Source organism: Nannobrachium achirus, assembly GCF_963921795.1.
Source record: "Nannobrachium achirus genome assembly, chromosome: 1".
In the NCBI taxonomy this organism is placed as follows: Eukaryota; Metazoa; Chordata; class Actinopteri; order Myctophiformes; family Myctophidae; genus Nannobrachium; species Nannobrachium achirus.
In genome coordinates this window covers 2,770,840-2,840,110 of record NC_137810.1, presented here as the reverse complement: position 1 = coordinate 2,840,110, position 69,271 = coordinate 2,770,840, and the positions used below count along the sequence as shown (strand labels likewise).

The 69,271-nt window shown below is 40.8% G+C and overlaps 1 protein-coding gene across 1 annotated transcript; it reads right to left on the bottom strand.

Moving 5' to 3' along the window:
- Window positions 1-18,187: 18,187 nt before the first annotated feature.
- On the bottom strand, window positions 18,188-53,146 carry LOC308290546 (small glutamine-rich tetratricopeptide repeat-containing protein alpha-like). Its single transcript, XM_080732441.1, has 12 exons — window positions 53,055-53,146; window positions 50,734-50,899; window positions 50,280-50,383; window positions 40,542-40,644; window positions 36,482-36,581; window positions 32,277-32,381; window positions 31,481-31,616; window positions 29,620-29,682; window positions 27,431-27,468; window positions 21,613-21,795; window positions 20,264-20,391; window positions 18,188-19,361 (listed from the first exon to the last, which is right to left on the bottom strand). The coding sequence occupies exons 2-11, from the start codon at window positions 50,840-50,842 to the stop codon at window positions 20,283-20,285; spliced, it is 1,050 nt and encodes a 349-aa protein (XP_080588567.1). The 5' UTR covers window positions 50,843-50,899; window positions 53,055-53,146; the 3' UTR covers window positions 18,188-19,361; window positions 20,264-20,282.
- Between the last annotated feature and the right edge of the window lie 16,125 nt (window positions 53,147-69,271).

Below are 69,271 nucleotides of genomic sequence, written 5' to 3'. Positions count from 1 at the left end.
CCCCTTTCTCTCTATCTTGGTCTGGATTCTTTTTCTGGGTTTTCTACAACATACTGAACCCTTATCACTCACCCAACACTCTCTCTCACTCCATACTGATCTACTGACTTCCACACCCCATTCATTTAGAATGTTTTGCATTATTTCAGTTTGTGAATAAACAATGTGTAGCCTTGTGCAAGCGGCTCTACTGTATGTTGTGCTAACAGAACAAGCTGCAGTGGCAGAATAGAGGAAATAATATGTGCTGTGGTTTAGAGGTGTGAAAACAGCCTTCTGTCCTCTGCTGTTACTTTGTTAGAATACAGTAAACAACTGAACTATTCACTATTACATGTTCAATTTGAACTTACAACTTACTTACATTTCCAATGTACAATGTAAGCATTTAACAGTTAAGCTCTCAATCCAGAGCGACTTACAATAAGCAAGGACAAAGGTAGGCCTAACAAAACATCAACATCAAATGCATAGTAGCCTAATCTAAACACGTGGGCAGACCAAGAACCTATTCAATAAAAAAATGTAGTGAGTACACAGAATACAACGTAACTATAATACTATTACAATACATTATAAAGCTGTATTTGAGGATGTGTTCATAACAATATATTGACATCAAGCCTGCTGTGCAGAAACACCATATAAGGCAGGGGTTGGCAACATGCGGCCTGCGGGCCAGAAGTGGCCCCTCAGCAGTGTTTCACTTCATCAGCAGCAAGGAGAAAAGTAATTCAGTATTTTTACTCAAGTACTGAACATAAGTACACTTTATATTAGTATTATAGTATTTCATATTGTCATATTGCACACACTAGGTTTCCACCTGACAACACTGTGACAATATAAACTGTGGTTTTCACATGGAAAAAAACTTTACCACACAAAACTTCACACTGATGAATCCATAAGTTCAACTGTTTTTATTTTAACACAAGGTCATCAAATAGAAATATTAATCTAGTAAACTAAGAACCTATCATCATCTAACAGTAGAATAATGACAAAAAATCAATGGTCTGTACAATGAAACTATAAACACTTTACCTCAAAGGTATTATATACCTATATTATATTATATTTTAATGTCAATGCATTGCTGTATTAAAGTATAGGGGGGTTATATAAAAATAATGATATAGAAAATCAAGAATGAAGATGGATTTTATTTGTCTCTTAAAGGTACAAGCAGTGAAACATTGTTCCACACAGAATAATGCACTTTAACACAACAATACAGCAAGATGAAAAATAAGAAATAATACTGGATGTAATGACGTAAAATCAAAACACTAATGATAAAATAAGATGTATTGATTGATTGATTGATTGATTGATTGATTGATTGATTACAGTGAGACAAGTCACACTAAAAGGATAACATCATCAAGGATGCATCATGCTGCATCATATGATGCAAAATACATCATCATTCATGCTGAAATACTCAAATATCTCAAAACACAGATTGAACACACAAAATAACTCAGGATTGTGTTGATCGTGTCCCAAACAACAATAAAATAAGATCGGGTTGTCCCAGGCGCCGTACAGACATCTGCGTGAAACATCTTCTCCGTATCGTCTGAGAATGGCCACTGGGTGCGCCGTACTAATGCATTGTCAATGGAAGGTTGTTTGGTTTTTTGTCGTTGCCGTGTCTCTAGCTCAACCGCAGCCTGTCTTTTGGCCAAGAGACACGGCAACGACAAAACACCAAACAACCTTCCATTGACAATGCATTTAGTACGGCGCCCCCAGTGGCCATTCTCAGGCGATAGTATTTCCTGTAAAGTAATCATATTGCACACACTAGGTTTCCACCTGACAACACTGTGACAATATAAACTGTGGTTTTCACATGGAAAAAAACGTTACGACACAAAACTTCCTCCTGTGCCACTCGCTTGTATCTATTCTGCATCTAGCTTAAGGCAAGACACACATTTAGAGTGAACATTTATAACTCAAATCTCTGCTCCTGGGGGTCCCTGGAACACAATGTTTTGAGACGGCGGTCTGCAGCAAATATAATTTTGGGGGTCCTTGACACGACAAAGTTTGAGAGAACCACTGATATAATAGCAACATTCAAAAAACATTTGTAGCCTAAATCAGTATAGTTCTCAAACTTTGTTATGTCAAGGATCCTCATCTCAAAACATTGTGTTCCAGGGACCCCCAGAAGCAGAGATTGAGTTAAAAATGTTCTCTCTGACTTTGGGTCTTGCCTTAAGCTAGATGTAGAATAGATACATTTCAATTCAGAGGAGCTTTATTGGCATAAGAAAACATACGTTTACATTGCCAAAGCAGTGTCAAAATAAAAACAGTTGAACTTTGGGATTCATCAGTGTGAACTACACCCAGCTCAGTGTTCACTCATTGTTTGATGTCTGATCATTTTTATATACGTATTTTAAGTATTGGCAAGTTTTCAAAAACGATGTAAAGAAATCTTATGACAATAATCATAATCTTTTTTTTCCTTTTTTTTTATACTTTATTGAGTCAGCCAGCATGCAAACATCCTTCAAAATAACAATCTCACTGTCATTGTTCACATATATATACTTGTTCCACATGCCATGTCCATGTGCTGAATAGACATCTTGACCCCTTTTTTTTTTTTTTTTTTTTTACACGTGAAAAAAACATCACCTACATAAAATACACAAAATACATAAAATAAAGAGGCTTTTCCTACTTGATGTCCGTATCTGAAACACCCTTGGTTTGAACAAAAGGATAAGTAAAAAAGGACAATAAAACGAAAGGGTTAAGAGGGCATGTTATCCTTATTTAAGAGATACGAGGCCCATGCGCCTGGACAGGACTGTAATTCAAATATTATATTAAGCAGAAAATAAGTATCAAACAATTGCTGTCATGTAGAACATGTTTTTTTTTTTTTAACATTAAAGGAGTAGTTCACCCCCCAAAATGTCATTTTTTCTATTGATTACTCACGCCATGGAGACCTGAGTTCAATAATATTTGTTGTATTCGTCGCATTCCTAAGACAATAATCAGATTTTAGTCAATTTACCCCATTGATTCAGGATGGGGACCCAAATGCAAATGCCTCCATCACCCAATCAATAGAAAAATGTCATTGTGGGGGTGAACTACTCCTTTAACCACTTGAACTCATCATGACATCTCCATTGTGTGTGTGTGTGTGTGTGTGTGTGTGTGTGTGTGTGTGTGTGTGTGTGTGTGTGTGTGTGTGTGTGTGTGTGTGTGTGTGTGTGTGTGTGTGTGTGAGAGGGGGGGGGGGGGGGTAGATGTGTATAAGAAGATGGATTCTGCACTTACCTGACACACCACAGATCTGTAAATACAAAGAGAAGAAACACCACACATGCAGTAAATTGAATATAAATTGTTACTCTAAAACTGCCATGTTATGTTTAGATAAATGTAATGTAGTAGTGATCACCTTTACATGTTGTGTATCGACACAGCAGGACCAGAAGGATGCTCAGTAGAATCACAACCAGAACTCCTACAATCACTCCAACATGTAGAGAACTGAGCTGGGCTACAGCAGGAGAGGCTGGTTCTATTGGAGCAGGAGTAGCCAACACTGCAAACAGAGGTTGTTAAACACTGTTAAATTGTGTTGAATACTGGTGGGCCATTTTGACAACCCTACGTTAGACTGTTAGAGGTAATATAAACGTAAACAAAAGTTTATTAAAATCGGTGGCCCGCAGGCTCTCCACGGGCTGCCAAACGCCCGCGGGCCGCCAGTTTGACCTCCCTGCTTCTAAGGCCTCATATAAGTGTGTGTTTGTGACACAAGGATCTCACCTCTCACATGCATCCTACTCTCCAGTGACTCTCCACGGCCAGAGGTGGAACACCTGTAGAGTCCTTCATCAGACTTGGAGACATGGAGGATGGTCATCTGTCCTGTAGACTCAGACCTGAAGAGGGAGCCATCTTTATAGAAATCAGCTGGATGATCAGAGGTTGGTTTACCAGTTCGCCAGTCTCTGTACCAGCAGCGCAGAGTGACATCACTTCCTTCCATCACAGGAAGTACAGGCATCCCCAGGATCACATCTCTACCTGAACAATGATAAATAATAACAATAGACTGAGATTACATCACTGTAAACAATGATAAATAATAAACAATAGACTGAGATTACATCACTGTAAACAATGATGAATAATAAACAATAGACTGAGATTACATCACTGTAAACAATGATGAATAATAAACAATAGACTGAGATTACATCACTGTAAACAATGATACATAATAAACAATAGACTGAGATTACATCATTGTATACAATGATACATAACATCAGCATAGAATAAGTTTTATACATTTATCACTGTTCAAACATGAGGTTTTATCATGAAATACACTTTAACAAACATCTGAATGGATACACACTGTAGAACGATATGCACACACACACGCACGCACACGCACGCACGCACGCACGCACGCACGCACGCACGCACGCACACACACACACACACATACAGACACAATAAAAATACAGTATGTGATGTGCAGAACGTACCAATACCAGTCACAGTGATGTCAACAGAGTTACTCTTTCCCTCTGAAGACTCACACCAGTAAACACCAGCGTCAGAGGGCCCTATGTAGCTGATGAGACATCCTGTGGAGTTCATCTCCCCCCAATGACCACCAGGACCACCATCATCCTCACCACACTGTGAGGTGATGTTTCTGATGTCGGTCCTCTTCACTGTCCACACAGTAGAGTCAGACTGTCTGTCCTCACAACTCAGAAAGACAGACTCATATGTAAATAACTGTGATCTGTCAGGACTGAGTCTGAGAGACACTGTGGAGCAGAGAGGGAGGATAACGATGATTTCCTGATCATGTTATTGGTTATTAAATACATGTAAATACACTGTATTCCTTATTATAGTTTCTGATTCCATGGATATAGATTGTGGTCATTAGAAGACAAACAGACTGAGACAGAGAGAGAGAGAGAGAGAGAGAGAGAGAGAGAGAGAGAGAGAGAGAGAGAGTGTGAGTGAGAATGAGAGAGAAAGAGAAAGAGAAAGAGAGACACAGGGGGGGGGGGCAGAGGAACAGAGAAGCCATTTTGTGTTAATAATGTTGACATAATGTTGATCTGATATGTTTCAGGTAAAAGAATTACATAGACCTGTCTTTTATCAAACTATATTCTTGAGATTGATTCAATTGATTGATTAATCCCCACTCATCGTCTTTTTCAGAAAGTGTGAGTGATGTCGTTTTGTAGTTGAACCAGACCTTTCTGGTGGTCAGAGACAGTATGGACAGACCTTGAACCTTAATTAGGCCTCATTCTGACAGACTCACACTAATACACTAATAGTGTTTATATTGATAACAGAGTCATAGTAAGTAGAACTAATAGTGTTTATATTGATAACAGAGTCATAGTAAGTAGAACTAATAGTGTTTATATTGATAACAGACCCAGTAAACACAAGCCGTCATTTAGCCCAATGGTTATGTTTAGCCCTCATTTGAACCGTCTATCGTCAGTCTGTCTATAGACCGATTGTAGCTGATTACATTTAATCCATTATTCCATACTTGTTGATTAAAAAAACAGCTTTAATATCCACACCTGGTTTTCAAATATTGGACTAAAGTAATTTTAAGAACCAATTTCACTATATAGTCTAGTTGAGTTGTAGCCGTCATCTGAACGCTTCCATAATAACGATATATTACCGTTCAGGACAAACGTGTGTTAGACCATCTTTTTTTTAAATACATTTTTATCAAGTTGTTCATTATCGGATGCTAACAGTATCTCCCGGTTTTACCTTAATAGTTGATTGCATCCACTGAGCAGTTTCTGGCCATTGCACATCTTATAGCCGTCTAAAAGACGTGCTGGTCAATACCTTTGAAAAATTCTAAAAGTGTATTAAATAATTGCATAATGCCGTGGTACGCTGCTCATGACAGCATACTATTACTTCTCTGAGTTACATAATTCATTCTGACACCAACAGCCACAAACACACAAGACTGCATGTCACCCCCACCATACGATAATGATTAAATAAAATCGTTTTATAGCTATGCATCAATATAAAGTTAGTTTGTGTTGTCAAACAAATGCACCGACCTCAAACGAACAGCGGGAAGCGATATGTCAACTACTAATAGCTGCTGGAACCCCTTTGAATCACTGCTGTGGTCGAGCGGTTAGCGCGCAGGTTTCAAGTACAGTAGATCCTGAGTTCGAACCCCGTCGACTTCCAGTGTCAAATAATAACAGTGCAAGAAATCATCACAAATACGATCAGCTGCGGTGGTACGGTAGGATACGGCTCTCAGAGCTAAGGAAAAATGATTTTAAATCCTGCTGGCTGCCATCATTTTCACTAAATTTTCACTACTTTCGGCGGCCGCTAGGGGCCGCTAAAGGCGTTTAAATGACGGTGATACAATGGCTTGGCTTGGCATAGACGGTGAAAAAACTTTAACATTTAAACTCGTCACAGACTGGATCTAGCTATACGTCCGGTTTAGGCGAAGACGTCATCTGAACGCGATTTAACCCCCAAATTGCTTAGTGGGGAGTCATAGTAAGTAGAACTAATAGTGTTTATATTGATAACAGAGTCATAGTAAGTAGAACTAATAGTGTTTATATTGATAACAGAGTCATAGTAAGTAGAACTAATAGTGTTTATATTGATAACAGAGTCATAGTAAGTAGAACTAATAGTGTTTATATTGATAACAGAGTCATAGTAAGTAGAACTAATAGTGTTTATATTGTACTCACAGACTAGAAGGCAAATCCATGTCAAATCCATCCTGGGTTGTTGCTCAAAGACCAACTGACTGACTGACTGACTGACTGACTGACTGACTGACTGACTGGCTGGCTGGCTGGCTGGCTGACTGACTGACTGACTGACTGACTGACTGACTGACTGACTGACTGACTGGCTGGCTGACACAGAGCACCTCCTACTGCTGTTCTTGTGGTGAGGAGGATGGTACACTGGCCAAATTCCAATCTCCCCCCTAAACCCTGTTGACTGTTAACTCACGGACTTAGGTGACGTCAACATGGTAAGGGCTTGAGGGTACACCCCCTTGTCAAACGGCTTCTGCTCTGCACCAGAGCAGGGAGAGGAGAGGCTAGAAAGGGAGGGGAGGGAGGGGTCGGTTTGACAAGTAAGGGTGCCTGTGAGGTCAAAACAGCGGTGTGGTTCGTCTCAGGACGTTGTGTAAACACAATCCAATAAAAAAAAAACTAACTTTGAAGCTCAAGAAATGACCGCACTTGCCTAAGGACAATCCACTGTGTTAGTTATGAGAGAGCCTGCGAAATCTAGCAACAGGGGCAGCCGAAATCTAGCAACAGGGGCAGCAATGAAAAAAATCAACTAAAGCAGGTATGAAGGGGTATGATAAAAGGCAGATTTAACCCTATATGTGTTTTGGTCTGGATGTCTCCTTTAAGGTTAACTGACTGGCTGGCTAACTGACTGACTGACTGACTGACTGACTGACTGGCTGGCTGACTGGCTGACTGGCTGGCTGGCTGGCTGGCTAACTGACTGACTGACTGACTGACTGACTGACTGACTGACTGGCTGGCTGGCTGGCTGGCTGACTGACTGACTGACTGACTGACTGACTGACTGACTGACTGACTGACTGACTGGCTGGCTGACTGGCTGGCTGACTGGCTGACTGGCTGGCTGGCTGGCTGGCTAACTGACTGACTGACTGACTGGCTGGCTGGCTGGCTGGCTGACTGGCTGACTGGCTGGCTGACTGGCTGGCTGGCTGGCTGACTGACTGGCTGACTGGCTGACTGACTGACTGGTTGACAGTAGGCTAGCAGCTATCATACTGTAGATGCATCATATGTCATAATGTCGTAATGTGTTCTAAAGTCCTACACTTGTGAGGACAAAATGATCTCTGATACTGAAGCTGATGAGGTCGGCAAAATCACGCTCTTTCGAACGCCCATCATTTCGACCGGAGGGTTAGCGACTCACTCCACGGAGGTTAGGGTTAGGGTGAGGGTTAGAGTCGGGTGTCGAAAAGATGATGCTCCCAATGAGGTCATGGTTATGAGTGGAGGCCACCGATCTCTCTCTCCCACTTTCTCTCTATCTTGGTCTGGGTTCTTTTTCTGGGTTTTCTACAACATACTGAACCCTTATCACTCACCCAACTCTCTCTCTCACTCCATACTGATCTACTGACTTCCACACCCCATTCATTTAGAATGTGTTGCATTATTTCAGTTTGTGAACAAACAAAGAGTAGCTGTGTGCAAGCGGCTCTATGTTGTGCTAACAGTGTTTTTTTTTTAATGTTTTTTATCCCACGGTTTTGCAACCCATTTTTCTCACCCGGTGACTACCTAACCTGTAGTCCTGGGGACATTGGGGGAGCACCCGGCTGGCTAGGGGGAGGTAGTATAGAAACCAGGACTACTGCATGTTTTTGTGTGAGGGCCTATGCCCAAGGAGACACGGGGAGAACATGCAAACTCACCACAGAAAGGCCCTATCGCCAACCCCACCTAGGGTGTGGGTGCTGATGACGCGGGTGGAGGAACACGCCCCCAGCGCCCACAGCTTCGCCCCGGCGGGAATCGAACCCAGGACCTTCGAGCTGTGAGGCGAAGTGCTAACCACTGCACCACCGTGTCCCTAACAGTGTTAGCTGCAGTTCAACTCTATGTCGTGCTAACAGTGTTAGCTGCAGCACAAATCTATGTCGTGCTAACAGTGTTAGCTGCAGTACAACTCTATGTTGTGCTAACAGTGTTAGCTGCAGTACAACTCTATGTTGTGCTAACAGAACAAGCTGCAGTACAACTCTATGTTGTGCTAACAGAACAAGCTGCAGTGGCAGAACAGAGGAAATAATATGTGCTGTGGTTTAGAGGTGTGAAAACAGCCTTCTGTCCTCTGCTGTTACTTTGTTAGTATACAGTAAACAACTGAACTATTCACTATTACATGTTCAATTTGAACTTACAACTTACTTACATTTCCAATTTACAATATAGGCATTTAACAGTTAAGCTCTCAATCCAGAGCGACTTACAATAAGCAAGTGTGATAGGGATGAAAGGAAGGTGTTGTTATTTTTCATTTTTTGTATTATTTCTTTAACTACAATGATGTTTTCTTTTTGTTTCTTTTATTTAAACACATTGTATTTTCGTTATGGTATTTATGTTGTAATAATATTCCTTTCCCCCTAATCATGTTCTCTTTTTCTGAATGGACTGCGGGACTTTAAGTGAATGGAGGTTCTGGATAGGATAACTAGCGGCCATGTAGCAGCCTATGCAGTGTGGGGTGACGTCACGGCTGGCCAATTGGGTGGCATCTGGGCGAGACGCAGGACTATGAATGACTGGTGCGTCTCAGTCAGAGCAGAGCAGGGGAGCAGAGCAGACGTGTTAAGAGAGCAGAGACACCGGGGGTTCTAAGGAACCATGTACGCAGAGCGGAGACTCATGTGACTGAGTAGAGTAGCTATGCTACACTGATTGAGAAACATTGTGCGAACCTTATAGTTTACAGCAACGGAGAGACTGGCGAGCCGGTGAGAGAGGCGAACCGGTGCCTGGCCGCTGTGAGAGAGAGACGGAGAGAGACGGAGAGACGGCTACCTGACCCGCCGGTGAGAGAGACGGTCCTGTGTGTGTCGCACGCATACATCACTGTGTGTAAGTACCTGTCTATCGCGACACACGAAGTTAAAGCACCGTACTTTAGGATAGCCATTCTATACCTATGAACAGATGAGCTGGCGGCCTCCTCTTGTGTGTTTCAGGATCTGTTGTGGAAGTGAGACGTAGGACGTATACTGTGGAATCCTATCTCTGCTGAGCTGTGTGGCTACTTTGGCTCCCTGGTGCCCACCCCCTTGCTATATCGATTCGTTGAACACGAACACTAGTAGAGTGACCCATGATTGCACCCTGCACTTTACTAGTCGAACAAAGATAATATTTTAACTATTACTATTTTAACCATTAATAAATGAGTTGCATTATCTTTTATTAGTTAGCGGCGCCTTTTAGGACGATAGGTTTTCTTTTGTGTTTTATTGTGATTCTATGGTATTTTAGAGACCCACTGTATAGGACGAATAAAATCCTTTTTGTACCTTTGTACCCCCCTGAACAAACGTTGTGGTGTCAGTCTCTCCAGGGTGTTCGTACCCATTATTGCTCTCCCAGCCTGGTATTATTACGAACCTGTGTCTAGCCTAGTGGTGTTAAACCTTTAATGGTTTGTTGGTTAAAGTCCAACTGGCGTTGTCCGGCAACAAAGGTCCCCCTTTTCCATTTGGGTTTATATAAGAATAATCATACAACAGTAATATATATATATTCCTTTAATGGTAAATGGTTAATAGTATTGTATTATTATAATACCATTATTTTTTAACGTAACAGTAAGACTGGCCCACCTTACATAATGACAAAGGGGTTACATGTCTCCATTCCGACACTAAGCCTATCCCTAACCCTAAACCTAACCTCTATGGAAGTGCTGCCACTCCGACAATAAGAAGTCACTGTTGGAGTGGAGAGCAGTCACAGGAAAAAGGTAGGCCACAGACATCAAATGCATACTAATCTAAACACGTAGGCAGACCAAGAACCTATTCAATAAAATATATTAGTGAGTTCACAGAAAACAACGTAACTATTCACTATTACATGATGATAGTGAGTAAACTGTTCACTATTACAATACATTGAGGATGTGTTCATAACAATATATTGACATCAAGCCTGCTGTGCAGAAACACCATATAAGGCAGTGGTTGGCAACATGCGGCCTGCGGGCCAGAAGCGGCCCCTCAGCAGTGTTTCACTTCATCAGCAGCAAGGAGAAAAGTAACTCAGTATTTTTACTCAAGTACTGAACTTAAGTACACTTTATATTAGTATTATAGTATTTCCTGTAAAGTAATCATGTTGGACACACAAGGTTTCCTGACAACACTGTGACAATAAGCTGTGGTTTTCACATGAAAAACACACAAACCCTGCGTCACTCACTTGTATCTATTCTGCATCTAGCTTAAGGCAAGACCCACTTTTAGAGTGAACATTTTTAACTCAAATCTCTGCTTCTGGGGGTCCCTGGAACAACATATTTTGAGATGGGGGTCCGCAGCCAAATACATATCATGTTGAAATTATCTTGCGGCACCCCTGGACTGCCGTCGCGGCACCCCTGCTTTAAGATACTGTGCTCATTTGCTGTCATTGAATCTACTTAATGAGAAGGCCATCTCAGAACAATGGAAAAGTACACGTTCATGCATGAGATTCAAGTCAGAAAGAGAGGCGTGGCTTACAACACTGCAGATGAATTGACAGGAAGGGTGTAAGCAGATCTGATATAGCTTAATGTTTGTGAGACAAAAGTTGTGAAAGTAGCAGTTTATCTGCACTTGAATCTGCACTTGTGGTCCATGTTTCTCACTGTTCTTCCCTATTCTAAGATATTGCAGTCATGTTGAGAAACTCTCCTCCAGAGAAACACAGAAGTCAGATCGGCAAGCGACAAGTGGAGACAGTGGCGTCAGTTCAGCCAAAGCTAGGGTATGGCAAAGATGGCAGTCCTCATGGAAAAGAGGCATTACATTTTGTATAACACGGTTCTATTGTGAAAATAGCAGATCTACATGCTCACAACGCCTCGCGCTGCGAGGCGTTGTGAGCATGTAGATCGGCTATTTTCACAATATCTGAAAAAAAAAAAAAAGTTTTGTCCGTTTTATTTACACAGGTTTCTACGGTTTCTTGGGCTGGATATGGCAGCCTGGAATTGTTGTTCAAGTGCAGCTAAACTTAGCATGTTAGTAAACGTGACACATGAATTGCACCTGTGCAGCTGACCCACAGAACCTGGGAATTTACCATTTTGTCAAGATGGGGAGAATAAAAGTGTGGAGATATTATGCTTGTTAAAGTGACCATTTTGTTAAATTTTGCATTTGTAGTTATTTTACTGTAATTTAACAACATAATAGCCATCACAGATACACAAAGAGACATTCATGGATTTATATTTAAAAGTAACTTTTATTTCCCCCCTGGACCCAGGGTATGGCAGCTGCATACCCCTGCCATACCCAATTGACGCCCGTGAGTGGAGAAGTTGCCTCCTGTCCTGTCTGAGACCAACCTATATTTTATGCATAAATATAGGGCTCACTGGGATAGAATAGCGGGGCTCAGACTTCGTACCCTGGCCTCAGTACAACTTGTTGCTGATAAGGAAAGCATGGTTTGAGCCCAGAGACTCTGTATCACATTTCTATTATTCAATCTGTAAATTTGTTTTACTTTATGCTTAATTATTAAATACATATTTTTGCTTTTAACACTTTAGTCCTCTCCTCCTATTTTCACCATATAACGGACGCGCGGAAAAAGCTTGATCTGAGGGTTTAACAAATTATCTCACTGCACTAGGGGCTGAATGGTTAGGGAGCCTGCCTGGGGAACCAGAGCCCCTGGTTGTCCCAGGTTCCATTCCATAGCTGAATGGTTAGGGAGCCCGCCTGGGGAACCAGAGCCCCTGGTTGTCCCAGGTTCCATTCCATAGCTGAATGGTTAGGGAGCCGCCTGGGGAACCAGAGCCCCTGGTTGTCCCAGGTTCCATTCCATAGCTGAATGGTTAGGGAGCCCGCCTGGGGAACCAGAGCCCCTGGTTGTCCCAGGTTCCATTCCATAGCTGAATGGTTAGGGAGCCCGCCTGGGGAACCAGAGCCCCTGGTTGTCCCAGGTTCCATTCCATAGCTGAATGGTTAGGGAGCCCGCCTGGGGAACCAGAGCTACTGGTTGTCCCAGGTTCCATTCCATAGCTGAATGGTTAGGGAGCCCGCCTGGGGAACCAGAGCCCCTGGTTGTCCCAGGTTCCATTCCATAGCTGAATGGTTAGGGAGCCCGCCTGGGGAACCAGAGCTACTGGTTGTCCCAGGTTGGATTCCCAGCCAGGGTAGCAATGTGGATGTGTCAAAATAAAGTAACTCAGTATTTTTACTCAAGTACTGAACATAGTACACTTTATATTATTACAAGGGGGTTATAAATATTGAACAAATGAAAATATTAAGTAATCTTATTCCACCTGACAACACTGTGACAATATACATTATAAGCTGTGGTTTTCACATGAAAAACAAACTTCCTCCTGTGCCACTCGCTTGTATCTATTCTGCATCTAGCTTAAGGGAAGACACACATTTAGAGTGAACATTTATAACTCAAATCTCTGATTCTGGGGGTCCCTGGAACACAATATGTTGAGATGGGGGTCCCTGGAACACAATGTTGGTCCCTGGAACACAATGTTTTGAGATGGGGGTCCCTGGAACACAATATGTTGAGATGGGGGTCCCTGGAACACAATGTTGGTCCCTGGAACACAATGTTTTGACATGGGGGTCCCTGGATTAACATATTTTGAGATGGGGGTCCGCGGCCAAATACATATCATTCAGTTTGAGAACCATTTTTTATGTTTTCAAAAAACTGTGAGGATTTAGAAGACATTTGTAGAATCGGCCTATATCAGTGCATGGTTCTCAACTGTGTCATGACCCCCAACATGATATGTACGCGGACCCCCATCTCAACATATTGTGTTCCAGGGACCCCCAGAAGCAAAGATAGTTAAAAATGATGACTAAATGTGGGTCTTGCCTTAAGCTAGATGCAGAATAGACACACACACACACACACACACACACACACACACACACACACACACACACACACACACACACACACACACACACACAGTGTGAACAACACCCAGCTCAGTGTTCGCTCACTGTTTGATGTCTGACTAATGTCATGTGAGTAGAATTACACAAGTAGACTATTGGCACGTTTTAAACATGTGTATTCAATCCTATGACAATAACCAGAATCTACATAGTAACAAAATATGAAACCTACTGGAGTAAAAGTACAATATTTGCCTCTGAGATGTAATGGAGTAGAAAGTAAAGAATTGGAAATAAAGTAAAAGAATAAGAAAACTCAAAATGGCACTTTAGTACAGAACCTGAATTAATGTATTGTGTTCACTGTGTTCAGGAAAAAAACTTTAAATAAATATTAAAATGTAGAAACTTTATTTTGAAGGTTATAATGATGGTGGACAAACACTCAACCATATGTGGTCCTACTTCAGTCATTGGCTGTGTGTGTGTGTGTGTGTGTGTGTGTGTGTGTGTGTGTGTGTGTGCTTGCATGCATGTGCGTGTGTAGGCCACCTAGCTGTACTAATTGTTGGTGCCGTACATTACAGTCACACCAAAAAGAGTGAAACAGTGCCACCGTGTGGTCAGGAAGGTACATAATATATTCTCAGCAGGCATATTAAATTGTTGAGTTTAAACAAAGGATCTCAGTGTAAATAAGCCAAGTGCTTTCCTGAGCGTATCCTTTTAGTTGACCTTGTACCAGTGAACTTGACCTTGTACCAGTGAACTTGACCTTGTACCAGTGTACAAGGTCAAGTGTACTGTGATGGAACTGTACCTTTTCCTATGCAAACTGACAATAAAGTCTTCAATCAATCAATTGTAGAGGAGTAAAATAATATATGCCTGGAAAGTATTAAAAACATCCCTTGGGCTAAAAATGGACCCCACAAAACTTTGAAAAGTGATGACTCATCACTAAATCGTTTTTTTGGGAGTCATATTTTCCTTAGTGTATGTGAATGTGACCCAGAGTACCCTAGCTGTCAAACATTCTCCTAGGGATGTTGAATCTGTGTTAGATGTGTTACTAAACACCTTTATGAACACATTGGTGAAGAAATCGTTTGGTAATGCATTTATCCCCAGGTTTTATTAATATCCCCTGACTATTAAACCTCTGCTTTAATATTATCCCAGAGTATAAGGAAGATGTTTCTGAAATATAAGCTAGTTTAACCACTTCAAATGCTAACATCTTTAAACAACTAAACCAAAAATAGCCCATCTACAAACTTGCAATGCTATTTTATTTGTGATTTGTGTGCAACAAACTGCTTTCATGGAATCCAACTGAACATAATTATTGGACTTTAATTAATGAGAACTGATTTACAACAGTGGTTCTCCAAGCTTTTCATCTTAATGACCCCAAAATGAACAATGCATTTGGCATAATGTACAGATTATTTTATTTATTTTTATTCTACTGCAGCTCTATTCAACATGTGGTCCCAGCATCATGTCTATGGTCATACCTTTCTCTACAAACTATTTTTTTTTGTCTCGTTTCATAAAAGACTCTTTTGTCTTTTTGTTTGTTCCAAGAGAGGAAACTTCATCATTTCATCATTAATCATTCCATGACAATCTTTGTGTTCAATGAGGTTTGGCCTTATGGATGGAAATGTGTCTGTTTTCTGTGTTTTCCCTTAATTTTTAGACTATTCATGTAGTGTTATAAAACCGACCAAAATAGGACGGTCATGTCTAGCTTGCGGACCTTGGACTTTTGGTATTTTGCAGAGTGGTCCCTGAGCCATCCTAAAGGACAACTTTTTTTGATATTTTAGTTGGTCATTAGAGAAAAGAAAAGGAGTGTTAAAATGTTTTCATTTACTGCTTTCTATTGTTTTAGTGATTTAAATGCATTTACTGTAATTTAACAACATAATAACCAGCACAGATAGACAAAGAGACATTCATGGATTTATATTTAAAAGTAACTTTTATTTTATCCCCTGGACCCAGGGTATGGCAGCTGCATACCCCTGCCATACCCAATTGACGCCCCTGTCCATAATGACTGGCTATCCACAGGTTTTGTGGCAAACGTAGCAATATTAGGCCTCAAATGTCAAATTGTGAAGTAAACAAGCCTGAACATTATTTCAGGATTCTTAATTTCTTTACATTTTGGGGGAAAAGAAGGTGACTTTATCAGACACATTAACTCAACACCTCCAGTGTGTTAAGGACATCTCTCCCTCACGGGTGTGGATATCTCTTCAGTGATTGGTGGAGGAGCTGTGAGTGACAGGACAGCTCCAAGGCGCCGGTGAGGGCGGGATCTATGGTTCGTCACACGCAGGTTTTCGCAGAAGAGGGATTGGTCACCTTTAACGTCAACCAACCCAGTGTGTGTGTGTGTGTGTGTGTGTTTGAGTGTGTGTGTGTGTGTGTTTGAGTGGGACTCCTTTGCGGTGCAACCAAACCTCATCCTCATCATTATTTACAGTGTTGGGTAAGTTAAAGTTACAAGTAACTGAGTTACGTAACTAAGTTACATTGACTGTAACTTACTGGTAACTGAGTTACATTCATATTTCTGTAACTCGTCAAGTAACTGACCTTTTTTGTAGGATATTATATTTTGTTTCATGTGTACACCAAATGTAAAAGAAGTAACTCAAGTTATCTTTTCTATGTAACTTGAAACTTTATAAGATATATTTCTCCAGGGATATAACTTTAACGTGTTACTGCCATGGTGAGTTACTTACTTCAAAGTAACTTCCCCAACACTGCATATTTAACACTCCATCAAACACTTTAGCCTCCACACCAGTCCAGCGCACAATGAAAATAGACCGTCGACCATCTTGTAAATCGGCTATTTTTGCTGCACAACACCGGAGTACAGCGCAGATAAATTAAGCTCATAGACCATTTGTGAGAAATTGGTGCTTTATATCGATGTGGTTAAAAGTCTGTCGTATGAACGACGATGGAAAATGTAGCGTTTTGTAACGAGGCTCAACCGTGTAGTTTTTGGTAATTAAGACATAACAGCAGAGTTTCATAGAGCAGTGGTTCTCAACCTTTTCAGGCCGCAACCCCCAAAATAATCATATTTTAACTGGGGACCCCCCCTCCCCTGATGAGCACTAAGAGTTGAGGCATTACATTTGTATAACACGGTTGTATTGTGAAAACAGCAGATCTACATGATCTGCTGTTTTCACAATTTCTGCCTCTAATATTTGACAATTTTACCAATTTTTAAATTGTCATTTTAGACGTATTAAAAGGTCCTCAAATTGTCACTTTAGAAATGTGCAGATACCCTCTACAATTTATGTTGGTTTGTTTACTGTTGAGAGAGAAAACAATGTTGCAAGGTAGGTTGATCATCTGGGGACCCCCCAACATAATGTGGGGGTCCCTACCCACAGGTTGAGAACCACTGCTCTAATACCTCAGCACATTAGTCAGGATAAATTAAAATCCTACGTACAACCCAGCTCGTAGTGATGCGCGGGTCAGCTTTTTTTCATAACCCGCACGGCCCACAGCCCGCACGGAACGTAACCCGCCCGCCCGCGCCGCAGAACAATTTACAAATCAACGATCCGCCCGCCCCGCAACCCGCATTTAAAAAAAAAAATGGTAGACTTATATCATCTCCACAATAGCTCATCTTTATATACGGCTCTTCTTTTAAGTACCCAAAGTCGCTTTACAGAAAGGTTTACAGTAGCACAATATTGTCATAGGCTTAAAGTGTTGTTCAAATTCTGGGTTTAGCCTAAAAGACATTCATTCAAAGACGTTCATTCTCTCTAAATCGCGGGGGCATCGTCGGGGTAAGAATGGCGTTTCAGGTTTTATGTCAATCATATTTATACAGCGCCTCGCACTTCAAACAGACAGCAAAAGACGGACAATATTAAATCCTGTTGGGTATTTGACTGAATTAACCAACTACGCATTCAGTCAAAAAATCGTATCCATTGACTGGCTGGTTATATAACTTAACCGACACAACGTATTTATAAACAGACTTGTGTGGATGACAGAGACATAAGTGAAACCCTGATCAGCGACACGCGCTGAATTGTTTGTGCATTCTTCTCTGCTCTGCGGAATTGGGACGGTCCTCGCACCAAGGAGCGGAGGAGAAACCTCTCCAAGCCTCTGGCGCATTTTAAAACTTGCTCGCTCGTGCTCGTATTCAAAATGTTGTATTCTTATGGGCCTACTCTTATTAAGAATAAAAGGCAAATAAGAGCAGGGGATTATTCTTATTTATTTTTTGCACATGAGTGGCGATAACCCGCCTGCCCGTGGGCACCGGGTCGGCCCACGCATCACTACCAGCTAGTGTGTGTGTGTGTGTGTGTGTGACCCTCCACACCAAAACAACCTCTGACCTCCAAAAAGTAGCAGAAAAAAACAGTTTATTATTTCAGAACTTTGTGTTTTAGTTTTTGATCGCTTTTCAGAGATTCACGTTTGGTTGCTCAGCTGTGTCGGAGCGGGGGTGGTTTGTACCGATATGGTAACTTCTGCTATACCCATAAACCCATACATTTAAAACTATAATGTGGCCGATCACAGCCGGGAGACTTTTTGTTTGTTTTGTTTTTCTTAGTTATTTATTTCCCCCGTTGTGCCCGAGGAACTACAGCTTCATTATAATATATAAAACAAAAGGAAAAAAATAAAATAAAAAAAAAACTGTTCCAAATTATCTTCTTGTTTTAAACCAAAACACCAACATTTAGCCAGAAACACAACTGTGAATATCAAACTGAACTGCTGATACAAGCCATTCAGGGTTAGAATTATTTAATGTCTTAATTATTGAAAAATAGCAGATCTACAAGCTCACAGCGCAGCACCGAGTGCCATTTTGTGCCTTCAAGTCTTTGAATATTTTATATATATTTTTTATATAAATGTCTTCTATAAATCCTTCTTCTAAATCAGTGGTTCTCAAACTTTTTCATGTCAAGGACCCCCAAAATTACATGTATTTGGCCACGGACCCCCAATCTCAAAATATGTTGTTCCAGGGACCCCCCACCAGAAGCAAATATATGAGTTACAAATGTTCGCTTTATATTATTCAAAGACTTGCACAAATGTTCACGTATATATCTGCTATTTTTCAATAGTTAAAGCATAAAATAATTCTAACCCTAAATGGGTAAACTTGCTGATATACAGTAAATGTCATTGAAGGTAAATATCGTCCCCATTGACATACAGTAAATATGGTGGATAAATGGACACACACATCAGTGCATCCCTAGTTTAGTTGTTTGGCCAGATTGACGGGGTTGCCTTGACGACCGGGAGGCGGGGCCACTGGTTCATGCAGTCATATGATTGGTCGATGGAACGCCGTCCTCAAGACTCAAGACACGCCTCCTCCTTCTTCTTCAGTTGCAACAACAGATCATACAGACCATACAGATCATATATGATCTCACAGATCAGACAGACAGACCTTAAATACAGTCTGTCAACACTTCCTCTCCACACACACACACACACACACGCACACACACACACACACACACGCACACATACATACACACACCGTGGTCATCTGTGAAGAGAAGAACAAGAAAATGTGTCGATAGGGTTGCAAAAGAATAAAGTCCGTACCCGTTGTTTCCATCCAGGCTGAGGTGCCGGCTAGTGTATCTCTGAAGACTTTACTGTGTGTGTGTGTTTGCTTATCCCCCTAGTGGAGGTCTGGGGACTCAGATTATTTTAGACCTAGATATCTTTGTCGTGTGGACCTAGATATTTTTTCTATGTGGATATCTGAAAAACCAGGATATATGAAATATCCAGCTCTGTCTGGTCTAGGCCTAAGGGAACGCACCCACGACCACGACTAGATCTTTAACTCTTAGAGACTCTAAAAGGTTACATTATTGTTAAACATCTGCATTGCTTGATTTTAGGGCTGGGACTCGATTAAGGAAAATCAAATTAATTAGAGGCTTTGCAATTCATTAATCAAAATTAATCACATAAATATGCCTGAAACTCATCCAGTGAGATATTTTCTATGAAAGAGATCAGAGAATGTAGAATAGTTATTTTGATCAAGGTTTGCTTGTTATCTCTGCTATGGTACCAACATCAATACAACATGGAATTGTGGACACAATCTGAACAATAAACTAGTTTTGGGTCTGAGAGGCTAAATGTCATCAGACGGTGGTTCTGTGGCTCAAATGATGAATAAATAAATAATGAACCTTGATGTGAAATATGTTGAAAAGGAAAAAACGTGATTACAACATAATGTGTTTTACTTCCTCAGAACTGATCTGATCATCCATCCACCACTCATTAAAAAAAAGTCCATAGTTAAAAGACGTTTTTATTATGGAAATCGTCTTTTTGGCATTGAGTGATTTAATTACCTGACTTCCTGTGGGCGTGTCATGGTGTTAATTACCTGACTTCCTGTGGGCGTGTCATGGTGTTAATTACCTGACTTCCTGTGGGCGTGTCAAGGCTGCTCCTCGTTAGCGCTGGGTGGTCGGCTCCTGATCTGACTCCTCAACTGTTCTATGAGCTCTGGGTTCTGCTGCTGCATCTGCTGGGCAAACTGCTGACCTCTGGAACACACATACACATATACATACATATAAACATATAAACCATCTGCTGGGCAAACTGCTGACCTCTGGAACACACATACACATATACATACATATAAACATATAAACCATCTGCTGGGCAAACTGTTGACCTCTGGAACACATAAACACTGATCTATAAACCATTTGCTGGGCAAACTGTTGACCCCTAGAACACATAAACACTGATCTATAAACCATCTGCTGGGCAAACTGTTGACCTCTGGAACACATAAACACTGATCTATAAACCATCTGCTGGGCAAACTGTTGACCTCTGGAACACATAATATACATACATATAAACATAATATATATATACATATAAACATCTGCTGGGCAAACTGTTGACCTCTGAAACGATACAATATTTCCCCACACGAAGAACACACGTAGCACGGACATGAACTGGGGTGGGTGCACGCACAGCGTACACGACGCGCGCAGCGTGCACAGAGCACTCCAGAATAAAAATGATTAAAAGTATATTGTGCCCAATGTTTGTGTGTTGTGTGTAGCTTCCATCAGCCTGCAAACAGCAGGCAGAGGGCCAGTTGTACACAATGTTTGTTACCAAGTTGCTTATTATTCCAACCTATATAATAATGTTTACAGATACATCTTTTACTACAATGAGTAATACATAGTTTGGACGTCATCTTGAATGAGATTCAAAACGGAGTAGCTCTATAATTAAAACCAGCTGTGTTTGGAGGAATGCCAGCAATGGGAAACAAACAGGTGAATGTAATCAAAGGTTCATTCATATGCAAGAAGACCTGTCTGTCATCACGCAGCACGTTTCTGTTCACAGGAAGTAATTAAGAATGGCCTGTTTATGGACCTTTGATATAAAAATATCAAATGTTTAGTGTTAGGAATTCCCATATGATGATTACCACAGATAAGCTCTAAAAGTGTGAAAAACCTATTTTTCATTTCACTGGGTCTTTAAAGCCTATCGGTCAACATACGCCTGAATGAGTCCAGTGATCTTAAAGCCTATTGGTCAGTGATCTTAAATCCTATTGGTCAGTGATCTTAAATCCTATTGGTCAGTGATCTTAAATCCTATTGGTCAACATACGCCTGAATGAGTCCAGTGATCTTAAAGCCTATTGGTCAGTGATCTTAAATCCTATTGGTCAGTGATCTTAAAGCCTATTGGTCAGTGATCTTAAAGCCTATTGGTCAACATACGCCTGAATGAGTCCAGTGATGTCACCACCAGGTGGCGCCCCTCCTCCTCCTCCTCCTCCTCCTCCTGGTGCTGCTGCTGGCGCCGGCGCCGCCATGGAAACCCCGCCTCCGGCCCCGCCTCCGGCCCCCATGCCAGCGGGGGCTCCCATTGGTCCATACTGTCCTGACATCATCCCTGACATCCTGGATGGAAGATAAAAAGTAACGTCTTTACTTTTGTAAAAAGTACAACATGTTGTCATCAAAATGCTGGGTTATTGAAAGCTGGCAATGTTTAACTGCTATGGAGGGTAACAATGTTTAACTGCTATGGAGGATATGGTTTAACTGCTATGGAGGGTATGGTTTAACTGCTATGGAGGGTATGGTTTAACTGCTATGGAGGGTATGGTTTAACTGCTATGGAGGGTATGGTTTAACTGCTATGGAGGGTATGGTTTAACTGCTATGGAGGATATGTTCAATGTTTAACTGCTATGGAGGGTAACAATGTTTAACTGCTATGGAGGATATGTTCAATGTTTAACTGCTATGGAGGGTAACAATGTTTAACTGCTATGGAGGGTAACAATGTTTAACTGCTATGGAGGGTATGGCAATGTTTAACTGCTATGGAGGGTAACAATGTTTAACTGCTATGGAGGGTAACAATGTTTAACTGCTATGGAGGGTATGGCAATGTTTAACTGCTATGGAGGGTTAGGGTTATGTGGTTATGTTAATGTTTAACTTCTATGGAGGGTAACAATGTTTAACTGCTATGGAGGGTAACAATGTTTAACTGCTATGGAGGGTAACAATGTTTAACTGCTATGGAGGGTAACAATGTTTAACTGCTATGGAGGGTATGCAATGTTTAACTGCTATGGAGGGTAACAATGTTTAACTGCTATGGAGGGTAACAATGTTTAACTGCTATGGAGGGTAACAATGTTTAACTGCTATGGAGGGTATGCAATGTTTAACTGCTATGGAGGGTAACAATGTTTAACTGCTATGGAGGGTAACAATGTTTAACTGCTATGGAGGGTATGCAATGTTTAACTGCTATGGAGGGTATGCAATGTTTAACTGCTATGGAGGGTAACAATGTTTAACTGCTATGGAGGGTAACAATGTTTAACTGCTATGGAGGGTAACAATGTTTAACTGCTATGGAGGGTAACAATGTTTAACTGCTATGGAGGGTAACAATGTTTAACTGCTATGGAGGGTAACAATGTTTAACTGCTATGGAGGGTAACAATGTTTAACTGCTATGGAGGGTAACAATGTTTAACTGCTATGGAGGGTAACAATGTTTAACTGCTATGGAGGGTAACAATGTTTAACTGCTATGGAGGATATGTTTAATGTTTAACTGCTATGGAGGGTAACAATGTTTAACTGCTATGGAGGGTATGGCAATGTTCAACTGCTATGGAGGGTTAGGGTTATGTGGTTATGTTAATGTTTAACTTCTATGGAGGGTAACAATGTTTAACTGCTATGGAGGGTAACAATGTTTAACTGCTATGGAGGGTAACAATGTTTAACTGCTATGGAGGGTAACAATGTTTAACTGCTATGGAGGGTAACAATGTTTAACTGCTATGGAGGGTAACAATGTTTAACTGCTATGGAGGGTAACAATGTTTAACTGCTATGGAGGATATGTTTAATGTTTAACTGCTATGGAGGGTAACAATGTTTAACTGCTATGGAGGGTATGGCAATGTTTAACTGCTATGGAGGGTTAGGGTTATGTGGTTATGTTAATGTTTAACTTCTATGGAGGGTAACAATGTTTAACTGCTATGGAGGGTAACAATGTTTAACTGCTATGGAGGGTAACAATGTTTAACTGCTATGGAGGGTAACAATGTTTAACTGCTATGGAGGGTAACAATGTTTAACTGCTATGGAGGGTAACAATGTTTAACTGCTATGGAGGGTAACAATGTTTAACTGCTATGGAGGGTATGCAATGTTTAACTGCTATGGAGGGTATGCAATGTTTAACTGCTATGGAGGGTAACAATGTTTAACTGCTATGGAGGGTAACAATGTTTAACTGCTATGGAGGGTAACAATGTTTAACTGCTATGGAGGGTAACAATGTTTAACTGCTATGGAGGGTAACAATGTTTAACTGCTATGGAGGGTATGCAATGTTTAACTGCTATGGAGGGTATGCAATGTTTAACTGCTATGGAGGGTAACAATGTTTAACTGCTATGGAGGGTATGCGTGTGACATCACTGTTGTATTAAACCTATCAATGTTTAACTGCTATGGAGGCAATGTTTAACTGCTATGGAGGGTAACAATGTTTAACTGCTATGGAGGGTATGTGTGTGACATCACTGTTGTATTAAACCTATCAATGTTTAACTGCTATGGAGGCAATGTTTAACTGCTATGGAGGGTAACAATGTTTAACTGCTATGGAGGGTATGTGTGTGACATCACTGTTGTATTAAACCTATCAATGTTTAACTGCTATGGAGGCAATGTTTAACTGCTATGGAGGGTAACAATGTTTAACTGCTATGGAGGGTAACAATGTTTAACTGCTATGGAGGGTATGGTAATGTTTAACTGCTATGGAGGGTAACAATGTTTAACTGCTATGGAGGGTAACAATGTTTAACTGCTATGGAGGGTATGGTAATGTTTAACTGCTATGGAGGGTAACAATGTTTAACTGCTATGGAGGGTAACAATGTTTAACTGCTATGGAGGGTATGTTTAACTGCTATGGAGGGTATGTTTAATGTTTAACTGCTATGGAGGGTATGACAATGTTTAACTGCTATGGAGGGTATGTTCAATGTTTAACTGCTATGGAGGGTATGCAATGTTTAACTGCTATGGAGGGTATGTTCAATGTTTAACTGCTATGGAGGGTATGTGTGTGACATCACTGTTGTATTAAACCTATCAATGTTTAACTGCTATGGAGGGTATGCAATGTTTAACTGCTATGGAGGGTATGTTCAATGTTTAACTGCTATGGAGGGTATGTGTGTGACATCACTGTTGTATTAAACCTATCAATGTTTAACTGCTATGGAGGGTATGCGTGTGACATCACTGTTGTATTAAACCTATCAATGTTTAACTGCTATGGAGGGTATGTGTGTGACATCACTGTTGTATTAAACCTATCAATGTTTAACTGCTATGGAGGGTATGCGTGTGACATCACTGTTGTATTAAACCTATCAATGTTTAACTGCTATGGAGGGTATGCGTGTGACATCACTGTTGTATTAAACCTATCAATGTTTAACTGCTATGGAGGGTATGCGTGTGACATCACTGTTGTATTAAACCTATCAATGTTTAACTGCTATGGAGGGTATGGTAATGTTTAACTGCTATGGAGGGTATGGGCAATGTTTAACTGCTATGGAGGGTATGCAATGTTTAACTGCTATGGAGGGTATGCAATGTTTAACTGTTATGGAGGGTATGCAATGTTTAACTGCTATGGAGGGTATGTGTGTGACATCACTGTTTAACTGCTATGGAGGGTATGTGTGTGACATCACTGTTTAACATCAATGTTTAACTGCTATGGAGGGTATGCAATGTTTAACTGCTATGGAGGGTATGCAATGTTTAACTGCTATGGAGGGTATGCAATGTTTAACTGCTATGGAGGGTATGCATGTGACATCACTGTTGTTTAACTGCTATGGAGGGTATGCATGTGACATCACTGTTGTATTAAACCTATCAATGTTTAACTGCTATGGAGGGTATGTGTGTGACATCACTGTTTAACATCAATGTTTAACTGCTATGGAGGGTATGCAATGTTTAACTGCTATGGAGGGTATGCAATGTTTAACTGCTATGGAGGGTATGCAATGTTTAACTGCTATGGAGGGTATGCATGTGACATCACTGTTGTTTAACTGCTATGGAGGGTATGCATGTGACATCACTGTTGTATTAAACCTATCAATGTTTAACTGCTATGGAGGGTATGTGTGTGACATCACTGTTGTATTAAACCTATCAATGTTTAACTGCTATGGAGGGTATGTGTGTGACATCACTGTTTAACTGCTATGGAGGGTAACTATGCATGTGACATCACTGTTGTATTAAACCTATCAATGTTTAACTGCTATGGAGGGTATGCATGTGACATCACTGTTGTATTAAACCTATCAATGTTTAACTGCTATGGAGGGTATGCATGTGACATCACTGTTGTATTAAACCTATCAATTTTTAACTGCTATGGAGGGTATGTGTGTGACATCACTGTTGTATTAAACCTATCAATGTTTAACTGCTATGGAGGGTATGTGCGTGACATCACTGTTGTATTAAACCTATCAATGTTTAACTGCTATGGAGGGTATGCATGTGACATCACTGTTGTATTAAACCTATCAATGTTTAACTGCTATGGAGGGTATGCATGTGACATCACTGTTGTTTAATCAATGTTTAACTGCTATGGAGGGTATGCAATGTTTAACTGCTATGGAGGGTATGCAATGTTTAACTGCTATGGAGGGTATGCATGTGACATCAATGTTTAACTGCTATGGAGGGTATGCGTGTGACATCACTGTTGTATTAAACCTATCAATGTTTAACTGCTATGGAGGGTATGTGTGTGACATCACTGTTGTTGACATCACAATGTTTAACTGCTATGGAGGGTATGTGTGTGACATCACTGTTGTTGACATCACAATGTTTAACTGCTATGGAGGGTATGTGTGTGACATCACTGTTGTATTAAACCTATCAATGTTTAACTGCTATGGAGGGTATGCATGTGACATCACTGTTGTTTAATCAATGTTTAACTGCTATGGAGGGTATGCAATGTTTAACTGCTATGGAGGGTATGCAATGTTTAACTGCTATGGAGGGTATGCATGTGACATCAATGTTTAACTGCTATGGAGGGTATGCGTGTGACATCACTGTTGTATTAAACCTATCAATGTTTAACTGCTATGGAGGGTATGCATGTGACATCACTGTTGTATTAAACCTATCAATGTTTAACTGCTATGGAGGGTATGCGTGTGACATCACTGTTGTATTAAACCTATCAATGTTTAACTGCTATGGAGGGTATGCGTGTGACATCACTGTTGCTGGAAGTTATGTGGGAACGCCTACTGAGTGGCAAAAAAATCATTTCTGCCATTGACAGCCCATACATCCAAACAGAAAAGTCCTTTTTGATTGTATTAAACAAAGTTAAACTCACCAACATTGCGTCTGTACTGAATGCTTGAATTATCCTCTTTCTATCTGCACAGTTTTTGTTTCATAAAAATCCACCATAGGCCTGTTATGAGCTACTTTCTGTCAAGACATTCTGTGCAGGTTTTTATTGTTCCAAGTGTCAGAGTTTGGAAGCACTCGTTTTCAACAACACAACATCCTGCTGCCTCATGCATTATGTGCAATTTAGAAACAGGTGGTATGCAGGGCCGTTGAGTGATTTGCAACGAGCGCTTCCAAACTCCAATGCTCCATCCTGCTCAATGTTTTGCCACTCAGTCTAGATTAGGGGGGCGGGTCCCAGTGGACGTGCAGACCCTCTATTAATGCACAAGTGATGAAGCAGGAACATGTGTGTGTAGTACCTCTGCTTTGCCACAGGATGGAGCACTTTCCTAACAGTGTGTGTATTCTGATTGTACTGTACAGTATGTCTGAAACTAAACTACTCTTGTGCATTCATGGATGACATTTCTTAGACAGGCCTTTTCTATACAGTAACAGTAGTTAAAACATATCAATAATGTGTTGGTAGTTTAGACTGAAGACATGTTATTGTTTATGAACTCACAGCTGTTGGACCTGTGGGTTGTTCATCAAAGACGATGCCTGGAACAAAACAAAACAACAAATAAACCATCAATTATCATTATTAGGATAATAATGTAAATACTTCGCTCAGTGGGTCTCACTCACTAAACTTGTTTCTGCTCATATGTTGTACTTATCTGCATTTACGCACATTCACACAACTTATTTTTTTGTCTGTGTATTTACGGATGTCTCCCCTTCTTTTTTTTTTCTTTTTTTATAATTTTTATAAATCCATTTTCACCCAGTGCTAATTGCCTATGTAATCCTGGGCTCTGCTCTCTCTCTGCCGCGCCGGGGGAGACAACGGACTGACCTCATGCTTCCTTCAATGCATGAGGAGTCCAATTTGTTGCTTTTCACCTGACAGGGTGGATTTCCCTGGGATGGACGTAGCGCGTGGAAGGAACACGTTATTCCAACCAGTTCCTTTCCCCTCCATCAGGCGCCCCGGCTGGCCAAGGGGAGGCAGTATTGAGACCAGGATTAATGCATGTTTTTGTGAGGGTATCTACCCTAGGAGACACGGGGAGAACATGCAAACTCCAAACAGAAAGGCCCTCGTCTCCCCTTCTTACGCCTGCTCGGCAGACTTATACAGATTCCTTCTCGAAAAATGTGAATGTTGTGTAAAAGTAAATTATCTTGAAACTTTCATATATTTCTTTAAACGTTCATATATTCTAGATACATTGCACACATCTGGTATTGTTATTGCCTACAGCTCATGAATATCAAAAGTCCATATATTTCAAAATATTACAATATTACAGGAGACTCAAAACAAGGATTTATAATAGAGAAATGTCAACCTTCTGAAGTCAGAGTAGCTTGAAGTCCAGTGGGAAGTTTCTGAAGTCAGTTATGATTTGGGGTGCAATGGCATCTGCAATGCTTTGTTACACAATATTCTAATTTTTCGAGAAGGATCTGTAGGTGTCAAAAACGTATCTGTTGCTTCAATGAATATTATAGACATGAATGCACATTCAAGCCATTCTTATTTAGAGAGGAATGATCAGATCCCTCTGCTGTGTGGCCACAGTCTGGCCTGGTGGGTTTTCATGCCAACTCCATAAGTCATGTTATTCATTCATATGTGGACCACATCACATGAAGGCAGTCTAAGATCTGATGAGGATACAGTGTGGATGAAATCTAACTGTGTCTAGACTGGCTTGTAGATCGGCTATTTCTGGTGAAGAATATCTGTGGTTAAATGTTATTTTCAGTCAGTTCTGATGGAAACTGATATGTCTCTGTGACATACTGTATCTCAGGTGAAAAGATGTGCATGTTTATGTCACGCAATATGATTTATATGAATAAGATTCAGGGGTGCCCTGGATGAAAACGTTATTTTCAGGGGTGCCCTGAGTCAAACAGGTTTGAACCACTGATCTATATTACTACAATTACAATTTCCATTGCAGGACAGTAGCGGGTTCGTCCTATGAGGACAGAATCACCTCAGGAACCAATAAGACTGAAAATAATAAAAATAAATCTCATATTGGCAGATTCCAGCATCTCGCCAAATTGTTCAGTAGCAGTGTTGATTTCATTGACTAAAACTATGACGAAAAATGTTGGTCGACTGCATTTTTTTCACTGACGAAAACTAAATAAAAACTAAGCTGTGATGACTAAAACTAAGACTAAATATATTGACAAAATAAAAACTAGACTAAAACGTTAGGGAGGGACTGGTGGAGAAGAGAGTCATTTTATGTTTGGTTGCTCTTATTCTTACACAGGGGGAGTGGTTCATTTACGTTATGGATGTCAAGCGGGTTCAGAGAGTGAGGGACTCACTTGCACTGATCTACACGTTGCACAACACCTGCACACCCTTCCGTGAATCACACGTCAATTTGAGAAAATACACAGCCCTTTAATCACTTGATTTACACTGTTTAGGAATGGCTTACTGAATGTGTCTCACTGTCCTTTAAACTGCAATAAGGACTTATTCCTTTTTTTTTTTTTAAGATTTGTTTTTGGGCTTTTTATGCCTTTATTTTGATAGGACAGTAGGCTGACAGGAAATGGGGAGAGAGATGGGGAACGACATGCGGCAAAGGTCGCCAGCAGGCATCATAGCCTAGTATGTGGTATGCGCCTTGACCACCAGGCCAGCGGGCGCCGCCATAAGGACTTATTCCTCACCATGTTCATGAATCCTGGGTTGCCGAGCAGGCCGGCCAGGTCCACCCCACCCATCCCTGCTGTCTGCAACACAAAACAAACACACACCATAATAATGAATTGCATTTTATAGCGCTTTTCCAAATGCTCAAATCGCTTTCATTCATTCATTCATTCATACATTGGGAAGTGAAGTCATCATCCCTGCTGTCTGCGACACAAAACAAACACACACCATGGCAGGTGAGTCCAAGGGGGTCGTGGAGGAACACATATCCAACTAGAGGAAACTGATAAGGTTGAGAATCTCTCACAGGACTCAGGGTTCAAGTTTAAACAGATCTAGAATAGATCTTACAGTCCTCAGCTTAGACTTAGTTTAAACAGATCTAGGATGATCTTACATATGTGTTTTAAAGAGACAGATCAGAACCAGAACAGATCTTGAAGATCTGTTTTAAACAGTGATCTAGACCATCGATCTTACAGTCCTCAGGTTAGAGTTTTAACAGATCTTACAGTCCTCAGGTTAGAGTTTTAACAGATCTTACAGTCCTCTGGTTAGAGTTTTAAAGGACCTACACCATGAATTTTCACTTTTTCTATTTTAAAACCTTTTTTTGGGGTCCCACTGGCACCTTCTATCCTCACAAAGTCCTATTTCTGACCATTGTGTCTTTCTCTGGTTTTGGGAAGACAGAGATGAAAAGCTTTCCACGGGTTCTCAGAACAGTGCTGTTCTGAGAGTTGATCCGTGTGACGTCACACGGATTCCCGTTTTTTTTTTCCGAGTCAAAAAAATAAAAAATAAAAAATTCTTTTTCAAAACATTTTTTTTCAAAAAAAAAAATTTTCAAAGTTTTTTTTTTCAAAAAACTTTTTTTTTCAAAAACTTTTTTTCAAAAACTTTTTTTTTCAAAAAACGTTTTTTTCAAAGTTTTTTTCAAAAACTTTTTTTTTTTTCAAAAAACTTTTCTTTTTTTTTCAAAAAACTTCTTTTTTTTCAAAAAACTTTTCTTTTTTTTCTCAAACATTTTTTTTCAAAACTTTTTGTTTTACTTTTTTTTTATACATAAATACAATGCAGGTGGGGTTGATTGTCTAATGTAGATTAACTTTCTGTAATGTCTGGTCTAGCAACGGTCGCCCTGTGTCATTTGACAGTAGGCCTATAACATACAACATAGGCCTACAGTAGGCTATAATCAGAGATGCAACATTATCCTATTTTTGTATTGGCCCAATATTAACATTATTTGTTGTCAACGTGGGGTCCGGGGAGGAGTGAAGAGGAGGGGAGGGGTGGAAAAACCCCACTAGCGCCCCTGAGCAAACAGAGGCCGTTTTGGTATTGCAGCTGGAGAGCCTCATTATAGTAGAGCTAGAACAAACAAAAAGAATGGTCAGAGTGTTTGTTGAGGGTTAAACCCTGTCTAAGACTCAATTTTGAGCATATATTTATACAAAAAATATAGTTTTAAAAGCATGGTGTAGGCCCTTTAACAGATCTTACAGTCCTCTGGTTATATTTTAAACAGATCTTACAGCCCTCTGGTTAGTTTTAACAGATCTTACAGTCCTCTGGTTAGTTTTAGCAGTGATCTTACAGATCTAGAACAGATCTTACAGTCCTCAGGTGGTTATATTTTAAACAGATCTTACAGGACTGGTTAGTTTTAACAGATCTTACAGATCTAGAACAGATCTTACAGTCCTCTGGGTAGAGTTTAAACAGATCTTACAGGACACTAGTTTTATTGTATGTTTTAACAGATCTTACAGCCCTCAGGTTAGTTTTAACAGTGATCTTACAGATCTAGAACAGATCTTACAGTCCTCAGGTTAGTTTTAACAGATCTTACAGATCTAGAACAGATCTTACAGGACTCTGCGTCTCCATCTTGGTCTCAGCGATCCTCAGGTTGGATTTGTAGGTGTCGTTGTCGGGGTCCAGCTCCAGAGCTTTCTTATAGTAGTTTACTGCTTCAGTGTGTTTGTTGAGGCTGGCCAGAGCCAAGCTGTAATACATATACATATAGTTATAGTTACATTAATATAATACATTATAGTCCGGGAGCCGTGGGGGTGAACGTGGATTCGCCTGTAAAAGTTTTTTTCTGATTCTTGTAGCTTGGGGTCACCTCTTAAGGATTCAAGATGATGACCAGTGATATCCATTGAGCATTTTTTATTATTAATAAAGTTATAATTAAGTCCTACCCCATCCTGTATTAATAAAGTTATAATAAAGTCCTACCCCATCCTGTATTAATAAAGTCATAATAAAGTCCTACCCCATCCTGTATTAATAAAGTCATAATAAAGTCCTACCCCATCCTGTATTAATAAAGTTATATTAATAAGTCCTACCCCATCCTGTATTAATAAAGTTATAATAAGTCCTACCCCATCCTGTATTAATAAAGTTATAATAAAGTCCTACCCCATCCTGTGTTAATAAAGTTATAATAAAGTCCTACTGTAGGTGTAGTTATAATAAAGTCCTACCCCATCCTGTATTAATAAAGTCCTACTGTAGGTGTAGTTATATTAATAAAGTCCTACTGTAGGTGTAGTTATAATAAAGTCCTACCCCATCCTGTATTAATAAAGTCCTACTGTAGGTGTAGTTATATTAATAAAGTCCTACTGTAGGTGTAGTTATAATAAAGTCCTACCCCATGCGTCCGTAGGCCTTGCTGTAGGTTGGGTCGATGCCGATGGCCAGTTCACAGTCCTGTACGGCTCCTGCATAGTTCCCTAGTTTACTGTAGGCTGCAGCCCTACACACACACACACACACACACACACAGGTAAATGGAGTGTATGTATACAGATCTTTTCTCCAGAGCATGACATTGTTTCACATTCACACAGTGATTATTGAGACCAGAGAAATTACGATTTACGATATTATCACCATAACCAAAACATCCCCGACATTCATTATCCTGGGGCGGACCGTTTGCTCACAACGCTTCGCAGCGAGTTGTGAGCTTGTAGATCAGCTATACTTTGGCAAAGAGATTTGGTAGAGTGAAAAAAATACTTAATCAAGTATGTTAATTTCAGGTCCGTTTTACCAATCATAGAGGGTTTAAATGGTACCAGATATGCAGCTCTGTAAATAAAAGGTGAATGTATCCCAGTGCATGACGGAGGATCATTTCACGATAAAATAAATCTCCACCATATAATTATCCTGAGTGTTTTTTTATCACGATAAGCGATCATATCGATCATGGTCCCATCCCTACACACACATAGGGCTGTCACAATTATTACATAATCGTCTAATGGTGATTATTTGACATTATCACAATTATTTTGTCATAATCGTCATAATTGTGAATGTTGAAAAATGTCCGAAATAGTGGAAATAGCAGATCTACAAGCTCACAACGCGTCAGTGAGCTTGTAGATCGGCTATTTCCACTATCAAAGTAATTTTTTAAGTACTAAGTTGTCAAATATGACAGTACAGTATTTTCTGGACTATAAGGCGCACCTGACTATAAGGCGCACTGTCAATGAATGGTCTATTTTCAAACTGTTTTCATATATAAGGCGCACCTGACTATAAGTCGCACATAATAGACGCTACTGTTGCGTTATGCATCCAACAGATGGAGCTGTGCTAATAGCCGGGGAGCCACTGGGCCAAAATGAGAGAGGACCTGTGATGTCATGACATACTCCAAATTTTTGTTTGTCCTATTAATTTGGTCAATAAGGTACACAGAATGAGAGGCCTGCTCTGCCGGAAATCCTGCGAAAAAAAGTTTCCCATTGACTTCACTATACTGGAAAAAAACACACCAAAAAAAGGAGCATGTGAGGGGTCAAACTAAGGGTTCTTCATGATTCTGAATCCATTGCAAGCATTTGTTTTGCATGAAAAACATTCCTTGGGCTAGATTTCAGCCTCTCAAACCTGTGAAAAGTGATGAGTCATCACTTTTCACCGTTATTTTGGTCCGTTTTCTAGCCCAAGGAATGTTTTTCATGCAAAACAAATGCTTGCAATGGATTCAGAATCATCAAGAATCCCTAGTTTGACCCCTCACATGCTACTTAAAGCATATTTTTTTTGGTGTGTTTCTTTCCTTTATATTGAAGTCGATGGAGTGAATATACAAATGGCCATAACTTTTTTTCGCAGGATTTCCGGCAGAGCAGGCCTCTCATTCTGTGGACCTTGATGACCAAATTAATAGAAAAAACAAAAATTAAAAGTATGTCATGACATCACAGGTAACATCCTATTCTTTGAGCTTTTGGGCCTGTGGCTCCCCGGCTATAAAGGGAATGTCAATGTCAATGAATGATCCATATATAAGGCGCACTGGACTATAAGCCGCACTGTAGTTTTTTGAGAAAATTAAAGGCTTTTAAGTGCGCCTTATAGTCCGGAAAATACGGTAATTTATTTGTGTATTTAGGTTATGTGTCATATCTGCCATGTGCAACTTCAAAGCCTAAAAGACAAACAGAAATGTAATTATCAACGAAAAAAACACAATTAAATTGTTAATCGCCAATTATTTGAGTGACAATTAATCGTCATGTAAAATTAATGTCATATCGTGACAGCCCTACACACACACATACACAGAATATAATGTATAACTTTTGGATGGATGTGGCTTTGTGGCTTTATGCCGATTATGCCGATTTTAGCGCCAATTCTCCATCCGCTGACCTTTGTGGTCTCACCGACACAGAGCCTCCAGATCTGAGGCTAGCAGGGGTTGGTCAACACCCAGGGGGTTCTGTCATTGGGTGAGAGCGCTTCAAACTCTCTCCTGAGCTCCAATATCTCCTAATGTGATACAGTGGAGTCTGAGGTGAGGACTTAACAGTATGTGTGGCTATAGTATTGTCTTCTTGACCATTTTAACCATTATTTTATGCTTTAACTATTAAAAAACAGCAGATATACAAGCTCACAGCGTGGCACAGAGTGCCGTGCTGCGAGCTTGTAGATCTGCTATTTTTGAAAAATCGTGAACATTTGTGCAAGTAAGTAGGTCGCGAGTGGCTTATTGTCGGTATCAGCCGGTAACACGCGGGAGTCTGTCCCCGTTACAATGGGCTAGACCCCTGGGAGATGGACTGCTGAGGTGGAGCGCCACACCTACCATCAGCTCCCAGTACTTGCCGCACGACTTGCCAAACCGTGCTACTCATACGCTGAGTTGGCGGTGCCCGGAATTGAACCCATGACCTTGCGGTACAAAGGCGAGAGCTCTACCGACTGAGCTACCCAGGCACAAATTCTACAAATTCTACAAGTGAACCAATTCTACAAGTGTCTTCTAAATCCCTCTAAGGCAGGGGTGCCCACACCTTTTTGACGTGAGATCTACTTTTAACACTTATGTTGCAATGATTTTTTCTCTTCAATGTCTCGCGTTGCCATGGTTACCATAGACTTCCATGTAATTGTGCAAGTGTGTAAAAAGTGCACGCCCATGCCTAGATGATGCACCACGTGTGTAGATGCTGTTCACAGCTTTCAAACAAAAAAATCCGCTTGGAAATCCGTTCAGGCATTCATGATTTATCAGCCATTATGTTTTCTTCAGATGTAAACAAACATGGCTGCCATGTTTGAAAGAATGGGTTGGTATGGGGGTTAAACATGCAATTTCGCGATCGCGATCATGCCTAATACATTTCTGGAGGTCCAAAAAAAAAAAGTTGAAAAAAAAAAAATTGATTTTTTTTTTTTTCAAAAACGGCCCAAACTCGGGAAGCTCGGGGTTGGCACAGCACTAGTACCAATACAAACTCGGGAAACTCGGGGTTGGCACCATATGTGTTAAAATGACTAGCTCAACATGATCTACCCATCCAACATGTTTTAGCTGGGGGCCTGAGGGGGGCTTTGGTACTGGCGTTACATTGTAGACAAACACACTTACTGTAAGGGGGAAATACATGGGAAATGTCTTCATCCCATTCTGTATGGAAGTGGTAGGTCTTGGGGTTCTTTGTAATGCTGTATACTGACTCTTGAACAAAGTATTGCATTGGAGGTTTGCCTACTTTAGAAGCCCTTCTTGATGTCATATTGAAATATTCTTTTTATATTTTAAATATATATATATTTTTAGAGGCATGTCATGTGGTCTACCTGCACACCCTTGGTGATCTACTGGTAGGTCACGATTTACCTTTTGGGCACCCCTGTTCTAAGGTATTTGAAAAAAAGAAAACGCGGGTTTCTGTGTCAGTGGTGCTGTGTTGTCTTGAGGTGACGGTGACCTCTGTGTGAAGGTGACCCTGGTGCAGGGGTCACAGGTCATACCTGGCTCAGGGGTAGAGAAACCGTGATTAGAACACGGAGGGTTACCAGTTGGATCCCGGGCTCCCCCAGAGTTAGTGTTGAAGAGTCCTTGAGCAAGACTCTGAACCCCTAACTGCTCCTGATGAGCAGGTTGGTGCCAAGCATGGTTTCCTCTGACAATGGTGTGTGAATGTGTGTGTGAATGGGTGAATGTAATGAATGTGTGTGTGTGTGTGTGTGTGTGTGAATGGGTGAATGTAATGAATGGGTGTGTGAATGGGTGAATGTAATGAATGTGTGTGTGAATGGGTGAATCTAATGAATGTGTGTGTGAATGGGTGAATGTAATGAATGTGTGTGTGAATGGGTGAATGTAATGAATGTGTGTGTGAATGGGTGAATGTAATGAATGTGTGTGTGAATGGGTGAATGTAATGAATGTGTGTGTGAATGGGTGAATGTAATGCACAATCTATGTAAAGCACCTTGGATAAAGACACCATTTACCTGTTACAGTAATAGACAGCGTTCTGAGGTCAGAGGTCATACCTGTTACAGTAATAGACAGCGTTCTGAGGTCAGAGGTCATACCTGTTACAGTAATAGACAGCGTTCTGAGGGTTGAGAGCGATGGCTTTGGAGTAAAACTCTACTGCTGCTGAGAAGTTCTCCACTTTCATCTGGTCATTTCCTGTTAAACAACACAACCAACCAATCAGCATCCACTTTCATCTGGTCATTTACTGTTCAATAACACAACCAACCAATCAGCATCCACTTTCATCTGGTTATTTCCTGTTAAACACCACCAACCAACCAATCAGCATCCACTTTCATCTGGTCATTTCCTGTTAAACAACACAACCAACCAATCAGCATCCACTTTCATCTGGTCATTTCCTGTTAAACAACACAACCAACCAATCAGCATCCACTTTCATCTGGTCATTTCCTGTTAAACAACACAACCAACCAATCAGCATCCACTTTCATCTGGTCATTTCCTGTTAAACAACACAACCAACCAATCAGCATCCACTTTCATCTGGTCATTTCCTGTTAAACACCACCAACCAACCAATCAGCATCCACTTTCATCTGGTCATTTCCTGTTAAACAACACAACCAACCAACATCTAATCCAACCAACCCTTCCCTTCCTCGTTGTGTTCAGCCAGATGTGTGAGAGAGACAGAGGGTGACATAATGTTGTTCAGTCAACCTGTTGCACTGATTTCATTATTACAGCACGCTGTATCCCTCTCTGCGCACATGTGTGTGTGTGTGTGTGTGTGTGTGTGTGTGTGTGGGCATCAGTTACAAACTCTGTACTCTTCCCCAACCTCTCGTATCTCTCAATGAGTACTAACTAACTTTACTTGTGTGTGGGTAGAGCTGTCAGAATGAAATTCGTTTTTCGACTACAATTCGAATATTAAAGCTATACTGTGTAAGTTCAACTAGTGGTCAGTAGCGGTATTGCTTTTTTCGGACGTTTTTCGGCCGGAGTCGTCGCGGACCACCGCCGCGGCGCCGCAAAACCACCGCGACCGATAGTAATCCGTGGAGGGGTAGAACGCATGGTAGAACGTAATTTTCTGGCCAGGATTTGTGGATTAAGAGGTTAAAATCCTTCACCATGGTAAACACTGTAGCCAAGCGGAGGCGCTTCCTGGAGACCAGAGCAGATAAGCTGTGATTGGCCGGTAGTGTACCATGTGTGCATGATCGGCGATGTGATTGGGCAACGTATACACAACGTATACAGATGATGCAGATTACGTCATTTTGGCGCGTAATTCTCCCCCCCTCACGGCTCATAGAAAACATATAAAGAGAAGGCTTCAGAAGCTGAAAATAACGGAGTGGGTGTTCTAAAACTTTAGCGATTTAACAGTTAGGACAATTTTAAGATTTGTTTTATAAAAAAAGTTACATGGTACAACTTTAAAGAAATTGATTAGAGTCGAATACTTTAATTACTATTCGAAATGTAAAAAAAAAATAGAAAAAAAAAGAAAAAGGTTTTCCTGACCTCCCATTGCGAAAATAAATGCTTTCATCAAGTCACAGATGATCAACAATTACGTTTCAGTACATGGCATGCACTGCAGTGGACACAGAAAGTTATGCAACAGCACCGTTTGCATCGCTGCCCTCTCCTCTCCTTTCTTCATAGTATTAGCTGGTTAGCTACTTGGCTATTTCTCCTGCTGTTTCCCAGCTTCACTTGAAAGTAACATTTAAGAAACTTATGACAACAGCGGACAGCCAAAGACTAATGTAATATTTGTCCGTCAGTAACGTAGAGGAGCTGGCTTTTATGCTCTGCTCTGCTCCTCTCTGACTCTGAGGCTCTCTCTCTCCGGACAGAGTCCGACCATAGAGTTATAAGAAGAATAGAGAGGACACCAGATATCCCGCCCCTTTAATTGCATTGAGTTGCTCACCCAGCGCATGAGGCGTTTTCACCCCTCCTTCCGCGTAGTAAAACCGTGACGTAGTGGGGCCACTGTGACGCATTTTGCGTCATAGTTTGTGTTCATGGACGCGCTGGGGCTCCAATTCATGAACGAGCACTTCCGGTATGAGTGCGCGTTAATACAAAGAAGCCTAGATGCGCGTTCATGTTTCTGGCCCCAACTGCAGTACCTCGAAACGGCCACCATGTCCATTTGGTTTCAGGGCGCCCCCAGGGTTCTGGGGGCTTGAGTCCGACAGACAAGCAATTTAGCTGCTAGCCACGCCTCCGCCGATCTACAAGCCCACAGCCCCTTGATGACGATGCAATGTAGTTAGGGCTTGTAGCTTAGCTTTTTTTCCCAGCCTGTTATAGCATCTGAATTTGCGCACATAATGTGCTTATTATTTTACAACTATACATTTTACATATTATATAAACTATTGGACGATTTTCAAAAAATTATAAAAATGAATGAATGAAATTCGAATGGGATTTTAGAGGCAAACTGACAGCTCTAGTAGTGGGTACTAATGTAATTGTGTCAGAGCGTGTTTGAGAGAGAGACTAAATTAACTGTGTTTACCGGTACTTGCTTTAGTGCTCTCTCTCTCTCTCTTTTTCTGTCTCTCTCTAAAGGCGGCCGTAGACTACACGATAATCGGGGCATTTAATTACCCTCCCGACAATCGGGCTGCCTCCGACTGAAACGGGCCCGACAATCGGGCATGAATGTCGTCTAGCGTGAGGTCTCACTGATCCACTCGGAGCCCAGCCGAGTGGCTTGGAGGACGATCGGGGCCAGCCCGACTCTTTTCAAAAGTGTTTGATATTTTCCTGGATCAGTACTGGTCTGGAAGACTGGAACAGCAGCAGGGGACCGAGGAAAATACAGCCACTGATGGACGCAAGTCTGAGCATAGTATCTGAATGACAGATCTCTCTCTCTCTCTCTCTCTCTCTCTCTCTCTCTCTCTCTCTCTCTCTCTCTCTCTCTCTCTCTCTCTCTCTCTCTCTCTCTCTCTCTCTCTCTCTCTCTCTCTCTCACACTCACACTCACACACTTTTCATACCGGCCGTCTGTCTATTAGGTTGTATCATGATTGAGATGAGAATTAAAACTCAATAGGACCCTATATCAAACACAAACAGACAGTTCGCAGTCACAGACTGCGAACAACAGCACACATCTCGCTTTGCCCTTGCAAGTCAAAGACAGTACACGCCCAACCTGATCTACAAGCCTACAACGTGGTGCGGAGGGACACAGTTTGGTCTTGGAGATCTGATATGTTCTTTGCGCTACACTGTCATACGACTAATCATAAATCAGGCACCGTGAGAAGGAGGCGGCACGCAGCACTAGACTAGTAGCACAGTGGAGAGAGAGGGGCTGTCAGAGTTGGATGGACATGAAACGTGTCAAAGTGAACTCATATTATCATCAAAAGGGGACACAATTTCCATATTGAAGCTTTTTTTTCGTTGCGTGAGGCGATGTTGTGTTGAGTGAGTGGATAACATAATGTGTTTGTTTGTATGTGCGTGTGTGCGTGCGTGTTGCAAGGCACAGCTCTCAGAACAGCCCCCGTGGCATTTTTTATTCATTATGTTATTTATTATTGCTGTGTTCGAGCCTGACTCAATCGGGATAGAATCCTGTAGCGGGCTAGTGTGAGTCCGTTAAGATTATCTGGTCAGAGAATCTGAAAAAATGATCCTGTAGTGTTTAATGCTACCCGATTCATTCGCGCCCGAGTATCTGCTAGTGTATGGCCAGCTTTAGACAGTTACAAAGTATGTATCGGGACGCCATCCCTCTATCTCTTCATTTGCCCTCACACCTTAAAAGGGACAGTTCACCCCTAAAATGACTTGTTTCTATTGATTACTTAATTGAATTTATGGATATTTAGTTTGTGTCACATTACTAAGACAATCATTTGAGGAGACTCTTTGTGTCTCCATAAGGAACCACTGCTGGTCATCACATTATTGGCTTAGGAATCAATTCGTTCTTTATTTCAGACCTAGGGAGATCCATACCACAGTTACAATACAATAAAACAATACAAAAAAACTAATAATAAAAAAAGTAATCAATAGGAATAAATATATTTTTTTTGGGGGGGGGGATAAACTATCCCTTTGAAAACAATATATTTCAGAGTAAAAGCATGTTGTTATTACCGTCTGTTTTGAGAAGCTCCGCCTCTGCGATCTGTTGTTCCGTGGGCGTGGCTACTCTGGGGGCGGGGCTTTCCTGCTCCACCTGGGGGGGAGGGGCAGGTAGCTGGAACACATGGACACAACATCAGTCAGTTACCACCTCAACCTGAAAACATGGACACATGTTTCCTATGGAAATAAGCTTAGTCTTTTATAGGATCTCTTTTTAGTTGACCTTGTACCAGTGAACTGTACCGTCATGAAACTGTACCTTTTTCCATGCAAACTTCTAATAAAGTCTTCAATCAATTGTATTTACCTACTGTATATTTTTTGCACTGTTTATTTTATTTTTAATTACTATTTTTACTATATCTATTGCATAGTACTGTGTTCTATCTGTCTGTCATTCAATGTTATATGAGATACTTCAATGGTTTCCTATGGAAATAAGCTTAGTCTTTTCTAGGATCTCCTTTTAGTAGACCTTGTACCAGTGAACTGTACCGTCATGAAACTGTACCTTTTTATATGCAAACTGACAATTAAGTCTTCAATCAATCAATCAATCAATCAACATGGACACAACATCGTACTTTAACAGTCTGGAAACCAGACCATCTGCCATTGTAAATTGCTAAAAAAATAATAATAATTGCCCTCTGCAGATTTGGTCTGGCACCGTTCAGTTGTGATTGGATTTCACTCCAATCAGGGCGCAGAGTGCAAATATGGGGCGGGTTTATAACCAGAGGCTCTTTTTTTTCGCCTCTTGTAAATGTTGGTTCCACACAGAGACTCCAGACTGATAGCCAGGTGTATCTGAGTGCAAAGCTCTTATGGTTCATTCATAATAATATTTATAATGTGCTTTAGGGCTGTCACAATTATTACATAATCGTCTAATCGCAATTATTTGACATAATCGCAAATATTTTGTCATAATCGTCATAATGGTGAATGTTGAAAAAATGTTCATACATTAACAAACATTTTTCAGAAATAGTGGAAATAGCAGATCTACAAGCTCACAACGCGTTGCATCGCGACGCGTTGTGAGCTTGTAGATCGGCTATTTCCACTATCAATGTTATTTTTTAAGTAGAAAGTTGTCAAATATGTCAGGAATTTCTTTGTATATTTAGGTCATGTGTCATATCTACCATGTGCAACTTCAAAGCCTAAAAGCCAAACAGAAATGTAATTATCAACGACAAAAAAACTATTAAATCGTTAATCGCCAATTATTTGAGTGACAATTAATCGTCATGTAAAATGTCATATCGTTACAGTCTTACGAAACTCAAAGTGCTACAAGTTACATTGCATAAACACAGCAGTTAGTACAGGGGCTTATACAGATTTTGGTACCACCCAAGGTGACCGTAAATGTTTTGGATTTTCTTCTTCGTACATGTCTCTAGTTTATATTTTGCTATGATAACCCTTTCTGAGAAGCAGCTTTCGGCCCCCTCAAACTTGTGAAAAGTGATGACTCATCACTTTTCATCCCTTTTTCAAACCACTAAACCGTCGTTTTTAGCGCAAGGAATATTTTCGTGCAAAACAGATGCTTGCAATGGATTCAGAATCATTAAAGACCCCTAGCTTGACCCCTCATACTTAAAGCAGATTATTTTTTACCTTTTTTGTCCTGTATACATAGGCGCAAATCGCGGGGGGGACAGGGGTTACGTGTCCCCCCCCAGGTCCAATTGGTACCCCCCCCAAAAAAAAAAAATCTGAAAAAAAAAGTTTTTTTTTCTAAAAAAAAAAATGTTTTTTCAAAAAAAAAAAATCTTTTTTTTGAGAAAATAATTATTGATGACATTTTAAAGTATTTAAGAGTGCTGCTGGAATAACTCAATAGATAGTTCCCCCAGGAATCCGCGGAGAAAAAGTATTGATTCCGCGGAGAACAATCCTGATAATGCGGAATTCTGCGGAGAACATTTCTTGATTCCGTGGACATTAAAAAACAACCTAAAACCAGTAAGACTCTCTAATCGGGAGATAAGCGACCGTAGGTCTCGCTAGAAGAAGGCCATGTGAGAAATGAGGGGTGGGGTCTCCGCGTTGCCTTGGCGGACGAATAGGTACCGGCCCAGGCTCTCCCGGACGCTCCTAGGCCGAGTTAGGGCATTTTATGTGAGCTGCAGTGGAGGGGGTCCTCCACTGGGGGCGCCACCACTTTTGCATCCGTTCTGGAGCACCAGGAGTGGGTGGTCCCCGGGAATTCCCCGTGAGCAGCCCTGTGGGGGTGGTCATTTGGTCATTTTTGCACATTTGGTATTTCTTTTACACCTGGGGGTCCCCCAGGGACCTGGGGGTCCCTGGAACTCCGGGGGTCCTTGGAGGTTGTAGTTTGGCAGGCAAGGAGTTTGTGTGGAAATTTTGGCATGGATCGGGGCAACGGTTGTGGAGATATGAGCAGGGCAAAAGTGTGACTCACTCACTGACTGACAGACAGCCCGTGGAGCTTTTGATAGTAAATGCGACCTACGGTCGCAATGACCAGTTATCAAGCTAAAAATTATATAGTTCTAACAATCAAGTAAAACCCTTCATGAAATAGCTACAATTAATTGTAATTAGTGGTTAGAATAATCAAATAATCATTTTTGAGAATAAAAATCTAATATTAAATCTATTATTTTTTAATTGCTATGGTTTTTAATAATTACTTTCTGTTGCAAAGACTATATTGTCATCCAAACCATGCCCATAGTAAACACATTTTAGAGGATATCCTACCTACTACCTAGAATAGGTGTAATATTTATTTATTCTCTTCTGCATTATTGCCAGGACCATAGAGAGGAACTATAGTTCAGGACACAGTTTCTGTCAGGAACGATTGTGGGACCGGACCATCCAGCAACAACAGCAGGAGGGAAGCTAAGCTCTGTATGAGGTGGCCACTGGTCAAATCATGTACAAATCGTTTTATAATAGTAGTAATAACAGTTGACTCTCAGTCTGAGAGTCTCAGAGTGAGTGATGACATCATAATGTGGCGACTTTGTTTTGGCTGTGGTGGATACACTCTCTTGCTGTGGTGTGGAAGAAGCCAGAAGGACAGCATGATTTTTTCATTGGACTATGTTTTCATTGGACTACATTTATTGGAATTAAATGGATACCGACCTCACAACCTGTCCCAAGTTGCTACAGAACTAGAACTGTACATTTCGGGAGGACCAAGTTGACCAACAAGCAACAATGGTAACTAGAAAAGAAAATTTCTACGAAATTTTAAGTGTGCCTGCAGCTCGCTAAGTCTGTGCAACCTTGTGTAGCGGTTGGTGTTAGCATTAGCATTATTAACATTAGCATTTTTTTGCATAAACTTTAACATTATTGTTCTTCATATGACACCACCCACATGTCTGTACGACAAACGGTTCACGAGAAAACAGGTCACTTCCTGTTTGGTGAGGGGCACTTCCTGTTTGGCGAAATAGGCCCCAATTAAGTTTAAGGACTCTTAATCTTGTCATTTGACGCAACCCGCGTGTCTGTATGACAAACGGTTCACGAGATCAAGGGTCACTTCCTGTTTGGTGAGGGGCACTTCCTGTTTGGCGAAATAGGCCCCAATTAAGGTCATGGACGATTAATGAATTAAAGCTGCAAGCAGCGATGACCGGGCCCTCGCAGCTCTACCCACGTCACAAGGCCAGCAGCCAATCAGAAACCAAACAGGAAGTCAGCCATTTCGACTAATTAGTGGCGTTTTGGCGCATTTTTGGCCGTTATCACGGGTCGCACTTTAACGACAGTTTTGTGAGAAAAAAAAAGTTTTTTGAGAAAAAAAAAGTTTTTTGAGAAAAAAAAAGTTTTTTGAGAAAAAAAAAGTTTTTTGAGAAAAAAAAAATTGAAAAAAAAAATTGAGAAAAAAAAATTTTTGAGGAAAAAACATTTTGAGAAAAAGAAATTTGAGAAAAAAAAAATTGAGAAAAAAAAATTTGAGAAAAAAAAAATTTGAGAAAAAAAAATTTGAGAAAAAAAAATTTGAGAAAAAAAAATATTTGAGAAAAAAAAATTGAGAAAAAAAAAATTTGAGAAAAAAAAATTTTGAGAAAAAAAAATTGAGAAAAAAAAATTGAGAAAAAAAAATTTTTGAGAAAAAAAATTTGAGAAAAAAAAATTTGAGAAAAAAAAATTGAGAAAAAAAAATTTAAGAAAAAAAAAGTTTTGAGGAAAAAAAAATGTATGACACCAGCCGCGAGTCTGTACGACAAACGGTTCATGAATTATAGAGGCACTTCCTGTTTGGCGAAGGGCACTTCCTGTTATAGAGGGGGCGGGGCTTAATCAATTACAGCTCATCCCTATTGGCCGGAAAAAGACCAAAGTTGTGTGAGCATTTTACATTTTAAATGACGTTGCTAGGCAAAAGTATGGCAGAGTTATTTGGCGCCAAAGTTTCTGGGTTTTTTTCGGAGTCCCCCATTCAAAGTCAGTGGAGTTTTTGGGCGTAGTTTTTTGCAAATTACGTCGCAATGGTAACGCGGATCGGAAAGAAAAGTAATAGCACACCATTCCCGGCCGAGCCGCACGTTTTGATGTATATATTGCGGGGGTTGTGCGGCAGTTATTACGTGCCGAAGTTTCCCCCATTCTAAGTCAATGGGGTTTTTTGGCGTCGTTTTTTGCGAATTACGTCGCAATGGTAACGCGGATCGGAAAGAAAAGTAATAGCACACCATTCCCGGCCGAGCCGCACGTTTTGATGTATATATTGCGGCGGTGGCGTAAATTGTGCGGCAGTTATTACGAGCAGAAATTTGCAAGAACATTACTTACTGACTGACTGACTTAAGTATGGCGGATTACAATAAGTGTTCTGCTATTGCATAGCAGGCACACTTAACTATTTACTTTTTCATGTAAGCTTTGGTTGTGTTGGTTATTGCAGTAGTGATAACTTGAAAAGTAAATAAATAATACATCATAAAACCGTTAAGGCCCGTATCTGAAGGAAAATGAGGGGGTAAAACTGGCCGAAAACCGATCTCTGCACGCCAAAAAAACGAAATCGCATCGCGCACGCGCGCCCGGCAGCGCGCGCGGCGGCGCGCGCGCGAGGACCCCCCCTATGCATTCCGTGGATCTACGCGGCTGCCTGTATAGTAAAGTTAATGGGACACCGACTCTAACGGGTGATAACATCAATTAAGCGACTTCTCAAAAAGGCTTATCATAAACCAAAACGTAAACTAGAGACATGTAGGAAGACAAAAATGTAAAAAACGTACGGTCACCTTGGGTGTTACCAATTTGTGAAAATATCAGTATTAGCCCCTGTACTAAGTGTGGAGTAGAGGTCTTCACAGGTCAAAAAAACGAACCGAAATGGACCGTCAAATTTCGTCCTGTTCCAAAATAATAATCATTACAAAACCAAACCCGAGTGGCCCCATAACGGTCTCGTCCGATTCTGTCCCGTTCCGTCTTTCTTTCTTTTTTTACACACCGAAACCCGTAACATGTTGTCCCGAAATCCCTTTATTTCTGAGGTTCCGAGAGACCCGGCCATTTAATCATTATTAAAATCCCCTTTCATGTACCGAGATCCCTCACTCACGGCAGCTGTGCGGCGTGCGCTGTTAACTGATTGACAGGCAGAAGAAGGCTGCCAAGGAATCTAATATTAACATCGAAACAAATGCCAGGGATAAAGGAATACTTTTAGGCTATTTTCTATCTACAGAGGTAAGTCATTTTCGGTTTGTTTGTCATGGTTTAACTTGTAGGCGAGTGCTTTCTCATCAGCCTGACAGGCGACAGCAGGAGTAGCTGCTACGCATCACGCACACGCATGCATTATGGACGCACCAAGCTCTTTTCCCCCCCGCTGTAAATCTGATCCTAGACCAGCATTATCATCTCTCAGTTACACAGCCATTCATCATGTCGATGCCTCGCTGCTAATAACGGACCTGAATCTGATCCTAGGTCAGCCTAAACACAGCACAGCACACACGTTAAACACAACTCCAGTTCGTTGCGTATCCTGATCATGGCGCAGCAGCGCACGCCAACGCACAGATTGATTGATTGCTTGCTTGCTTTACAGTTTGCATAAAAAGCAGAAAGTACACACACGTCACACACACAGTACGGGTCCTATCGGGTCCTCTCGGGTTATACACATGATGATTACAGTTAGGGCTGTCACGATTAGGACGTTCTGGAGACGATTAATCGTCATACAAAATAATCTCGATTGACGAATATATCGTCTTTTTTTCTCCTTCATTTTATGCTACTATGATAGTAGGCTATGAGCTTTACTCATACTGTACACCTTGATTTTGAACATCAGTTCAGTGGTGTAATTTGTAAAGTAACTATTAAAGGGATAAGAAACCCCGCCTCTAATTTGTTTTATGGGATTTCAGAACATGAAAAGATTTCTAAAATGTAGGCGTGGTTATCTGCCGTTGTGGGGGGAGGGGCGGAGTAATACTTCTTCTATCAGAGAGAGACAGAGCGAAGCTGTCAGCAGTGGGCACTTGTTGCCTTTCCATTTCGGAAACATTTTTTAAAACCAGCCATTGGAGGTGTAAAAAGTATAAAGATTCGGCAACTCCATGTTCTGTAACAAATTAAAATGTGCAGGTATTTTACAAACAAGCTCTCTGAGCTTTTATCCATGGACACACTTTCTCCAGCTCTGGACCATGGAACCAGAGAAGAATGGATGCTAGGCTAACGCTATAGCTATTTGCTGTGTAGTGTGTGTGTGTGTGTGTGTGTGTGTGTGTGTGTGTGTGTGTGTGTGTGTGCGTGTGTGCGTGTGTGTGTGTGTGTGTGTGTGTGTGTGTGTGTGTCGTGACAGTGCGCGCGCACACACAACGTCCACACACACGAAAACTAGCAGATCTACAAGCTCACAACGCGTCGCGGGGCGTCGCTTTCGCGACGCGTTGTGAGCTTGTATATTAGCTATGTAGCCTAGCTAACAGCCGTAGCAGCAATAGCTTCTCATGTAAACACGTTGGTTTCGGCTCTACGGCTATTAGCTAGGCTACATACATAGCCGATATACAAGCTCACAACGCGTCACTTTCGCGACGCGTTGTGAGCTTGTAGATCTGCTATTTTCCGTGTGTGGACGTTGTGTGTGTGCGTGCACTGTCACGACACGCACACACACACACACACACACACACACACACACACACACACACACACACACACACACACACACACACACACACACACACACACACACACACACACACACACACACAACTACACAGAAAATAACACAGGCACCACACAGTGTAACTGTCTGTTGACAGAGCCTGCTCTTCTCTCTGGCTGAAACAAGCATACAGTGAAACCACGCCCCCCCCTTGATACGACTCTGTAAAACAAACGTTAATATTAATTAGATATGCCTACGTCACATTACACCACAGAACAGTGATAGCTAATATTTAATGAGTGGCGTGAAAAATTTCTTTTTGACCTAGAAACTGGAAGTACACAGAAATAGCTACAGAGACAGCAGAAAGCTCTGAATTAGAGGTCTTCGGATCCACCCGGGGTCCGAACCGCCCCGAACCGGGTAACGGGGCCGTTTATGTGCAGTGAGGTCGGGGCCGGGTCGGAGCCGCCGCCGTATGTCACGGGTCCTGGGTATCTGATAGTGAAATCGCCGGTTCCTGATCCCCGAGGGGAACCGAGTCAGCCGAAATTGAAAATAATATGTGCACAGATGCACTACAACGATTTCGCCACCAGATGGCCCTAAATGATACAGCATGTAATCTTAAGCCTAGATAGTGAAATGAAGTTGTTTAGAGGAGACACTGTCTGCGTGTCTGGGGCAGTTATATTATTATTATCAAAGATGTGATATTAACGTAACGTGTTGGTTTGTGGTTCACAATGGAGTTGTCATCGCGTTTTGTCATGCTCTGCAAAGCATATAATGGAAACTTCAAAGCAGACTATAAACAACAACAACACATGCGACAGAAAATGATAGCATTAGCATTGGCTAGCCAGAGAAGAAGGAATAAAGAAAACATGGATTTATTTGTACAAACTGTCCGCAATGATTGACTTACTGGTCTGGGAAAACATCTTGTTGTGAGGAGAGGCACGCAGCATGGCTGAACGCAGCAGCAGTACTGCAACCATTACCATGGCGACGTTTAGGTAAGAAAGTAGTCTCATACAACTCTTAATATAATAACGTTGGCATTCGGGGCCACAGGTTCGGGTCTCGGACCTCTCATTCTGCGCGGGTATCGGATCCAATTTGCATATTAATAGTACGGGGCCGTCGGACCGGGTCCGTCACGTTTCGGGGCGAGACGGGTAACGGTTCTGAAATCCCAAATTATAGACGGGTCCAAATGGGTCCGGTTCCATTTTCCCCGGGTCCATTTGGGTTCGGGTAGTTAAAATTGGACCCGTGAAGACCTCTACTCTGAATCCCCAAGCCTATGGGCAAATTGAACCATATCACTGCTCCCTATCACAAGTGACTCATTGATATAATATATATTTATAGAAAAAGTGATTTTGTGTTTCATGGACCTTTAAGTACATTTACGTGCAAACTTTAGCCCTATTATACAGTGGCTATTTGAAAATAGCCGATCTACAAGCTCACAACGCGTCGTGAGTCCTCTGGTCATTTCGGGGTCAGGGCCCCCGTGAAGACCTCTAGTGTGGAGTTGTGTGGTGTATGCAGGGGTCTTCAACAGGGGGTCCGCGACCCCTAGGGGGTCCGCGGAGGTACTGCAGGGGGTCCGCGAAATTAATGCTTGGGGAAAAAAAAAAAAAAAAAGATTTAAATTTTTTTTTCTTTTTTTTTTCCCACATTTATGTTAAAAAATAAATAATGATTCTATCCATTTTGAATAGCTTGAATGATTACTATGCAATTGACAGATTGTTGATATTATTGACATTTGTTCTCAGTTAATAAGTAGTATGTTTAGAAATGGTAGTGGTACGGCCCACCATGCTCGCTGTAACTTGTACTTGTTTAAAATAAAAAATATGTCGTAGCCCCGACCCCCCCCCCCCCCCCCCCCAACCTACGAGGTGGTAGGGGGTCCCTGCTCCATCTCCCCATCAGTTTGGGGGTCCCCGGCCTGAAAACGTTGAAGACCCCTGGTGTAGAGTTATCATTATTATAATTATCATACTTACCTTAGACAGACCACTGGTGAATATTACAGGTAATAATTATTATAATATTAGAGGTAATAATTACCTTAGACAGACCACTGGTGAATATTACAGGTAATAATTATTATAATATTAGAGGTAATAATTACCTTAGACAGACCACTGGTGAATATTACAGGTAATAATTATTATAATATTAGAGGTAATAATTACCTTAGACAGACCACTGCTGAATATTACAGGTAATAATTATTATAATATTAGAGGTAATAATTACCTTAGACAGACCACTGCTGAATATTACAGGTAATAATTATTATAATATTAGAGGTAATAAATACCTTAGACAGACCACTGCTGAATATTACAGGTAATAATTATTATAATATTAGAGGTAATAATTACCTTAGACAGACCACTGCTGAATATTACAGGTAATAATTATTATAATATTAGAGGTAATAAATACCTTTGACAGACCACTGGTGAATATTACAGGTAATAATTATTATAATATTAGAGGTAATAATTACCTTAGACAGACCACTGGTGAATATTACAGGTAATAATTATTATAATATTAGAGGTAATAATGACCTTAGACAGACCACTGGTGAATATTACAGGTAAGGTGTGAGGGACAGCCAGGCTCTCATCGTCAGTAGAAACTTCAAAGGCAGTTTCCAGACACTGTACGGCCACTGGAATGACATCACATGACTTTAATACAGATCACATGACTCTTCAATATAGATCACATGACTTCAATACAGGTCACATGACTTTATAATACCGCAAACATGTTTACATAGCAGATACATAGTTTATAATACAACCGTGGACAGGTGATGAGAATTAGTACTTATGCTAAAATCACTTAAATCAATGCATCTGGTTCGTCCAATGTGATTGTGATGTCCATATCAAATAAATAAAACATAACATAACACAACCTCTGTGTTTGCATAATGAGCTAAATGTTGCCAAAAAAGCCTCTGCCAAATGGTGTCAGTGTGTTTTGAACCACCGAGACAAGTTATTCACAGCTCACCTTCTAGACTCTCCTGGGCGTCTGAACTCAGTTTCCCAGAATGCAGCTGGTCGTGGAGGAACTGGATGATGGAGACGGCCAGCCTCTTTGTGTCGTGTTGCGTTGTCATGGCGACGAAGGAGGAGAGGAGGAGGATGGTACCTCTGTGTGTGTGAGGAGGGAGACCCTGTACACACACACACACACACACACACACACACACACACACACACACACACACACACACACACACACACACACACACACACACACACACACACACACACACACACACACACACACACACACACACACACACACACAGACGTCAGTGATTCTCAAGGATGGGCGAACCTGTCAGCAGGGAGTGTTGGACGGGAGGAGTAGGACTTGTTAGGGAAAGTTAAGCCTATTGCTAGACCAATCTGGGAACTAAATCTAAATCACTAGTTTTCTTCACAAATGTGTTCATAAATGTGTCTGTCTACTATCACCTCTGAACTTTGTCAAACCCAACTCCCTTGACATACTTTGTGGGAGCCAATCAAAGTTGGGGGTATCGGGATACCCAGGGCCTGGGATTAAAGGGGGAAATATAAAAAATGGCCAATATGAACGAACGTATGAGGTGTGTAATTAGGGTAGGGCAGGTGGCAGGTGAGTCAGCGTTGTCACAATGCTCACTGTCACACAAAAGTAGCAAAAAATGCCGATCTATCTACAAGCTCACTGTGTGCCACGATGCGACGCGGTGTGAGCTTGTAGATCAGCCTATTGTTGCTACTTTTGTTGCTACTTTTGAAAATGTGACAGTGTCCGTGTGTGGGGGGTGCAGGTTTAATAAATATTAGTTTGAAAATGCACTAGAGGACACATTTCATGTCATTATGTGCAAATATAAAGTGACAAAATAATCCCACAAATGTAATTAACATCACCAGCTATTGAAGGTGGTGACATCACTCACATGAATCACTGACTGGTTAGCAAGCATGATGTAAGCACAGCCACACACACACACACACACACACACACACACACACACACACACACACACACACACACACAGTCTCTCTCTCTCTCCCACACACACACACACACACACACACACACACACACACACACACACATACACACACACACACACACACACACACACACACACACACACAGTCATAAGACTCACAACTGGGGGAAATAATCTGATCGGGATACCAATGTCATCCAATCAGGAAAGAGAAATCCTACAGATTTATATGAGATACTTTAATGGTTTCCTGTGGAAATAAGCTTAGTCTTTTCTAGGATCTCCTTTTAGTAGACCTTGTACCAGTTTACTGTACCGTCATGAAACTGTACCTTTTCCTATGCAAACTGACAATAAAGTCTTCAATCAATCAATCAATCAATCAATCACAGACTACAGAATAAACTTGTGAAACAGGAAGTAATGAAACATCATGCACTGATAAATGGCTTCTGATTTTTCATTGGATGAATAATAGTAGTCGGTCCCTAGCTGTGGTAATTAGTGGTCCGGGGACCCCCAGGGGTCCTTGAGGGGGGGTTCCCAGCAAAACGTGTAAATACATCATAATAACAATCATTTTAACCACTGTATCCATATTCAATACACTGGCTGTTCATAAATAGATGTACAAGCTCACAGGGTGTCAATTCGTGCTGCACTATCTGCTATTATTGAATATCTTTGAAAAAATCTTGAAAGTATTCGAAATCCTTTGAATAATTATGTGTGTTGCTCTGTTCTGGGGGGGTCCCTTCCTGGCTGGCACACAGATGGGGGTCCGCGGCCCCCCATCTGAAACATGGCATGAAACAGTTTGAGATCTAACTGGCTTAAAAGTGAAACAAATCCAGTTATTCCAGCACTATGGAACATTCTAGCAACATAACAGCTTAATGCTGTATTAATGTTATTGTTATAAATACAGACACACTTCATTTAATCACCTCTCCATTTGAATAAGACCTCTAAAACAACATAAATGTCACTTTTATCACTTTATATAAAACATAATGTCTTATCAAAGTAGAGTCTGGAGGAGGCGAACTTGACTCATTCCCACTCCAGGCTAAAGGCTAAGCTAAGCTAAGCTAAGCTAAGCTAAAGTTAGCCGCTGCTGCCCATTGCCAACAAAGGGCTTCAGTTAGCATCCTGCTAGCCGGTGGCTAGCTGTGTAGCTAACACCCCATGCCCTCTCTGCCCATGGATGTTAGCTAGTTAATAAGTCATTTATTAATTAGTTCTCGTATTAATTAGTGTCTTTAGGGAACAGAAGACAGAATGTAAACACAGTAAACACACAGTTTGATCCTACCAGCAGCTGTTCTCTGAGCTGTTAGCCTGTTAGCCTGTTAGCCTGCTGTTCCTGCAGCTTCTCTGTGGTGAACTCAACGTAGTGCCACAAGGATGCGGCAGTGACGTCATCACCAAGCGTCACGTACATGGCATGCGCTGTTTCTCAACAGGTGGTCCGTGGAACACTGGATGGAAGATAGATAGACATGACATTCATGTCATCATTATGACCTTCAAATCAGGGGCGGTGACGTTTCAATATTCAAATGGGTGCTCGTTTTTGACCCCGCCCCGCCCCCCCCCCCTCCCCCCCCCGCCCCCGCCCCCGCCCGCCTGCCTGCCTGCTCGGCCAGCCGCTTAGACAAAATGATAATGACCATTGCTATGTTTGGCCACTAGAGGGCACTGAAAACCCACAACGCTAATATGTTCCCCATTTTCAGCAGTTTTGTGACACTTTGGTATCATGCCAATAAAGCTCCTTTGAATTTAATTGAAAACCAATGAAACAGAGCAGCCTGAATTAAAAATGCAGACAGGCCTATACTTGAGTAACTGTAAATGTACAAACGTATTGGTATCAAAATATCCCATTTCATGTCAGCAAAAGAAAAGGCATTTTTTTTTCCATCATTGAGTACTTTATTTACAGTTTGCCAATAGTACAGTGGTACGATAACGATGTCATAAAATGAATGCACTGTAGGAATTTTTTATGACACACGAGCAATCATGACTTTTCAGCAATCAGTGTGTTTCAACATCTTAACACAGTAATTAATGCATGATATTGCACCTACATTAACATGCTACAAGCAGAAACAGACCTTTTTTTCCCAAGATCTTTGTCTATTTTAATTGTGGAGGAACATGTTTTTTTTTTTTATGTAATATTTTCTGTGTAAAAAGAAAAAGAGAAAAAAAAACCTAATAAATATTGTCAAAAAAAATGTGGATGAAACATCTCTCCCTCCCTGATCGCGGTCTGTCACCTTCACTGTGCCTGCTGCAGTGCTGCTTGGCCATCATGGATCTCTATAAATGAAAAGGGGGAGAGGGGAATAAAAAAAAAAGTATTACAACCATGACATTGACAACAATATTGCTACAGTAAATTACAATTAGCCTATTATAGTAAACCTTGCATCATGCAGTACAGTATTTTTTAGTTTTTTAGTACCTACCATTTATTTATCAGGAATGTGTTTCTCCTCTGGGCTCCTCTTGAGATGAAGTCATTGGCTATGACATCCAGGTCAATCTTCCTTGCCAAATCACTGTAACAGTCTAACAGAGCAAGGTGATTGAGTCTTCCTTGCCCCATTGTGGATCGCAGATAGGTTTTCAGTCTCCGTAGGCCAGAAAATGACCTTTCTGAGCTGCATGATGTCACAGGGATAGTCAGTGCTTGTTTCACCAGTCTTGTGAGTTCTTCACAAACACCTCTCCTGGTGCCTCCCTGGTCACCCTTCAAAAAGTTGACGACATCATTGAAGGTAGACAGGCGATGTCCTTGGGTCTTTGCCATCTCCAGGCAAACGTCACGATGCAGTGTCAGCCTGGCTTCATCAAAGTCGTCTCCATAGAATTGCATCATGCGTTTGCGTTAGCATTTCTAAAGGACAAGGGCACCTCGGCACAGGATTGGACGCTAGTTTGCTTTGCTGATCAGTGGGGGGAAAAAGTTTTATTTAGTATCACTTTAGTTAGTAGGCCTATCACTACAATATAGAAATACTCTGTTACAAATATAAGTCCTGAATTAAAAATGCTGGCATGCTTACTTGAGTAAAAGTCCAAAAGTATTGGTATAACATAAAAAGCCTACAAAAAGGAAAAGCTAGGCTTTAGGTCTATACTGTATAGACCTACTGTATATTTGTGTATTTATATTTTTTTGGCACTGTGTTGATAAGTAGTTCCTAATGTTTGGATGAATGGACCATTGTAAGTTCTTTGAGTTTGCAATATGCTTAGAAAAGTCACTTAAAATTGCAATCCATTATAGAAACGTTAAGCACTACTATTCTTTGTTGTGTTGTGTTTTTTTTTTTTTCAAACTGTTCTCGACACTCGGCTGTACACAACAGTCCTTTTTATTTTTCTTACTGTCCTGTAACCTTAACTGGGTGACTTAATTTCCCCTTCCCCTTCTTTGTATATACTTACTGATTGTTTAGACTTACTGTTTTCTCTTTTATTATATATTTTTTCTCTCTCATTTTCTTTTCTTTACATATCTACTGCATAGTACTGTGTTCTATTCGTCTGTGTCATTCAATGTTATATGATATACTTTAATGGTTTCCTGTTGAAATAAGCTTAGTCTTTTCAGGATCTCATTTTAGTAGACCTTGTACCAGTGAACTGTACCGTCATGAAACTGTACATTTTCCTATGCAAACTTCTAATAAAGCCTTCAATCAATCAAATAGGCTTTAGGCTACATCAATTATATGTAATTCAAAGGAGCTTTACTGGCATGATAAAATACTATAATGCCTCATTCACATAGGGAGCAGCAAAGCTAAAGTTTAGCTTGCTTGGTCAATGTTATCTCAATGGAAACCAGCTTTAAAGCTTTCAAAGCTTTGTTCTGTGTATCTCCTGTATCTTTAAAGCTGGTTTCCATTGAGATAACATTGACCAAGCAAGCAAAACTTTAGCTTTGCTGCTCCCTATGTGAATGAGGCATAAGAACAGTTCAGTTGAGATTTTTTTTTTATTATTTTGGAGGTGGGGGTAGAATACTGTAGAGCTACATGGCTACATCACACAGAGTAGACATACAGCCAGGATGTGGAGGCGGGCTATGACGCTGGGTGACGCCCTCGAAAGGGACAAAGCCGACGTGTGATATCGGCCGAGTGCCAGGAATGCAGTTTGGCCAGTTTGGGGCGAACGACTGAGAATCAATGGGCTCTCATAACAGTACGCTCAAGCACTCACGCGCCCCCTATGTTCCCGCCGCTGCTTCAAATAACGTGATAAGATAAGAATTATGATACATAATTCATGGTTTGTGTATGAGGCACATATGACCATATAATATATACCAGTAAGACTCCCTAATCGGGAGATAAGCGACCGTAGGTCACTTATCTCCACAAATAGGGCAAAGATTAGTTTTTCCAAAATCTTCCTGATCCATGTTGATGACATGAGTGTAGACATACTGTGTAGTGATTTTAGGGCAAAATCTGTAGGAGCAGTGTCCAAAAATGTCTTTTTAAAAATCGGCCTGGAGGTGGCGCTATATGGGACAGATTCATGACCGGCTGTCCCGGTCGCTCCTAGCCGGAGTTACGGCATTTTATGTGAGCTGCAGTGTAGGGGGTCCTCCACTGGGGGCGCCACCACTTTTGCATCCGTTCTGGAGCACCAGGAGTCGGTGGTCCCCGGGAAGTCCCCGTGAGCAGCCCCGTTGGGTGGTCATTTGGTCAGTTTAGCACATTTGGTCATTTTTTACATCTGGGGGTCCCCCAGGGACCTGGGGGTCCCTGGAGCTCCGGGGGTCCTTGGAGGTTGTAGTTTGGCAGGTAAGGAGTGTGTGTGCCAAATTTGGCATGGATGGGGGCAACGGTTGCGGAGATATGAGCAGGGCAAGAGTGTGACGTGTGACGTGTGACTGACGGACTGACTGACTGACGGACTGACGCACAGACAGCCCGTGGAGGTTTTGGTAGTAAATGCGACCTACGGTCGCAATGATATGAACTGAACTTACAGTATAGAGACCACATTTTGGTCGGATACTGTAGGTTCAGGCTAAACTGATTACAGGTCATAGTAACTTTGGTTGCCCTGACTACGAAATCATGATATACTGTATGTCACTAGTGGTGGAAAATTACCAACACTACGTGTCACTTTCTTCCTGTTACTTCCTTGTTATGATCTGGGAACAAATGAATGAGTCCCACGAGTCTTACTGTCATAAACTGTACTCTTTATATACTGTTCTCCTCCATCTTGGAGGAGAGAGAGAATTATCAAGCTGCCCCTATGGTACGCTCACTGTTTGTCTCCTTGTCTGACCCTCTCTAAATACAGCAATCTAAAAGATATAGTCCTTTGGTCTCTGTGTTTTATTTTAACTATGGATTTATAGATCCATATTTATCTTTAATAATTTATCTAATATAACGTTTCAACTTTTTATTTTAATGTAATAGTTATGTTGATTCCTGAACACGTGGTGTAGGCTGTAGGGTCGGGACCATAGAGTATATATAGTGCATCTCTCCATTCTGACATGTCCCGATCCCTATTACCTTAAAGGGGAACACCACCCATTTTCAATATTGAACTATGTCATTAATATAGCCTACCTAGAGGAGTTGTGTGGAAATAGAAAAAAAGGTTCCCCCTCTTCTGTGTTGCCTAGAACTGGAGGATTGATTTGGGGTTTTGTATTGTAAAGTACAACTTGATGACATCACACATACTTTACAATACAAACCCCAAAATCAATCCTCCAGTTCCAGGCAACACAGAAGGGGGGGAACCTTTTTTTTATTTCCACACAACTCCTCTAAGGTATATTAACTCATTCCCTGCCAGGCCCGATAGTCCCGAGATTATTCCAATGTCTTTCCCCGCCAGGCCCGATAGTCCCGAGAATTAAAAAAAAGAAAAAAAAAAATTCAAACATTTTTTTTTTCAATTTTTTTTTTTGACCCCCAAAAATGGAGTAGGCATGATAGCAATCGCGAAATTGCATGTTTAACCCCCATAGCAACCCCATCTTTCAAGCATGGCAGCCATTTTGGCAGCCATCTTTGTTAAACATAGTGGCTGTTATCTCATGAATGCCTGAACGGATTTCCATTCGGATTTTTTTGTTTGAAAGCTGTGAGCAATGTGAACACACGTGGTGCATTATCTAGGCATGGGTGTGCATGATCCGTGCACACCCAATTACATGGAAGTCTATGGAGACGAATGGCAGGTGGGAGTACGGAGGTATGTTAAAATGGCGGACATATTTCAATATTGAAAATGGGTGGTATTCCCCTTTAACCTCTACGGAAGTGTTGCCACTCCGACAATAAGAAGTCACTGTCGGAGTGGCGACAAGTCGGAATGGAGAGAGCCCCCCATACCCGGGTCCCTAGACCAGGGGTTTTCAAAGTGGGTAACGGGGCACCCTGGGGAGCCGTGGCGGCATTCCAGGGGTGTCGCGAGATCATTTGATAATTTATTTGGACACTAGCCTATTTAAAATTTAGTGTAATTTTAAACTTAAAGGGATATTCCACTTTCAAAAAACTTTTTGTCATTGTATGGTCTAATCAGGCTTGTATGAACACCCTGAACAGTTTTTAATTTTCTTCATTCAGTATTTAGTTATTTGATGTAAATGTTATCTGGCCCTCCAGGCTCAGGGTCTCTCCCCACACACACTCATTGTAACTTAAAACTCCATTTTAACCATGATAGATTAATTAAAAACACCCATTATTTTTTCTGGTGACTCATACTACCCTCCTAATACGTGCGCAGGCTGTGATTTTTCCATAACGTTTTTCATGTATTTTTAATAATTTTTTGGGGAAAATGGAAAAAATTGAATACAATAAAAATATACCAGTAAGACTCCCTAATCGGGAGATAAGTGACCATAGGTCACTTATCTCCACAAATAGGGCAAAAATTAGTTTTTCCAAAATCTTCCTGATCCATGTTGATGACATGAGTGTAGACATACTGTGTAGTGATTTTCGTGATTTTAGGGCAAAATCTGTAGGAGCAGTGTCCAAAAATTTCTTTTTAAAAATCGGCCTGGAGGTGGCGCTATATGGGACAGATTCATGTCGATGGGATCAGTGTAGACATACTGTGTACCGATTTGCGTGATTTTAGGGCAAACATTTTAGGAGCAGTGTCCAAAAATGTGTTTTGCAAGAATCGGCCTCATGGTGGCGCTAGAAGAGGGCCATGTGAGAAATGAGGGGTGGGGTCTCCGCGCCGCCAAGGCGGACGAATAGGTACCGGCCCCGGCTGTCCCGGTCGCTCCTAGCCGGAGTTACGGCATTTTATGTGAGCTGCAGTGTAGGGGGTCCTCCACTGGGGGCGCCACCACTTTTGCATCCGTTCTGGAGCACCAGGAGTCGGTGGTCCCCGGGAAGTCCCCGTGAGCAGCCCCGTTGGGTGGTCATTTGGTCAGTTTAGCACATTTGGTCATTTTTTACATCTGGGGGTCCCCCAGGGACCTGGGGGTCCCTGGAGCTCCGGGGGTCCTTGGAGGTTGTAGTTTGGCAGGTAAGGAGTGTGTGTGCAAAATTTGGCATGGATGGGGGCAACGGTTGCGGAGATATGAGCAGGGCAAGAGTGTGACGTGTGACGTGTGACTGACGGACTGACTGACTGACGGACTGACGCACGGACAGCCCGTGGAGGTTTTGGTAGTAAATGCGACCTACGGTCGCAATAAAAAATAAATGAAAAAAGTTATTGAAAAAACACGGTCTGCTCACGTATTAGGAGGGTAGTATGAGTCACCAGAAAAATAATGGGTGTTTTTAATGAATCTATCATGGTTAAAATGGAGTTTGAAGTTACAATGGGTGTGTATGTGGAGAGGGCCTGGGCGTGTTGGGCCTGGTAACATTTACATCAAATATCTAAATACTGAATGAAGAAAATTAAAAACTGTTCAGGGTGTTCATACAAGCCTGATTAGACCATACAATGACCAAAAGTTTTTTGAAAGTGGAATATCCCTTTAACTTTAAACTAAGTACAAAGTTAGTACAGAGTTCTAACCGAAATGGCTATTATCTCAATGTTTTCCTCGCATCATAACCACTAAATTATCGTCACTGTCAGTGTCAGGCACACAACGCCGACAGAGTTGTGTGCTTGTAGATCTGCTGTTTTCACCAGTTTAGTAAATTTTTTAGATGATAAATACAAAACTGACGGTTTTGGACATACAAGGTTTTCCACGACGATATGCTATAAATATATGGGAGTGAAAATTGTAGGGGTGCCTCGGATGAAGAAGAAAAAATAGACTATGGGGTGCCCTCACTGCCCTGAGAAAAAAAGTTTGGGAACCCCTGCCATATAGATGACAGTGAAGTGTCAATCTAAGGACTTTCAAAACCTTTTTAAAGCCTTAATATTGATTGATTGATTGATTGATTGAAGGCTTTATTAGAAGTTTGCATAGGAAAATGTACAGATTCATGACGGTACAGTTCACTGGTACAAGGTCTACTAAAAGGAGATCCATGAAAAGACTAAGCTTATTTCAACAGGAAACCATTAAAGTATCTCATATAACATTGAATGACAGACAAATAGAACACAGTACTATGCAGTAGATATGTAAAGAAAAAAAGAAAACAGTAGGTCTATACAATCAGTAAGTACAGTATATACAATATATACAAGGAAGGGGCAGGTAACAGTAAGTCTAAACAATCAGTATGTACAGTATATACAAGGAAGGGGCAGGGAGGGTAGGGTTGGGCTAGGTTTTTTACCAGTTGCGAACGGCTGCTGCCTGTAAGTGGTTTTTCAGGGCATTTTTAAAGGATGCTAGTGATCCACACTCCTTTATGGCCTTCGGTAAGGCATTCCACATTTTTGTGGTGTAGCAGAAGAACGAGTTCGACCCTTTCTTTGAGTTGACTCTGGGTTGAACGTGATCTGTGGCACTGCCTCTGGTGTTGTAATTATGGACATCCTTAACGTTTATAAAGTATTTTGACAGGTACTTGGGTATCATAGTGGTGTGGTGTATCTTGTACACCAGGCCCATTGCAAGTTGCTGTACTCTGTCATCTACTCTGAGCCACCCTACTCTTAACTGGTGAGTAGCGGTGAGGTGAGTCTGATAGGGAAGGTTAAGCAGGACCCTAATTAGTTTATTTTGGGCTGTTTGGAGTTTAGTTTTAAGGGCTTGTGGGGCGTCACGATACCATACGTGGACTCCGTAGTCAAAGAGGGGCTGGATTATTGCACCAGCTATGGTCTTCAGTGTGTTGAAGTTGACCATTGGGGCGATCCTCTGTAGGAAACGAGTTCGTTGGTTGATTTTTTTTATTACTTTTGAAGTCATCTTTTCGCTGGAAAGATTAGCTTCAAGGATACATCCTAAGTAAGAGATTTTGTTTTTTCGTGTTATGACCTTGTCACCCACTTTGATTGTGAAGTCATCTACCTTTTTGAGATTATGATTTGATCCAAAGAGGATGGACTCGGTTTTTCCCAGGTGAATTGATAATTTGTTGTCGTTAAGCCATGTGCAGATCTTACTCAGTTCAGAGTTAAGTGTCTTTTCAACCTGCAAGTGGTCCTTGCCCGAGACTAGGAGAGCCGAGTCATCCGCGAACAGGAACAGGTTGCAGTCGCAAGCAGATGCCATGTCGTTCACGTATATTAGGAACAACAGAGGTCCCAGTATGCTACCTTGAGGAACACCACAGCTTACTGGGAGGGGGGGGGGACAGGGTTCCGTTAATCTCCACCACCTGTTCCCTCCCCAGCAGGTAAGATTGCATCCAGCTCACTGCTGCGCTGTCAAGACAGATGGCTTTTAGTTTCTCAATCAGAATAGCATGATCCACGGTGTCAAATGCCTTCTGGAGGTCCATCATGACCATGCCACTATATTTGCCCTGATCCGCTTCGCGTTTGATTTGGTCAGTCAAATAGAGAAGGCATGTGTCAGTGGAATGGGATTTTCTGAATCCAGATTGGAACTCGTAAATCAGATTATTCTCATCGAGATAACTTGCAATCTGTTCGTAGACTATTTTCTCCATGACTTTGGATATGGAGCTAAGAATGGAAACGGGGCGGTAGTTTCCAGGGTCTAGTTTGCTACCTTTTTTGTGCAGGGGGGTTACTTTTGCTAGTTTGAAGTCCTGGGGGACATGACCCTGTTTGATGGAAAGGTTAATTATGTGGGTAATGATTGGAGCAATGGTGGCGGCTGAATCTCTGAGAAATCTAGCTGGGATTTTATCAAGGCCAGTGGCCTTGTGCTGAGGTAGGGCGCTCAATTTTTTAAACACTTCATCAGTTGTCACTGTGGAAAGTTTAAAGCTGTCTTTTCTGACGCCCAGTTTTTTGTAGAATTTTTTAACAAATTCTTCACCATACCGCCCAGATGGGGCGACCAGTCTTTCGACCAGTGAACGGGCTGTGGTGGTAAAGGTTTTGTTAAGATGGGTAGCCACTTCTCCTTTGTCAGAAATGAGAGCGGCGTCCGTTTTGATGTTTATGTTGTGGCATATGGTTTTTGATTTTAAGCCTAATTGGTTGTTAAGCAACTTCCATAGGTCTCGTGGTTTGTTTTTGTATTCCTCGATTTTGTCGTCGATGTAGTTTTTTTTGGCGGATCTAACTAGGGCGGTTGTCTGGTTTCTAAGTTTCTTGCATTGAGCAGTAAGATGCTCAATGTGGATTTTGAGGTCATGGTTGTATTTTTTTCTAAGCTTTTTGCAGCACTTTCGTTTTTCAAGGTTTCAAGGTTTCAAGGTTTTTAAAGGTGATACACCATGAAATTTCACTTTTCCTATTTTAAAACCTTTTTTGGGGGTCCCACTAGCACCTTCTATCTTCACAAAGTCCCATTTCTGACCGTTGTGTCTTTCTCTGGTTTTGGGATTGGGAAGGTGGAGGTTAAAAGCATCCCACGGGTTCTCAAAACAGGCTGTCCAGATTTGCTGCCGTCGCTGACGTCAGCGACGGCCGTTTTTGAAGATCTTTTTTTTTTTTTTTTTTTTTTTTTAATTTTTTTTTGGGGGGGGGGGGGGTGGCGCAGTTCAGGCCAAAGGTGGTACTGCAGCTGAAAATGCTCTGAGAGCCGTTCAAAAATGAGAGAGGCTCTCTATTCAGGAGTGGTAATTTAGCCTCAAACCTTTTGAAAAACGTTTTTGGGACATAAACAATATGACATAAATACTTTTTAAACGCATGGTGTTTCACCTTTAAAAAGAAAAAGTAAGAGAAAGGAAAAGACCATTCCTCATTCAAAAGTCATCAAAACACTTTACAATACAATAACCTACTTTACTACCAGTAAGACTCCCTAATGTTGCCTGGCTCCAGCCCATGTCATCATGTTGATGACATGACTGTAGAGATTCTGAGTGAGTCGCTAACCCTCCGGTCGAAATGATGGTCGTTTGAAAGAGCGCTATTTTGCCGACCTCATCAGCTTCAGTATCTGTCAGAGATCATTTTGTCCTCACAAGTGTAGGACTTTAGAACACATTCTGTTCCGACATGGATGCATCTACAGTATGATAGCTGATAGCCTACTGTCAACCAGTCAGTCAGTCAGTCAGTTAACCATAACACCCTGCAGTCAACAGGAAATAGCTGCATCAGTCAGCGTACCACTTCCTTCACAGTAGGCTACCATCCTCCTCCTCACCACAAGAACAGCAGCAGCAGGTGCTCTGTCTCTCTGTAGCTCTGTTAAAACTACCACATTACTGCTTCGGTCAGTCCGTCAGTTTGTTGCTCTTTTAGCAACAACCCAGGATGGAGTTGACATGGATCTGCCTTCTAGTCTGTGAGTACAATATAAACACTATTAGTTCTACTTACTATGACTGTTATCAACACTATTAGTTCTACTTACTATGACTCTGTTATACAAACACTATTAGTTCTACTTACTATGACTCTGTTATACAAACACTATTAGTTCTACTTACTATGACTCTGTTATCAATATAAACACTATTAGTTCTACTTACTATGACTCTGTTATCAATATAAACACTATTAGTTCTACTTACTATGACTCTGTTATCAATATAAACACTATTAGTTCTACTTACTATGACTCTGTTATCAATATAAACACTATTAGTTCTACTTACTATGACTCTGTTATCAATATAAACACTATTAGTTCTACTTACTATGACTCTGTTATCAATATAAACACTATTAGTTCTACTTACTATGACTCTGTTATCAATATAAACACTATTAGTTCTACTTACTATGACTCTGTTATCAATATAAACACTATTAGTTCTACTTACTATGACTCTGTTATCAATATAAACACTATTAGTTCTACTTACTATGACTCTGTTATCAATATAAACACTATTAGTTCTACTTACTATGACACTGTTATCAATATAAACACTATTAGTTCTACTTACTATGACTCTGTTATCAATATAAACACTATTAGTTCTACTTACTATGACTCTGTTATCAATATAAACACTATTAGTTCTACTTACTATGACTCTGTTATCAATATAAACACTATTAGTTCTACTTACTATGACTCTGTTATCAATATAAACACTATTAGTTCTACTTACTATGACTCTGTTATCAATATAAACACTATTAGTTCTACTTACTATGACTCTGTTATCAATATAAACACTATTAGTTCTACTTACTATGACTCTGTTATCAATATAAACACTATTAGTTCTACTTACTATGACTCTGTTATCAATATAAACACTATTAGTTCTGCTTACTATGACTCTGTTATCAATATAAACACTATTAGTTCTACTTACTATGACTCTGTTATCAATATAAACACTATTAGTTCTACTTACTATGACTCTGTTATCAATATAAACACTATTAGTTCTACTTACTATGACTCTGTTATCAATATAAACACTATTAGTGTGAGTCCATGTCATTCTACTTACTATGACTCTGGTTTTAATGTTGGGCTTACAGTCAGAATGAAGCCTACTTAAGGTTCAAGGTCTGTCCATACTGTCTCTGACCACCAGAAAGGTCTGCTTCAACTACAAAATGACGTCACTCACACTTTCTGAAAAGCATAACCCAGAGTTAGAGTTCATCAAGCTGCACGTTGGGTGGTCAGAAACAGTAAGGCCTTAACACTCATGTAGTATTGAGATGATGAGTGGGGGATTAATCAATCAATTTAATCAATCTCAAGAATATAGTTTGATAAAAGGAAGGTTTATGTCAATTTTTTCCTGAAACATATCAGATCAACATTATGTCAATATCATTAACACAAAATGGCTTCTCTGTTCCTCTGGCACATCAGTATTCAACACGATTTAAACAGTTTATAACAACCTCTGTTTGCAGTGTTTGCTACTCCAGCTCCAGTGGAAACACTTTCTCCTGCTGTATCCCAGCTCAGTTCTCTATATGTTGGAGTGGTTTTAGGAGTTCTGGTTGTGATTCTACTGAGCGTGAGCATCCTTCTGGTCCTGCTGTGTCGATACGGATACACAACATGTAAAGGTGATCACTACTACATTACATATATCTAAACATAACATGGCAGTTTTAGAGTAACACATTATATTCAACTTACTGCATGTGTGGTCTTTCTTCTCTTTGTATTTACAGATCTGTGTTGTGTCAGGTGAGAGCAGAATCCATCTATATCTATTCTATATCTATTCTTCTACACATCTACCCCCCCCCCCCCCCCCCCCCCCCCCCCGTCACACACACACACACACACACACACACACACACACACACACACGCACACACACACACACACACAATGGAGATGTCATGCTCGGTTCAAGTGGTTAATACATGACAGCAATTGTTTGATACTCATTTTCTGCTTAATATAATATATTTTACTTACAGACATGTCCAGGCTCAGGCAACGGCAACCAATCAGGGCTCAGCTCCACACCAGAGCACCAATCAGAGTGGGGCAGCTGATGATGTGTACCTCCCACTGCAGCACGGTCAGTATTTCAACCAATCACGTTGATCGATGACACAAATTCTTCTGTCGGACATAAATTATGTTTCCAATTTGAATCTATTAATTTAGATCTCATGAAAAGAAAAAGGAAATAACTAAAATGTTGTTAAATAAAATTAATGTCTTAACTGTAAAAACATTGACACATTAAAATGCTTTTTTTAACCTCATAGGCGACGCAAGCGTCTATGGAGTTATCAACAACTCTGATGACAATGGAAACGGTACAGTATATACTCTTCATCACTGTTACTTTTAACATCAACATTTTGATTTTGTTTAAGTCACAGCACTGTAGGACAGGATCCCACCCTCTCCAGTCAGAGCTAACTGGCTATAAATAGACTTTAACTTAAACAATGTTTTAATTTCTACCACTGATTAATGGATGGATTAACATCAGATTAAGGTAAGAAAATCACCCGTCCGGAACCTTTAATTGGTAAAAACTATATATTGATAATAATAGTAATACAACGTATTTATTTGTGTTTAATTTACAGATCCGTCTCATATCGTCTCAAACGTTATGATACAGGAAAGTTGTAAATGGGACAGATTTGACTGTAACACTGCAGGAGAGTTAATAATGAGTCTGATAGATACTGTAGGTGTAAATATGTTGTTTCATTTGTTAAGGCATTTATTAACAGTTAGTAATGGGTCTGATAGATAGGTGTAAAGATGTTGTTTCATTTGTTAAGGCATTTATTAACAATAATAATGAGTCTGATAGATAGGTGTAAAGATGTTGTTTCATTTGTTAAGGCATTTATTAACAGTTAGTAATGGGTCTGATAGATACTGTAGGTGTAAAGATGTTGTTTCATTTTTAAGTCATTTAGTAAGGCTTCATCTGTGATAGGTATTGTGGTCTCTACTGCCCTCTTGTGTTCAGTGTGAGGACTGATCCAGCAAGCAATATGTATTGTGATTGTTCCACAGTAAGATATGATTCCTATAGCCTCATGAAAAGACTTATTAAGTAAAACAATATGTTGTATTTTAAACCATAACAATCAAACAGACTGTCAAACCAGATATTGATACCTATACAGGTCCATTTGATGTTCACATATTGAGTGATACTTTCAAGGTGATATTATTTACATAATGGTTTGGAACACCATTCTGCCTTGTCACTTTATGTATCCATAACACATCAGTGTGTGAATGTAGCCTATGGGTAGCTTAACATCAGTGTGTGAATGTAGCCTATGGGTAGCTTAACATCAGTGTGTGAATGTAGCCTATGGGTAGCTTAACATCAGTGTGTGAATGTAGCCTATGGGTAGCTTAACACCAGTGTGTGAATGTAGCCTATGGGTAACTTAACATCAGTGTGTGAATGTAGCCTATGGGTAGCTTAACATCAGTGTGTGAATGCAGCCTATGGGTAGATTAACATCAGTGTGTGAATGTAGCCTATGGGTAGCTTAACATCAGTGTGTGAATGTAGCCTATGGGTAGCTTAACATCAGTGTGTGAATGTAGCCTATGGGTAGATTAACATCAGTGTGTGAATGTAGCCTATGGGTAGCTTAACATCAGTGTGTGAATGTAGCCTATGGGTAGATTAACATCAGTGTGTGAATGTAGCCTATGGGTAGATTAACATCAGTGTGTGAATGCAGCCTATGGGTAGCCTACATGTTTACAGGACTGACAGATCTTCATCACAGTGGAGTCAAACAGTTATTTTGTCATAACCTTTTTATAGGAAGTGGAAAAGTATTCTTTCCAGTCACATGATTCCCTTGTTTGTACCTTTGAAGGTGCAAACAAAGGTTCTTATTGGTCAAATTCACAGATATTTGTCTCAAAGAATAGCAGAAAATAAGTGCATTAAATCCTCCAGTTAGGATGGGTTTATTTCCCCTCTGACTTAATAATAATAATATTATTATAATAATTTGTCTATTTATTCATTCATACCTTTAGGCGACACAAGCGACTATGGAGTGCTGAATGGATCCCCTGATTATGAAAATGGTACAGTAATTCTAAACTTTATAAAAAGTGTATTTTTTATTTAGTGTTTAAAGTTATCATGTCATAGTGCAGCTGCTGTTCAGAGTTCTTCATATTTTGAGTTCATTTAGCAGAGAGATCTGTGCCATTAGTAAAGATGTTTTATAGATCTGTGCCATTAGTAAAGATGTTTTATAGATCTGTGCCATTAGGAAAGATGTTTTATAGATCTGTGCCATTAGGAAAGATGTTTTATAGATCTGTGCCATTAGTAAAGATGTTTTATAGATCTGTGCCATTAGTAAAGATGTTGTATAGATCTGTGCCATTAGTAAAGATGTTTTATAGATCTGTGTCATTAGTAAAGATGTTTTATAGATCTGTGCCATTAGGAAAGATGTTTTATAGATCTGTGTCATTAGTAAAGATGTTTTATAGATCTGTGCCATTAGTAAAGATGTTTTATAGATATGTGTCATTAGTAAAGATGTTTTATAGATCTGTGCCATTAGTAAAGATGTTTTATAGATCTGTGTCATTAGTAAAGATGTTTTATAGATCTGTGCCATTAGTAAAGATGTTTTATCAGCTGCATGGTCTTATAGATCTTTAAGCTGCATATTCCACACTTAATGAACAGCAGCAGATGAAATGCTATATGAAGCAGCAGATTCAATGCCAGACTGCATTGTAGTGCATGAACTCTTAGATGATCATTTATACTTTAACTTTGTTTTCAGGTCCTTAAAGATGATCCTCGCAGGGCCAGACAACGATTCAACAACCTCTGAACGCTGCATAGAGTCTGGAAGTGGAACATCACCCCCCAAAGCCCACATCATCTGTTTGTCATTAACGTTCACAAAATATATTTTGAAATATCTTTTAAAAAAATGTTTTGGTAGCTCAGCTGGTGCAGCGGTAAAGTCCCTGCACACCACTGCATCCCAGTGAGCACGCTCAGGACCTGGACCAATCAGTGACGTCTCCACGGTCAGGACCTGGACCAATCAGTGACGTCTCCATTGGGGCCAGATCACAGCCCATATATGGGGATGATCTTGACGTCATTACCAGGATGTCATATGGACTTTTTTTGTTTGACAGGATTTATGTTGGTTGAAATCAGGTGATATTCTAGGCCAGATACATATCATAACTAGTTAGATATGTCCCAGAATATAACCTTATATGCTCATATTTCAACTAACATTACAAACAATAACAATAATCCTGTCAAATAAAAAAAGTCCATATGACGTCCTGGTAATGACGTCAAGATCATCCCCATATATGGGCTGTGATCTGGACACAATGGAGACGTCACTGATTGGTCCAGGTCCTGACGTGCTTGCTGGGATAGGTTGTGGGTTCAAATCCACCATGGATCAGGCTTTGCCGGGCGTCTCCATGTACCTGCATGTATGATCCACAATATGACACCTTGGTCCACAATATGACACATGGGGAAAAGGTAAATTCACCATAGAAATACATGTGGAGTAGTGGTTATTAAAGGTCTTCATGTAAAAAATATC

What these genes read in the sequence shown, in the direction of transcription:
- LOC308290546 (XM_080732441.1), bottom strand. Translation starts at nt 50,842, where the DNA reads ATGACAACGCAACACGACACAAAGAGGCTGGCCGTCTCCATCATCCAG. An exon ending in CGCCCAGGAGAGTCTAGAAG is followed by an intron (nt 50,384 to 50,733) that starts GTGAGCTGTGAA and finishes ATGTCATTCCAG; the next exon opens with TGGCCGTACAGTGTCTGGAA. An exon ending in AGATGGAGACGCAGAGTCCT is followed by an intron (nt 29,683 to 31,480) that starts GTAAGATCTGTT and finishes TTTGTGTTGCAG; the next exon opens with ACAGCAGGGATGGGTGGGGT.